General features: G+C 36.9%; 1 protein-coding gene and 2 long non-coding RNA genes across 4 annotated transcripts; 2 read left to right on the top strand and 1 right to left on the bottom strand.

Annotated features, from left to right (window-relative positions):
• Positions 1-10,648: 10,648 nt before the first annotated feature.
• LOC133817634 (uncharacterized) lies at positions 10,649-11,275 on the bottom strand. The gene has a single exon (XM_062250211.1). The coding sequence runs from the start codon at positions 11,273-11,275 to the stop codon at positions 10,649-10,651; it is 627 nt and encodes a 208-aa protein (XP_062106195.1).
• Positions 11,276-37,968: 26,693 nt separating this feature from the next.
• On the top strand, positions 37,969-39,346 carry LOC133813556 (uncharacterized). The gene is made up of 3 exons (XR_009884571.1): positions 37,969-38,069; positions 38,392-38,467; positions 39,268-39,346. It is a non-coding gene; the product is annotated as an uncharacterized LOC133813556 (long non-coding RNA).
• Positions 39,347-39,393: 47 nt separating this feature from the next.
• Positions 39,394-42,552, top strand: LOC133813540 (uncharacterized). 2 transcript variants are annotated; one of them, XR_009884554.1, is made up of 3 exons: positions 39,394-40,159; positions 40,599-40,701; positions 42,282-42,552. It is a non-coding gene; the product is annotated as an uncharacterized LOC133813540 (long non-coding RNA). The 2 variants fall into 2 exon arrangements; XR_009884560.1 differs by having other exon boundaries at positions 40,599-41,605.
• Positions 42,553-72,089: the final 29,537 nt, after the last annotated feature.

The following is a 72,089-nucleotide window of genomic DNA, read 5'->3' as shown; positions in this document are numbered from 1 at the left end:
CTGCCTGCGTCAGGGTGAACACTCGAGCTTGAGTCAAGCTGTCCACCTTCCCTGCATCTCCCTTCTTCACTGTCGCGTAGTCTTTCTTGAGGTGTCCTTCCACCCCGCACAAATAACAGGCCTTAGCCCGACACTCGCCCGGATGGCGTCTTCTGCACCTCGTGCACTCAGGATAGGTCCTCCATGAATCACCGCCTCGCTGACGGCCACCCTGAGTACCCCGACCTCTCTTATCAGGACCAGGAGCGGTCGAAGCATCAAGGGTCTTTCTCTTCAGATCACTGGGGCCTCTGCCCCTACCAGACCCAAAATATGGAGGCACCGCCCTGCGGCCCTCCCGCCTCGCTGCACTCTCTCTCCATATCTTATTCTCTGCTTACTCAGCGGTAAGAGCCTTCTCTACAGCCTGGGCATAAGTTGTCCCCCCAGGAACTGTTGTAATCCTCACATCTTAGGCTATCATAGCATTAAGCCCTCTAATAAATCTGTCCTGCCTAGCTGCATCAGTAGGCACAAGATCTGGTGCGAACTTCACAAGTCTGTCAAACTTCAGGGCATATTCTGTAACTGTCATTTTGCCCTAAACCAACCCCATGAACTCATTTACTTTCGCTGGCCTGATGGCAACATTATAATACTTCTGACTGAATAAGTCCTTAAATCCTTCCCAAGTCAAAGCAGTAACATCTCTAGTCTGTGATGTCACTTCCCACCAGATACGGGCATCCTCTCTCAACATATAGGTGGCACAGGCCACTCTGTCATGTCCCTCTACCCTCATGAAATCTAGGATAGTAGTAATCATGGTCATCCACTGTTCGGCCTTCAGTGGATCAGGTCCTCCCTCAAAGATTGGGGGCTGCTGCTTCCTGAACAGCTCATACAACAACTCCCTTCTATTACCAGCTTCTACTGGCTATACAACTGGTACCACTGCAGGTGGCATAATAGGGGCAGCACTCCCTGATGGACCTGCTATCGCAGATTATAGATCTCTCTTCCTGGCTCTGTAACCGTGCTTTCATGTCTGCCATGAGCTGCTGCAATTTCTCAGGGACTGGCGGAGGGGTCTGGCCCTGGTCATCATCTCTTGTCTCAGACCTGATGCCAGCTAGTCGCGTATATTTTCTTGGACGCATAATTATCCAAGTTAATCTGCGATCAACGACTCAACGGTCAGACTATGATGACAGGGTAATAATCCTTTCATGATCCACCATTAGAACCCAAACATTCACAAACAATCAAGATATAGCGGTTTATCCAAGTATTCAAATATTTTCATTCACATGCATAGCAATGCTAATAAGCACGCCTCAATATCATCACACAATAGTCAAGGGCCAGGCCCTATCAATATCTCATGCACCCTATTAATCAAACAAGTATCAGCATTCATATTCCATTCTAATCATTTAAACATATAACCATGTATATAAAATTACCAAACCCTGAGTCGAGCTTGTCTTTAACGGCGAATGTACATGTCCAGCTAGTCTTTAGGAACCCTTAAACCTAGGATGCTCTGATACCAAGTTGTAACACTCTGGATAGCCAAGACCGTTACACTGTGTGTTTACAAATGTGCAAGACTTGCTAATCAAGTTATTTAGTAAGAAACGTGTTACAGAAACTACAGTTGAACTAGGGTTAAAAGATTTTGGTCTCAAAAGCTTCATTTCTTATAATAATTTTTTTTAATATGGGATCCCAAAAGTAGTAGCGTTAAAAGACACTTTACAAAATTTCAGGATAAAAGTACAGTTACTAGCCACTCTAAGGCAAAACAGACAATTAGGCTTTTCTCGTCTTGTACCACTCCTCAGCCGTGGCGGCCAATCAGCTGACTATGTACATTTAGCCCCAAAGCTCTCCATCTCAGGACTGGTCCACTTTGCCCTTGCCTTTACCTGCACCACGTAGCACCCGTGAGCCAAGGCTCAGCAAGAAACCAGATAACAGAGCATAATCATTAAGCAATCAATTTGCAAATCAGTAATCAAGCAACTCATAATGCATAGCCATATACTCAACAATCCATATTGTTCATATAAATAGATATTCAGCGTACCAAACTCATCGTTAAACATTTATAACCAATTCAAATAATAAACAGGGTCGACGCCCTTAGGCCGCACCCCCTATTTACCCCACTGACTTTGGCCCGCTTACACCGAACTTAGTGAATATTAAGCTGTCCTCGGCTACCAGTGGCCGAGCCGCGCCCTGTGCGCAAAATTTGATTCCGACACTCTTAGGCCATTTATCACATGTCCCATGGAATAATACCATCTATGACAAAATTCATGTATAGGGAGCTCTTAGTCCCATCATTAACACATAACCGAGTGCAGTTTCTTACCTTTAGATTCCGATAGCTATGTTCGATTCAACCCTCAAGCATGATCCCGTCTGAGCCCTAGCGTACACCTAGTCAGGGTCACAAGTTAGAACCACACCAAACTTCAATTCCAAAACCTAACCTCGCGACCAATCCCGAGCCCTCGGGAAGCCCTAATTCCACCAAACAGGGCGATGGAATCAAACCCCGAGCCCCCGGGCAAAAACCCTAGGAAATAACTCAAAAATCACCTCTGGGAACAGGGTAGCGCTACATGTTATATTATTTTATAATATAATGTACTATTATATTATATTATAATATAATGTTTTAGATTAAATAAATGTGACAAAGAGTGTCACATATTGTAACATATAAAAGAGAGTTACAATATACAGATATATCTAAATAATGTAACATATTTGGTGTTACAAATTTGTAACTTCCAAATATTACCCTTTATTGCGTAAATTTGTTGTTACACAATATTGAGATGAATTTCATAAAGTGTAATGACCCACTACTCTAGACTTTTGGACCATTAATGAAACTATACATACAATCCTTAATAAGACTTACATTTGCGAAAATACCATAAATATATTAGAAACTTGTAAAGACAAAAGTTACTTTCATAAAATAAGTAGGATATGGGTACCCATTGTCTTTAAAACAAAACATAACTTAAAGTAAAAAGGAGTTACATAGAAAGTGCGGAAAATACATGTAAAACCATAAAAAAGTAAAACAAGACTACATCCTCGAGAAATCGAACTCTCGACTCCTTGCCTCCATTCACCATCGATACACATTCTCTAAGCGTCCACGAATCTTACCGCCTCTAAAGCTATTTTCTTGCACATAAAACAAAAAAGGAATGAGCCTAACGCCCAGCAAGGAAAATCTAACACATAGTCATAAACATAAAATTTCATAATAAACATAAAGACTTAACATAATACTTATAACATACACATACTATAATGGCCATTGTTACTTGGGGTCCCATAGACTAATCAAGTCATATGCCCATTAGATTAGTGGGGTCCTACTAGCTAAGTAGGTCATATGCCCATAATCTTTTTGGGGTCTTGTTAGTCATATGTGCCATATGCCCAAGCCTACATACATACATACATATCATAATACATTTAATAACATAAAACATAAGATAACATAAGCATATAACATATTGATTCTACCCTATTTTCCTTACCAAAGTTACCGGGATAAGAGGACAGCGTTGGGACTTTTTGGAACACTCCTAAAACCATATATAACAGGGTGAGTCTAATGAAGAAAAAGAGATGAAATGAAAGGAATGGAAAGACTAAACCATTGAAAGTCACACTTACCAAAACTTATGTGCTCAAGATCTTAGATTCCCTAACCAAAATAAGAATGAGGTTAGAAGACTGAGTAGAAGACTAAGAGAAGGGAAACATAACATAAAACCAATGAACTAAAGTGTGTTGAATACCTTGAGGACTTGTAGATCAATCTAACCCTCGAACCGAAATACTATGAAATCTTACTTCCCAAAGTGTTTGATAAGCTTATGATGTTTAAGCTTATGATTTCCCCAAACCAGGTGTTTACACTCTCACACTCACTTAGTACTAGCAGCCTCTGAACTTAGAGCAAAAGATGAATAATGGCTGGGTACTAGGTCCTATTTATAGAGTTTAGGAATGAAAGGATCTTGATTTTACTTGAATAAAAATAATAGCTTTTTAGGTGAAAATAATTTGAATAATCGTTCAGCAGAGGCTGAAGACTCGTTCAAAAAGATGCTGGACTTATCAAGAGGTTGAATGGCTGGATGGTAAATGATTTCAAAACATTTCAAAATACACTGATAGAGGCGATATATCGCCCCCTGTAGGCGATATATCGCCTGGGCCAGTATGCCTGAGGCTGTCGTGCATCGTCTCATGTTTTCCGTATCTACGTGCTGCGATATATCGCCCCCTATAGCTGCGATATATCGTCACACGCTGATTAATTAAACACGAAATTACACATTTTTAGCTAAGTTTGAATGGAGTAAACAGCCTTGACTAAGCCCTCAACGTATTCAAAGCTGCTGACTGACCTTATAGCATTCAAACTTTACTCCTTATTAAATTTAATCCTCAAAATACTTAATTCTTAGTCATCCATTCATAACATGTGCTTAAAATCCTATTGGTCCTCATTTAAACCTTATAGTATAACAAATATTATCCTTAATATCAGTCATATAATCAAACCTTAGGTTAAACTTAATATTCTTAAACTATAGGTTAAACTTAGAAAATCTATAAGTACTACTATGAGTGTCCAAATAATTCCCGGTCTGAACCAAAAATCCACAGTTACAAAGATAATGCTATAAATACTATAATACTACTATCTATCTTAGCTAAGTAAAGTTCTTGGACTCTACATAAAGCCATATGTGAAATGGCTGTTAGAGATATGATTTTAACCCCAATAATGTGTTTTGGGAGTTACAAAATCATTTGGGAGGGTTTGGAACCGTTTGGAAAAACAACACATTTTTTGTGCTAAAATTGGTCGGTGGCCACGGCCTGTGGGACAGAGACTAGTGGCCACGGCCACAGGCCAAAAACTGACCAATTTTTCACTTTTTTCAATCTTTGTTGAACGACTCAAAAAACCCAAATAACTCCCAAATCTCTTTTTTAATTCCATATTGATCCAATTAAACATTGGTAACAGCCATGGGGGTTGGTGGAATTTGAAATTCAAAGGGTGTCTCTAAACTATATAAATAGGAGCCTATAGCTCACCTGTAAGACACAACATTTCTATCCATTAGAGCACTTGGCTAGAAACACCTTGAGGCTTGATAATTCCAGAAATCATTACCTATAATATGTGAGAGATCCCTTAGTGCTTGAGTTAGGGGGAAATAAGCTTTTGGACAAAGGTTTCAAACCTTGTTCAAGTTGGTGATCCCCAACACTCTTCACTTTAGTAGTATGAGTGAGAGTTGTTTATCTTTTGTTTCTTGTTCCTTTCTTTCATTCTATTGCTTTTCATCTTTATATTGTTCTTCTCTAATTACTTTTATTTCTTATTCAAGAGTTGTAATCTTTTCTTTTGTTTCAAACACTTTACTTTATTTGTAACCTTTTGCTTAGAGTTGTATTTTACTATTCTCTTCTTCTTCATTTTTTTTATTTGTAATTTTCAGTTGTAGAGTTGTAACTCTTTTTAATCAATCATTATTTATTTGTAATATATTGCATAAAGTTGTCATTTATTATTATTTCCATTGAGGCAAAATACATATTTTCCTAACACTACAGCGCCCTAAAGTGGGCGCTACAGCGCTACAAACAGAGCCAAAAACACTCTCTGACCACAAGGCCTAGCGTTGTAGCACCCAAAGGCTAGCGCTACAACGCTAGTCACAGCACAGCCAACCCTGTCTTCCCCTTCCTTCGATTTTCCCCGAGCCAAACCTCTCCAAAACTCAACCAAACCTCCACCATACCCCAAAGCAAGCCTACCAACGTCTCCAACTCACCCCAAACAACCTAACCATATGAAATTCAATCACATGCACCCCAAACACAAGGAAATCACCATGGTTGAGCTTAAAGCTCAAAACTCAACAAAACATAGCAGAAATCTCGTAACATAAAGCTAGAACTTCTTACCTTTGATGGATGAATTCGACCTAAGTTATCTTCCACACTTCCTTAGCCTTCACCTCCTCAAATCCTTAGGCTTAATTCCCTAGAATTCCCACAGAAACTCAGCTTAGAAACCAGTTCAACACCAAAAACCAAGAACTGAATAACAACCTCAAAACCTTACCTCAAATGGATGAATAACCTCTGTCAATTCCTCAAGACAAATCAAGAACCCTAGTGCTAAGCCTTAGCCTAAGCCTTCTCTAAATCTTAGCTCCAAAAGACCCCAAGAATTGAAGAAGGAATTCCAAACCGTGAGAGAGAAAATACTTCTATTTCTTTTTTCCATCTTTCCTTTCTTTTCTTTCTTTTCGTTTCTTCATACTTCCAAAACTTTCTACATATTCCACTAAGGCAATAAAGCCAAAAACAACACTTAGCTGATTTTAACACCAAAAGACCAAACTGCCCTCCCAATTAAAACTAAGCTTTTAAACCTCCTAATGGAATTTTAGTCATTACTATCGAGTGTCTCTAATATTTATCGCTTACTTCCTGACACCTAACTAATCACCAATTATACTCCTCAATATCAAAATAGACTCCAATATATTTCTTAAATTCCTAGAAATACCCCCAGGCTCACCCCGAGCCAGGTATAAATCCCTGCCGTGACTTTTTCGCTAAACCGCTCACTAGGATCACCACGAGTCACAAGCTACAAATATATCCACATAATAATGTGGTCTCAACAATTTATCACAGTTATTTACATTTATGCCCTCAACGGGCCAAAATTATGAATATGCCCTTCTAACCTAATCAGGGCCTACATGTATACTAATATACATAAACATGCATCACAAATATTCAAATAATCATATAAACATGCTTTTAATCATTTAAGTCACATATAATCCAGTTATGCCCTCCCGGTACACTAATCAAGGCCCTTAAGCCCTAGTAGTAAATTTGGGTCGTTACACTTTTACAACATTTACCCTAACAAATACACCCTCTCCTTCTTCTAGCTTCTTCTTGAAACTCATTCTAACACAAAACCCCTAAGAGAAGTCCTAAGTGTTGGATTTGGAGAATTTTTAAGGAAATTGAAGTGTTCTAGGAGATTAGAGCTGCCAAGACCATTATCAATCACCTGAGAATTTAGAATTTTATTTGAGAGGTAAGCCATATTTGATGTTCTTCACTTTGTTCTTTGCTGTTCTTGAGGGATTTGGGGCTTTTGTTTAAATTTGTCGAAATTGAAGATCTTAGGCTGTGTAGATGGTTATGATGGGGTTGGGGACATTCTTGTGCATTGTTTTACAGCTTGAATTCAAATTTGAAACCATGAATTTCTCAAATTTAGGACTTGGGGAAAATTGGGGATTTTAGCCTTAATTCTTGAATGTTTAAGTTGGGGCATTGAATCTTGAGGTTTAATTGCTATTATTAGATGTATAGTGTTCGCTAAAATTTATATGCAAGTATGCGTAATCGACACAAGCAATACAATGATAAATAAAGATCGTTCCCACGGAGATTGATTTACTAATTACCAACAAATTAATTTTCTATTTCTATTTGGTCAATAATAAATTGGTTTCAAAAATATTAAAATAACAAAAGCAATAAACATAAAATAACACTATGAAAGAAAGCAAATAATTGTAAAAACTTAAAAAATAAAGAACTAGAGATTTTAATTTCACCAACCATTCACTTTATTATTTCGCTAATCCGACTTCACAATTCTTCTTCCTAAACTAATAGCGGATTAACAAAAACGATTCTTACTGTTTTTCAAGAAACAAATAACTCAATTTACATGTGAATTTTCTACATTCCCGCGATAAATTCCAACACATAAAAGGTATTCAACACAATAATCCTAAAACTACACAATTCATATAGGTATTTTCATCCAATATGAAAATTGTGATTATTCAATCATAGAATAATCAATTCTCACTTTTCAGATTTCGAATCAAAATCATAAATCATGCAAGTGGTGATCAAGCATTCACAAGCATTAAGAACAGATCAAATAATTTAGAATAGAAGTGAAGAAAGAATCATGAAATCCTCATAGTAAATAACAAAGATCCAAGTGATTACATTAAAAACCCTAGAAAATAAAATTAGTTCATACCCATGGCAAGAACAACCATAGAATCAAAAAATAAACATAAAGAAAAATAGAGTAAAAGAAAAAGAACTATTGAGAACGAATGGAGATGCTCCACGGTGTGTTCTTCACTTCAAAATTCGAACTCCCCAAAAGTCTACTTCTCTCCTCTTGAAATTAGGTTTAAAACCTAATTTTTCTTCATAAGCAATGCGGGCCGCAACCCAACATTTCAAGCATCGCGGCCCGTGTCAATTTAGGCTTCGTGTGGATGTTAAGCACACCGCGGCCCAACCTCTTCAGCACCGCGGCCCGTGTAAATTTTCTAGGCATACAAAGTTAGGCGTGTTGCGGCCCTCTGTTCTTGCGCCGCGACTCGTGTCAATTTTCTGAAAAAACATGCTTTCTGCCTTGGATCGGACCGCGACTCAGTATCATAGCGCCGCGACCCTTAACAATTTCTTCAATTTTTGTGCTTTTTGTCCCGAAAATTCACCGAAGCCATAAAATTGCTTGAGGATTCATCTTTTCACGGAATCAACACCAAAAAGCCAATTTTTCATCATTTTTCTGCAAATTTGCTCCAATTGTTCTTTTCCTTTATTTATAAGCTAAAACTTGAAAACATGCAAAAACGAAGCATAATATTGCACTAAACAACTAAAAAGATTAATAAAAGCTACCTAAAACACAAGCTAAACACAACACAAAACTAGACCCAACGAACTCCCCCAAACTTAACCTTTACTCACCCTCGAGTAAAGACTCACACTAAACTCACAAAACTAGAAAACTCATAAACACAGCCGACACAAACTTATGAATCAAGTCAACAACACTGAATTAGCCTCAATTTCAGAAAATCTCACACAAAAGTCCAAAATTCCAATTTCTTAAATGATCCAGAATTTCAGTTAAACCACATCAACAATCTGTTTCGATCCCAAGAGTGCCTATTCAACCATAATCACAAAAATTACTCAACATTTTAATCTATGTATGCATGCCAAAACTCTCCATCAAACCAATAATCCATATGCTTGCGCTATTCACCACCCTTCACTAATGTAAACAAAATATGCTCAAGAATCGTTAGGACTTTAGGCTCATAACAAAAGGCTTAGGCAATGGGTAGATATATGTCATTTAGGCTCCAAATTACCATAAGCATATGAACTTACAAACCAACAATTCACCCAAAGAAAACCCTATTTGAGCCCAAGTAAAGGTTGAGAAACACTTATTTCACTTGATCATTTTTTTTTTCAAACTAAACTCTCCCAAACTTTTTTTTTGTGAAAGCATAACAAGAGTGTAGCTTGGACTTTCAAATTTCTTTTATTTTGTTTTTGTTTTTTATTTTTTTATTTTTTTTTTCAATTCTCAACCTTTTTACTCTTCATTACAATACAACAAATTACAAAACTAATCACATCCTATTACAATTCATTCCCCAATATTTATCCATATGCTCATAGTAATTTGGTAAAGGAATGAAAACTAACAAAATGTCTATTTGGCACACAATTGGTGTCAAATAAAAAAGAGGATAATTTTAAGCTCAACAAGGGTAACAATGGGAAATTATTCTTGGGTTGGCTTGAAAGGCTCAAATGTTCCAAGAAATTGCCTAAATCACTTTCCTAAGCATATCTCATATAGGATTTCATCTCAAATGATAAACAAGCAAGTTCTAGATTCATTCATTCATCAAACCAAAAGCCAACGTTTTTTTTTAACAATGCATACATTCAAATTCAAATTGCAAAGAATTTTTCAATCATGGCTAAACATTCAATTTTTTTTTTCATGGATCGAAATAATCTACCAATGAAGTCTAACCAAGCACATGGATTCAATCGATCAGAAATTTTGAAAATTTGCACAACATTTTCTTACAAATCATAGGCTAGTATTGACAACTTGATTCACACAAACACAACACAACATTTAACTAAGATAAAACTCAAACAAAAACAAATACAAACTAACAACACGACTCAAACACACAAAATAATAAGAATCCTCCCCCAAACTTGATTGGCACATTGTCCCCAATGTGACATAAAAATAAAAGGAAAGAAAACTTACCAACAGTCCAGCTAAACATCATCAAAATGGAGGTGGCAGAGACAGTGCTTGGAAAGTTGAGTTTGCCCTAGGCGATGTAGCTCAAAATAATCATTTTTTTCATGTATTTCACGATTCAAAAATTACAAACTAAACTAAAAATTACTAAAAATAAAATCTAAACCTATGAACAAAAATTAAAAAGAGTTAAATAGAAAATAAAAATTACAAACACATAAAAACTCGAATTAAAAATAACATTGGGTTGCCTCCCAAAAATTCTTTATTTAACATCTCCAGCTGGACGCTCATTTCTTTCATTAAACTTCAACCCGGGTCAAGTCCACCCCGCTCATCCTTTAAAGCCATAGTGTCATAAGCAAAAACTCATATTTTGATGTTGCTAATAATCAAAGCCTTCCACTGCTCGTGTAGCCTTCAAGCCTTCCCACTATAGAACCGTTACAAACAATGACGAACTGCTCGACTACCAATTTCTGCATTGGTTTTTCTCTTGGTGGTTTCCAAATTAGTACCACCACTACAAACCACATCCACTCTACAACAAGTTGGAATATCAGTTGTTGCAAAAACATTAAATGTTACATCTTCGTTTTGCACTCGCAGCTTCAACTCCCCCTTTTGTACATCAATTAGTGCTCTCCCTGTGGCTAAGAATGGTCTTCCCAAAATGATGGGAATGTTTGCATCTTCCTCCATATCTAGAATAATAAAATCAGCAGGGAAGATAACTTTACCAACCTTAACTAAGACATCCTCAATTACTCCACGAGGTTGCTTAACAGAGCGGTCTGCCATTTGTAAGGACACGATAGTGGGGCTAGCTTCTCCCAATTTCAGCTTCCGAAAAATAGATAAGGGCATTAAATTTACACTAGCCCCTAAGTCACATAAGGCCTTGGTCATAACAGAATCTCCTATTGAGCAAGGAATCGCGAAACTACCTGGATCTTTAAGCTTGGGAGGTAGTTTCTTATGCAAAATAGCATTGCACTCCTCAGTAAGCACCATTGTCTCATAATCCTCCAACTTCTTTTTCTTTGACAAGATTTCCTTCATAAACTTCATATAACTTGGCATTTGTTCAAGTGCCTTGGAAAAAGGTATGTTAATGTGAAGTTTTCAAAAAATGTCTAGAAACTTCGAAAACTGCCTCTCAAGTGTCTTCTTTTGAAGTCGTTGAGGATATGGAATCTTGATGTGGTGCTCATAACCCATTGGTGACTGCTTCTTCTCAAGGTCTTCAATAGCCTCTTCTTCTACCTTACACTCATTCTCAACATCAACTTTTGGTGCAGGTATAGACTTCTCGACTGACTCTTCCAACTTCTTCCCGCTCCTCAAAGAGATTGCATTACACTGCTCTTTAGGATTCACCTCTGTATTACTTGGAAAATTTCCTTGAGGCCTACTTTGTAACATACTTGCCAATTGACCAAATTGCATCTCAAGATTCCTGATGGATGAGTGAGTTTCTATCATAAATTGAGATTGAGAGTTGGTCAGAGTTAACAGTGCAGCTTGTAACTCATTTGTCTTCTCTTGAGCAACAAGTAGTATTAGTGGTTGTAATGGTGCCTGAGGTGGAACTTGAAGCATAGGTTGCTAAATTTGTTGAGGACCCTGATTATTTCTCCATACAAAATTAGAATAATTTATCCACCCTTGATTGAACGGGTTGGAGAATGGATTATTATCTTGCCTATTGAAATTTCCCATCATATTTACCTATTCCATGGGAATGGAGTTCATCTCAACTACCATGCACTAGTCAAATGGGTGAGGACCACCACAATTATGACATACCGCTTGGATTTGCATGACTTGAGTGGCCATAGAATTTTATTTCAATTGCTTGGTCAATGATGCAACCTGAGCAGTGAGAGTAGTAATAGCATCCAGCTCATGCATACCAGCTACCTTCTTATTTCTATCCCGTTCACTAGGCCACTGATAGTTATTCATGGCCATTTCTTCAAGCAATTCATAAGCCTCATTAGCACTCTTGCTCGTGAAAGCACCTCCTGCTACATCGTCAATAATGGTGCGAGTCGTCCCACACAAACTGTTGTAAAAATTATGGACTAGCATCCCTTTTTCAATCCCATGATGAGGAAACTTCCTCAAAAGCTCCTTAAACCTGTTCAATGCATAATAAAGAGACTCACTATAAAATTGAGAGAAGTTATTAATTTCCCCTCTTAACTTTGCAGCCTTGGATGGAGGGAAAAATTTAGCAAGAAATTTCAGAGCTAATGCCTCCCATGTAGTGATTGAGTTGGCTTGAAGAGAGTTCAACCAACTTTTAGCTCTATCCTGCAGTGAGAACGGGAACAATCTCAGTCTAATAGCATCTTCGGTGACCCCATTATATTTAAAAGTTCAACACAGCTCCAGGAAATTGGCTATGTGTGTATTGGGATCCTCAGTAGGGAGTCCACCAAACTGGACAGTAGAATGGACCATTTGCAGAATCGCCGACTTAATTTCAAAATTATTGGCTGCAACTGCCAGCGGTTGGATGCATGATTGTACTCCGGTAACAACGGGGAGCACATAGTCCCTGAGTGTGTGAACTACTGGCTCAGCAGCGTCCCCATTCAACCCATTGCCCTGATTTTGGGCCATCTCTGCTAACCGTTTATGCTTTCTATTCTGTCAACAAGTCCTCTCAATTTCAGTATTATTGGGCAAAAGATTGTTAGTCCCTTGATGTCGCATATACCAATTGGCACCTGAAATTAAGATTCTCAAACACAATAGTTAGAGACAATTAACACAGAAAAACAAATTAGAATAAAAATTAATTGTATTGATATTAATAAAAATCAATTCTCCGGCAATGGCGCCAAAAACTTGTTCGCTAAAATTTATACGCAAGTATACGTAATCGACACAAGTAATACAATGATAAATAAAGATCATTCCCACGGAGATTGATTTACTAATTACCAACAAATTAATTTTCTATTTCTATTTGGTCAGTAATAAATTGGTTTAAAAAAATATTAAAATAACAAAAGTAATAAACATAAAATAACACTATGAAAGAAAGCAAATAATTGTAAAAACTTCAAATATAAAGAATTAGGGATTTTAATTTCATCAACTATTCACTTTATTATTTCGCTAATCAGACTTCACAATTCTTCTTCCTAAACTAATAGCGGATTAACAAAAATGATTCTTACTGTTTTTCAAGAAACAAATAACTCAATTTACTTTTGAATTTTCTACATTCCTGCGATAAATTCCAACACATAAAAGGCATTGAACACAATAATCCTAAAACTACACAATTCATATAGGTATTTTCATCCAATATGAAAATTGCGATTATTCAATCATAGCATAATCAATTCTCACTTTTCAGATTTCGAATCAAAATCATAAATCATGCAAATGGTGATCAAGCATTCACAAGCATTAAGAACAAATCACATAATTTAGAATAGAAGTGAAGAAAGAATCATGAAATCCTCATAGAAAATAACAAAGATCCAAGTGATTACATTAAAAACCCTAGAAAATAAAATTAGTTCATACCCATGGCAAGAACAACCATAGAATCAAAAAATAAACATAAAGAAAAACAGAGAAAAAGAAAAAAGAAACTATTGAGAACGAATGAAGATGCTCCATGGTGTGTTCTTCACTTCAAAATTCGTACTCCCGAAAAGTCTACTTCTCTACTCTCAAAATTAGGTTTAAAACCTAATTTTTTCTTCAGAAGCAATGCGGGCCGCGGCCTAACATTTCAAGTGTCGCGACCCGTGTCAATTTAGGCTTTGTGTGGATGTTAAGCGCGCTGCGGCCCACCCTCTTCAGCGCCGCAGCCCGTGTAAATTTTTTGGGCAGACAAAGTTAGGCGCACCGCGGCCCTTTGTTCTTACGTCGCGGCTTGTGTCAATTTTCTGAAAAACATGCTTTCTGCCTTGGACCAGATCGCGGCTCAGCATCATAGCATCGCGACCCTTAATGATTTCTTCAATTTTTGTGCTTTTGGTCCCGAAAATTCACTGAAGCCATAAAATTTCTTGAGGATTCATCTTTTCACGGAATCAACACCAAAAAGCCAAATTTTCATCATTTTTATGCCAATTTGCTCCAATTGTTATTTTCCTTTATTTATAAGCTAAAACCTGAAAACATGCAAAAACAAAGCATAATACTGCACTAAACAACTAAAAAGATTAATAAAAGCTACCTAAAACACAACCTAAACACAACACAAAACTATACTCAACATATAGCAGGTTGAGTATCTGTTTTGGTGCATGAATTTTGAGTTGGGTGCAGAGTGTTCCAAAATTTTGGTTGGATTCAAAATTCTAAAAATGCAAAAAAAGCTCTCTGACTTGAGCTAGTCAACCGGCCTAGGGTACCCGATTGACCACCCTGCATTTTGGGCAGGGTCGTGATTTCAACGACCTGGTCAACCGACCTGTGCTGACAGCCTTGTTTTGGGGTTGTTTTTGATAGGTTTTGATGGGTAACTTTGGGGGATCACTAGCTAAGGTCCCTAGGACATTATTGGACGTGTTTAAAGAGTATTTAGAGCCTAGTGAGGTTTATAGAAAAGTTATGTTAGGTTGTGGTTATGGGAAACTAAACCTACATTATATTATTGTGACTAGGGTTCTCGAGAGGCTCGTGAGAGGATCGCATTCAATGTCATCCTGATTCTCGCACCAGGCCCGAGGTAAGTGTTGGGAATTGTGCCCTTAAAGAAATTGTAGTTTACAATGGTTTTAATGAAATGAATAAATGAATTGAATTATTGTGTATATGTAGCTTATGTACTATATTATTGATAATAATATTAAGTAAATATCATAAAAGTCCCAAGTTCATCTATGTGGTCTCATTCTCATATTGGTATGAGAGGATCGAGATTGAGATAATTGACTTAATTAGTTTGCAGTAAAATAAAGTTGTGGAATCTTTAGATTAACTACTACTAGTACGGTCCACTAGTATTATGAATACATGTGACCTAGATCCAGGTTACTAGTGTGTTCAGACACTTTAGCATAGGTACTTTGCATATTGAGAGTATGTAGAACTGGACCAGATGTGATTTGATAATACTTGTTTAAACACCATTTCATAGTATTATAAAACACATCAATTGATGATCATATACAAACTAATCTTAATCCTAAAGTTACTATGAACTATTATATATGTCATTTGATCATTTGATTCATGTGTTACGGTTTGCCAGAATAATCAGGCTAAGAACTATTGTTTTGGGGACGTAATGATGTATATGGCTAAGCACATAGCTTAACAGATATGGAATCTATACCTTCTTATAGATTAAATGATGGTTCCCTATTGGGTTGGCTTTTGGAACTGAAAAGGTTATTGATGTCAAATTCATAATCATATTATGAATTAATATTCACTAGTAAAGTCAATGGTGCACTAAGAAACAAGATATAATTAAAAGGGTAAAACAATAATTTTATTCCCACTTAATTATGAATCATCAATAGATGATTAATTTGTATGTAATGATTATATCAACGAACACTTTATGGTTACAATAAAGTACTCAATAAATATGTCTTTAATTCTCAAGAGTGTAATCTCGTATTTATAGTAGAATAATCATGAGATTAATAAATATGATTATTGAATCAAAGAGTTTTGGTTAATAATCTATTATTTATTGAAGATTGGAATTATTGGTCCATAGGTCCCAAAGGCGGCTCTATCAACACTATTCAAGGTAAGAGTTGATACAATGATCAAACTGTGAATGACCTATTTGAGAGAATATTTATTTTTTGGGATAAATATACAATTATATGATCATTGAAGTTACACAATTTATTATTGCATCAATGCAGTTTTCGAAATTGTGTAGAAATAAAAGAAATTGATTTTAATCAATTATTTTATTTAAGTGAGAAATGATAAATATGGATAGTCAAAATTAGTTTTGATTGTTATATTTATTCAATTAATAATAAGATGATAATGAAAATTCAAATTTTGAATTTTGAATTTTGAAATGTAAGTTGTTATCTTTCCCTTAAAAAGATGATACCATATTTGAATTTCTATTTATTAATTAATTACAATAAATATGCATGAAAAATCAGAACCCTTTATTTTAGGGAGGTGTTACACGCATAGGGTTTCCTAGACTACCCTATGCGTGTGCCACCACTGATAATGATCGGTTATTGGTTTTTTCATATATTTAATTACTTAATAAAACATTTTGAAAATGGTTTTAAAATGGAATGTAAGACTTTGTCTTTGATTATCATTTATTTTATTATTATTAAGATGATAAATTTTATTTGATTATTATTATTATGAAAATAATACCTATATATTCTATATGATAGAAAATAAGAAGATAGAAGTTTTGATAAGAAGCATCAGTAAAAGAAATCATCTTTTTCTCACAAAAGAAAAATCTTTCTCTCTAGCCTATAATCAAGAGTCTCATGTGTTGAGAATACTTTTGATTCACAAATTTGATTCTTGTTCTCTATGTGCCCACCCACATCTTGAGGTGTAGAGAACATCTTGGAAGATCTTGGTATGAGTACTCTAGCAAGGATAGGAAGATCGAATTATATACGAAAAGACTCAAGAATTTTTTATAGGCTACAAGAGGTAAATCATTTCGTTATGTATATGCATTTTGTTGATTAACATATTTCATATTAAAGGATCCTCATATAAAGTTGTTTATATGAATTTTTGCTGTTGTATACAATACTGTCATTTCTGTTGCGCACTAGGAACATTTCCTAACAATAAGAAAACGGGCACATGCACCGAGAGTTGGGCATTGACCCTGGTATTTGGACATAGTTATAATCGTGCATTTAATTTGCTTAGGGTTGTGTACCCTTGTTTGTAATTGTATCAGTTGCATCTGATTGCTTTATATTTATCTGGTTGATCGGCAATAGCCATATTCGGCAATAAGCATGCGAAATGCAGGACGTGATGGCGGGGCCACCAAAAGGGTGTTATACCCACTCGCTTAGCTCAGGCCGTGTAAATAATTTAATGCTATAATGAGTTGTTTATTAACTGCAAAGCATGTCATTTATTATTTATGTTTAATTGAATATTTACAATGCCTTGTTGGGTTTTCTTGTTGGGTCTTGGCTCACGGGTGCTCTATGGTGCAGGTAAGGGTAAGGAGAAAGTCGACCAGCCATGAGTTGGAAGGCTCTAGAGCGGCATGTACATGTTCGGCCTGCTCGGCTGCCACGGTCAGGATATTTTTTAGGGACTTAGAGTATAAGTCCATTTTTTCGGTTAGGCTGACTATTTTTGTAACTTTGGTTGTAATAATCTTTTGATTGAAACTCTTTTTGGGATCCCTTGTAAACATTTATAGCTTTAAATGAAAAGTTTATACCCTTTGACCAAAAATTTTAGTACTTAACCCTTTGTTCAATTTCAATTACATTTTTAACTCTAAATGACTTGCTTAGCAAGTTAAACACTATTTTAAATATACGGTGTAACGGTCCTGTATTAGTTGGGTGTTACACTTTATGTTGGAAAATGTTTTATCGCTTTTTGTTGAGCCATGAATCATTTTTTGTTGTACATTTTGTAAATCATTTTCCAAGTGAAAGGACTTATGTGTTACACATTTAGTAAGTTTGGGGACCTAAGTGATACAAAATAAAGTTTGGTGACCTAAGTGATACTTTTAAGAAAAATTGGAGACCTCTATTGATATAAACCCTAACCAAAATCTAAAAAAAATAGAAAACAAGAATCACAACAAAAAAAATAAACAAATAAAAAAAACCATTGATGAAGAAGAAAAATATTATTTTAAAAAATTGAAGAAGAAGAATACCAAGATTGTAGAAGAAGACATAAAGAAATGGTTAAATATGACCACAAATAATCTTGTTGTTGTCATTTCTTGTGTAATGAATTTGTTTAGAATCTTTATGAGAATATGAAAAATTAGTTTGTAAATAAACTATATATTTTGATATAATAGTTTGTAAGATTAGACAAAAAAAAAAGCGCATGAAATCTCTAAATTACGAATAGTATTTTCACATGGTATATTATTATATCGTTTGCTCTGGGGTAGTTACAACAGTTTTTTCCAATTTAAACTTTGTTTCTTCAACCTTCAACATGTCTTCTTTTCGGTTCCTGATAGATGAATAAACAAGATATGTCTATCTTTTCCCACTTTTATCCTTATAATTTTTTTGGATTTCTTTCTCGATCTACACTTTTATTTAGTTGATTCAATCTTTGGAATTACATTTGTATACACATGTTCAGTTTCTTTTATATTTAGTGTTTATCCACATATTTCATATATTCCTTTTATATATATATATATGGGATATTGGCAGCATAAATACCTAACTTTATATATGTGTTGCACTTAAATACTTAACTCTTTTTTTGGCGGCATAAATACCTTCTGTTAACATTTTGTTGCAACTTTTTGTTTCAGCTGTTATCCATGGCCCACAATCCATTTGTAAGTCTTCAATTGGGTTTAATTACATGACTTGGCATGAGAGTTGGTATTGAGATGGAATTTTAAAAAATAAAATAATTAATAATAAACTAATTTTTTAAAATAGATTCTACCACTTCTAATCTATTTTTACCCAGAAATAAACACGTAGCTTTATTTTCCCATACTTTAGAGAGAGAAAGAGAGAGAAGGGGAAGAAGAAACTTAAGAAATCTAGGACTGAATCACAGAGAGCACGAGAGATAGAGATGGCATGAAGGTAGCTGGGTTTGGGAGGAGATGAGAAATCAAACATGCTACCAACCACCAAAAGCTGTGGTGGTTAGGACATCTTGGACAACAAAGAACCCTGGAAGAAGATTTGCCTCTTCCATCAATTATAAGGTTTGTTCTTGATTTTTTTTAATATTTAAGTGTTTATAAAGTTCAAAACTTCATCTTAAATGGCTGTCTTTACTGATTTTTTTTTTATTTTAGAATGGGGGTTGTTCCTATTTTGATTGGGTAGACCCACCCATATGTGCACAATCAAATATGGTGATCCCAAGACTTATAAGAAGAATAAGTAGACTTGAAGATGAAATTTCAACAATAAACACACCTGAAATCTTGAGTGGACAACATCAAATGAGCCACAATTCATATGGAGATAAAGGATGTGGTGAGAGTGTTGCTGAGAGTGTCTCTGTTGTTGAAGAAGATGAAGAGCCTCAATATTTGAAGAGAAAATGTAATGGATGGATCTTTATCATAGCTATGTTATTTGTGTTTGTTGTAGTGAAATGTTGGATATAATTTGTTTGTGGAGTTAGGATGTGAAATTGAACCAACTTGGGTGATGTTTAATTTTGTTGAGTAGTTGGATAGAATGTTAGATCTATAACCTCTGCTGTATAATTTTAAATGGAAGGGAGTTGTTGTTTATCAGGTGACACCATTTGCATATGGAATATAACTTGTAAAAATATTTGAAATTGGAAGCATTCAATAACCAAATGGAATATAACTTGAAAGGGTGAGTTTTTACATAATTTGGTGCCTTGTTTTACACAAAATACAATTAAAAAACAAGTTTGCAAATTAAAGCAGCACCCAAAGTGCCTAAATTCCAATCATCATTGAAGCATGACCATATATGTCTCCCTATACATCAAAAGGCAACCAACATCATACCCCACCTACCATTTGCTATAAGTGCAAACATGGTTACATTTGAGTACAAAAGGCATACCAAAATACATCAGTAAGTGTTTGAAATTCCACACTTCCAAAAACAATAGCCATATCAACAAAAAAAATGCTGGCGCTTCAATCAAAACTAATATCTTTTAGAAGTTGAAGGTCCACCCTTGGCAGCTTGTTCCCTGACATTTTGTTTCCTTCTCCTTTCTGCTCTCTTTTTGGTTGCTTCAGTAGGTTTCTTGCTTGGAGGCCTCCCTCTCCTTTTTTTAACATGGTCCTGAAATAAGAATTATTTAGTGTATTTCATCTCAATGTGTTTTTCTCAATCACAAACACACATAGCTTATTTAGATTACCTGAGGAACAAAAGTGTTGGTGCAACTCATCACATTGTGCCCTTGTTGCTTGCAGTTGCAACAATGGTGGACTTGTCCAACTCTACGAGTCTTGGTGCTTCCCACAGATGGTTCATTACCATCCCTCATTCTTGATTTTCTTGGTCTACCTAGTAAATTAGTAGCAGCTAGTGGGTATATTGGGTTTTTCCCTATGTCTGGCCACTGATCCGGACTTGGCATGGGTTGAATAACCCCTTCATATGTCATTTGATACTTATCTTTATTTTAGTAGTCATCCACATAGTCTAAGACATTGTGACCCGCAGTTCATATGCAAGCTAGAGCATGGCCACATGGGATACCAGTGAGTTGAAACTTTTGACAAGTGCATTCTTTCTTAAGTAAGTCAACTTTGTACCCCTAGCCTGATGTTGTGTCCACTTGAAAAGTATGTGATGTAACTCTCGTTGACAAGCAATATTTTGCAACCTGCAATTATTAAAGTTTAAAAATAAACTAATCAAAACAATTATCTTACAAAAAAAATAAAGCTTGGTACCTCATTGTTTTTCTCAATAGTTTTCAATATACGCTGCCCAACTGGATGCACCCACTTGGTAACACTCTCCCTGATCTTGCAAAAACAACACATTAACCAATATCAAATCTTTTTAAGTAGTGTTATGATTGGCTTTTCCCTCGCTTCAAGGATAGCAGCATTAAAACTCTCACATAAATTATTTAGCAACATATCACACTTTGCCTTTACTTGAAAGTGAGACCTACTCCATTCTGTCGGACTCTTCTTAGCCAACCAATTATAAGCACCCTCAGAAACATCCTTCAAATCTTGCATCCTTTTTTGAAATTCTTCCACGGTGGTGGCCCTTGCTGTTGCCCAAAGTAGTTGCTTCAATAATAGACCAGAGTGGTCTTTCTTGAAATTGGAGTGCATATGTCTAACACAAAATCTAGTTTCACAACCAACCCAAAGTTCACTCTCAGCATTCTCCAAGCCCTTTTGTCTATCACTAATGAGGGTGCATAAGTCAGGCTCATCAACATTCAAATCATTGTTCAATAGCCCTAAAAACCATTTTCATGTATCAAAAGTTTCCTTCTCAACTATGGCATATGCGATAGGGAACATTGAGTTATTTCCATCAATACACACTGCTGTGAGGAAAATCCCCTTGCAATAACCCTTTAAGAAACACCCATCCACTCCAAACAAAGGTCTACAACCTCTGAGTAATCCTTCTTTACATGCACTCAAACATATATACACCCTTTCAAAAATCTTTTTGCCATTTTCTGTTTTAGTTTTGATCTTAGTTGTGCTCCCTAGGTTTATGGCTAGAAGCATCCTGCAGTATCGTCCAATATAGCATACTGATCCATCACACTACCCTCTAGCAAATTTTTAGCTTTTGCAAAAGCTCTGTAATATGACCAATTGGACACTTGACTATATTTAGTTTTGCTAACCCTTTCTCTAAAAGTGTTGTAGTTCATGTTCGCATTCATTCTGAATTCCTCCAAAAAGTGTTTAGCCAACCATGTTGAATTTGCCAGCCTACTATTAAGCACTAATGGATAGTTGTGATTATCAATCAAGGTTTGAACTTTGAAAGTTTTCCCTTCATTTTTGAGGTGGCTTGCATATAACAGCCACAGACATCCTATTGCCCTGGACTTTGCCCTCACCCTATTTGAGTCATTGCTAACATAAACAAACTCCCTATCTATTGCAATAAAATACTCCTTCAGTGCATTTCAGAGGAGTTCAACTGTGGCAAACTCCATTCCTAACATGAACTTAAAGTCATCAAACTTAGACTTTGGATTAAAATCTTTCTTTGTTTTCTTGGGACCACACCCTTCATCTCCACTTGAAAGGTTCTTTAAATCTTCATCAGACACTATCCCATCATCATCATTTGCATCTTCATTTGGTTGGCATAACTGTGTGACACTTGCCCACCAATAACTAGGATTGGTTGGCCTACCAACATCTTGCTCAATTTGAATGTTTTGCTCGTATTCTTCTTCTTGTAACTCAAAGTCCTCCTCATAGTCAACCGACCCAAATTCTAATGAAAAATCATTAAAAGAATCCACAAGTAATAAAAAGAATATGATAATAATTCATAGCATTAAAATAATAATTTTACGCCTAATAGTTTTTTTTTTTTTGATCAAGAAGAAAGTAACTTCATTAATCAACCAGCCAAGCCAAACAGAGAATAGTACAAACAATTCTTACAAACCACAACACAGGGGAAATACCCTCCAACCCGTGCAAAACAAAGGCACCCAATAAGATCCCAAACCAGATTACATTGTTATCCTATCTACAAACCTCTGCTCTTGTATAAATAATTTCCTATTTTTTACATTGAATATTCTGTACTGAATCTTAGTCTTAATCTCAGAAGCAATGTTATTAGCTGACCAAGAATATCTATAAAAAAACACATCTATTTCGATTCTGCCAAATACCATAAACAACCGCTGCTAGAACTGAGTTGATGATGTCAAAAATTGTTCCAGGCCTCCTGCTAGAGAGCCAAACTAGCCAACTAGAAAATTTAGAAGGCCAAGCTTGAAAACCCAACCAGCCAACTATGATGATCAATATCTGCCTAGATAGACAGCAATCAAAATATAAATGGGCATGAGTCTCAGTAGAGATTCCACAGACAGGACAGAGCAGAGAATCAAGCGCCACACATAACCTAAGCAGATTATCACAGGTTAAAAGTTGAGAGTTTAAAGTTTGCCAAAGAAGAAATTTGTGTTTAGGTATGGATAGCCTGCACCAAACAGCTCTATGGTAGTCAATTTTTTGTTGACAGAGAGAGCTGTTATACAATTTTGAAGGGCGGAATTTTCCTGAGAAACCAGCAGCTTTAAGCTCTTCACAGCTGAAGTGATCCCTGAGATTACACAATTTCCTCCAATACCAGCTAGTGTCTGGAGGAAGTCTATAAGACCAGAACTCTAAACCCTTTCAGTATATAGAATTGATCCACTTAACCCAAAGCAAATCATGCTTCTCAGTTATAGCCCAGATATACTTTGCTAATATAGCTCTGTTCCAAGCTGAGCCATTCCTGAATCCAAGGCCACCATATACTTTCGGGAGACAGACCTTAGACCAAGAATCCATATGAATTTTACTCCTACTACCATTAACTCCCCAAAGAAAGCCACGACATGACTTTTCAATCTCCTTAATAATACTTTGAGGAAGTATAAAAATACCCATCCAGTAGTTCCTTAGACCAAAATGAACATAATGAATGAGCTGGATTCTACCAGCAAATGATAGGTGCCTACTAGCCTAAGTATGTAATCTCATTCTAAATTTTTGGATTATGATGTCACAATTTTCATGCTTCCACATAATTGGTCTCATAGGGACACCAAGATATTTAAGGGGAAAGGACCCTTCAGTAAGCTGTAACTCAGCAGCTAAACTTTTCCTGTCTGCAGTAGAGACCCCCCCAAAATAAACATGTGATTTACTAGCATTAATTTCCAGCCCAGTAACAGCACTAAAATCCTCAAGAGCACCCTTGAGCACTTGAACAGCAGACATAGTTCCTTTACAAAATAAGAGCAAATCATCTGCAAAACATAGGCTCAGTAAGTTCAGACTTTTACACATAGGATGGTACCTGAAAGAAGTATCAAGAGCTACCAATTGAAGCCTCCGAGTGAGATATTCCATGATTAGGACAAATGAAAGAGGCGACAAAGGATCCTCTTGCCGAAGCCCCTTCTCACCCTTAAATTTTCCTTGAACTCTTCCATTCATGAGCAAAAAATAAGATGTGTTTTCTAAGCATGTCATTATCCATCTAATAAATCTCACTGGGGAACACAAAGCTTTTAAGAGATCTTCAATAAACCACCAATCAACTGTGTCATAAGCTTTACTGATATCAAGTTTGATTGCACACCTAGGTGAAGTAGCTGATCTCCCATAATTCTTGATAAGATCTTGAAAAATCAAGATGTTATGAGCTATTGATCTACCTTGAACAAAAGCTCCCTGATTAGATTGAACTAAGACAGGAAGGACCTTAGCTAGACGAGAGCAAAGCAGCTTAGAGAAACATTTGTATAAGGTAGAACAACACGCAATAGGCCTATAATCCACAGCCCGAGAAGAGTTATCACATTTAGGGTCAATGACAATGTGGTATCAAGAAGCTCCTCAGGGATACTGCCTGATTCAAAAAACTACCCTATAGCTCTACGTATTTCATCTCCTACATCCAGCCACAACACCTTGAAAAAACCCGAACCAAATCCATCTGGACCCGGGGATTTGGTTATAGGGATACTGAATAAAGCTTATCTAATTTCCTTGTGAGAAAAAGGCTTCAACAGAGATAGTTGCTGGTCCACAGAGAGTTTGGGACCCATCTCTACACAATGGACATTTAATTTCTTAGTAGCTGAACTAGGCCTTCCCATAATACTCCTGAAGTGGTTCAAAAAAGGAGAGGCTACTTCTGAAAATTCATCCACCAATCTACCTTGCTCAGTAACAAAAGAGGCTATCCTATTTTCTTCTTTACGTTTCTTCAAACAAGCATGGAAATAGGCAGTTTTTGAGTCTCCCTTCCCTAACCAATTAATCTTACTTCTTGGAGCCAAGAAGCTATGATACATTTGTTCCTAAATAATATATGCTTCAGCAACAGCCTTGACTTTATCTTGGAGAGTAAAATCTCTAGGATATTGCTGAGCATGGAAAAGGGCATCCTGAAAATCATCTTTAGCCTTCTGAAATTGAACTCCTATGTCTCCTATATGATCCCTATTAAATTTTTTCAGCTTGTGTTTCAGCCGCATAGTCTTAAGATAAATGGCCTTTAATCCAATCCCCTGAATAGGATTCCTCCAGCTATCAAGAGCCACCCCTTTAAAGTCTTTATGATCTACCCAAAAATTATAATACCGAAACAATTTAACTCCCAAGTGCTCCGTGGTCTGAATAGAGAGAGTACAAGAGCAGTGATCAGAAATCGTTTCCCATTTGAAGACTGTTGTTGCATTAGGAAACATATCCAGCCAGACCTCATTAGCAAACACATGATCAATCTTAGAGTAGATTCAAGCATGGCCATCTTGGTTATTTGTCCAAGTAACGAAAGAACCAGTTTGTTTAAGCACATCCAGATGAGAACTAGCAAACCATTGAGAAGAGTATAGTAATTCAGCTTTAGACACAGGCTTCCCTCCGTTCCTATCTTTGGTTGTAAAGACTGCATTGAAATCTCCCAACATTACCCAAGCATCAGCTGAACTCTTAGGTAAACTTTTCCATAAAATCTTCCTTTCCTCCAAAGTGTTATGCCCATAGACAAATGTAGCACTAAAAGGAAATTTCTGACCAACCATTCTAATTTTACAGTGAACATATTGACTTGTCTCTTCAATCACTATAACCTTGACAAAGACCCTCCTCCATATTATCAAAATTCTTCCCTCAGTAATCAAACTAGAATAATAGTCCCGGTTTAAAAATTTATTAACCATCATCTCAGTAACTTTCGAGCCCCTCATTTTTGTTTCCAAAAGAGCACCAACTCCCACTTTATTCTTACTACATATATTCAAAACTGCAGTCTGGTTTTTCGAACCATTCAATCCCCTTAAGTTCCAGCTCAAAATGTTACAGTTGTCCATGAGAAGAGCTAGCTTCACCTAATCCTCCTTTCTCCCTCTCTATCTGTTCTTGGAGAACCACAAAATAGTTGGACTGATTCTGGCCCGGCTCAATTGACACTTTGTTAGTCCTCTGCTTTCTACTCTCTGCTGTCCCCTATCTATATACCACTTTCTTAGGTGATAGCCAATCCTTTTCACACACATTCTGGCCATTAGCAGCTGGTGGATCCTCAAAAACATTCCTAGGCATACCAACATCTACTTTCTCATCTATTCTTCTCTTTTCCAAAGAGGGATTCCTAGAGGAAATATCAGCAACTTCCTCACCCTTGTCCCTCCCTACCACAGGAGGATTCTTTGAAGGAATATCCTTCTTAATCCCCTGAATTTTCATCTCCTTACGGCAGTCATCCATAGAGTGGCCAAAACTCGCACAGGTTTTGCATTTCACTGGGAACCATTCATATTCTACCCCTTGTTCTATTAACTGACCATGCTCATTCAAAAATTGTATTGTCCAAGGTGGGTTATCTGTGATATCCATCTCCACCATGATCCTAGCAAACTAAACTCTTGTACGTTCATGAGTAAATTTGTCCACCATTATCGACTTGCCTATCGTACTAACAAGTGCACTGAGGCATTTGCTTCCCCAATATTGAAGGCCTAGATCTTGTAACCGAATCCAAAGAGGCACTGAACGGATCATTCGAATAGCACTTAGATATGTGGACCATGGCCGAACTATCATTGGCTTTCTATCAAAATGAAGAATGCCAGTTTCCAAAACATGATCTCTTGTAGCATCATCATTAAACTTGAACATACTCAAACCCATTGTCATCCTGGCTATTTGAGCAATCCCTAAATGACCCCAAACCCTTTTGATAAACCCTTCAAAAACAGCCATTGGAGGATTAGCTCCAAGAACCATACAAATGACAGCAGAACTCCAATTAGCCGATTGGAACTTTACTTCATCAATATTAACTTGAGCAATCTTCTTACCATCCTTAATCAAAGGCTCAACATATTCAAGATTCTGATCGGAAAATGAGAGATTACCCGATTTGAATTGCTGCCAATGGGTTTGGGCTGAAGTATGAAAGTCTCCGACCTCCACTGAGTCCGCCCAGCTTGACGGAACAGCCATTCCAGCAGTCACGTGCTCATCTTCCTTGTTTGTTTCACCTTCCGTCAAACCCATCTCTTCAGTATTTTTGGGCAAACCAGGCTTCTTTTCGTTACCATCCACAAACATTTCATCATCAACAAATCTTTCCTCAGTAGACGCTTCTTGGATTGAAGGCAAGCTCTGAGATACCGAGCGAGTTACAGGCTTCCGAGCCGATTTCTTCCTCTTCGCCATGGAAGAGCGGGAAAACGAGCCTAATAGTTTTGTTGTGTGCTTATTAGTCTTATTATTTATTTGACTTTTGGATAAAACTAACCTTCATTTGCTGCACATGCTGGTAGTGGAATAATACTTTCATTGTTGGGGTTCTTCTGCCTCTAGATCAGGAACTTGTGGTCCAACACTTGGATCCACACTCCAATCAATAGAAAAAGTATGTTTTGGAAACACAAGGAAAACAATAAATAATCTCAGCTATTTAGTCAACAAAGTACAGTAAAAGCATCACATACAATCTAAAATAAAAAAACATCAAATACAGAGATTCTCACAACAATCCAAATCAGTGGACCCCCCCCCCCCCCCCCCTTTTTTTTTCCACATGGCTTCACTGTTATAAATATGGAAATTTAATCCACTTGCCTATACTTTTTAACAAATGCATTGAAAATTTTATCAAGAAATAATATTCTAATGCTACCGTCTTCGAAATCAAGACCAAACTCATACAGATCCCCAAAAAAGCACTGTAATATTTAGGGCAAATATATTTACCATTATCTGGGTCCGAGTCCATAGGGAGTCGCAGCAAAGAGCCTTGAAAATTGTCTTCTCCAACAGTAGAAAGTTCTTGTGCTCCCTCTATCTCTCTCTTTCTCTCTGCAATTTAGCCTAGATTTCTTAAGTTTTTTCTTCTCGTATGGGAAAATAAAGCTACGTGTTTGTTTCTCGGTAAAAAAAGATTAGAAGTGGCATAATTTTTTATAAAAAATTAATTTCTTATTAATTATTTTATTTTTTAAAATTATTTATTTAAAATTCCATGTCAATACCATCTCATGGCAAGTCATGTAATTAAACCCAATTAAAAACTTACAAGTGGATTGTGGACCATGGATAACGACTGAAACAAAAAGTTGCAACAAAATGTTAATGGAAGGTATTTATGCCGCCAAAAAAAGAAGTTAGGTATTTAAGTGCAACACATATATAAAGTTAGGTATTTATGCCGTCAATATCCCTATATATATATTCAGTGTCGTTGCACTTATGTTTTATTCTCATTCATTTTATTTTGTTTTCTTCTTTGCATTAGGTTTGGCATTAATTGTTTACTACAGAGAAAAATATTTTTCAGAATTTTTACTGAATTTCTATTAGTGTTCTTTTTTCATAAGCGTATTTATGTATATTTAATGGTCTATTTCGGCAACAGTTTTGGTTTTAACAATCTTATAATACTTGATCTCATCAATCTCCATCATCGAGCTTCTTATTATCTTTCAGTCCAACAAGTTTCGTTTCACTTCAACAAGGACAGCAGCAGATCAATGGTGATTGATGAGGAAAGATTAGACTAAATTGGAAAGCAAGATATGTGGTTGAAAAATTAAAAGGTGTTGTCGCACTGTCAAACAAGGTCTATCTAAAGCCAAGGTCTCTCACCGCTTTCTCTAACAAGGAAAGGAAGGCACATTTTATATTACAGAGTTCAAGTTTTGGTTGATGATCATCCTAGAAAATATTTTTTCTGGCAAGACCAATTTTTTATCTACCATGATTTGAAACTGTACGGGATTCATTGATCAATCTGTAACTATCTTTCTTAAATCACCCAATTCAATGTTAATTAAAATGATGCTCAGGCTCTTGCCCTTGTCTCTTTTGATCAAGAAAATATTCATTGTTCTAGTATCCATTGTTTTAATATCTATTAATTTCTTAACAAGTGTTTTGACGATTTATATCAGTTCTTGGAAGGTTCACAAACTCACAGATTCATCTTATTTATTTGTTTTCTATACTAATTTTGGGAAGAATCGGTTTGCTATTGTTTCATTAATTTTTTAACAGTTAGTCATTAATTATTTAAATGAAGTTTATTATTGATCATATCGCCAAAAAAGAAGTTAGTTATAGATTTGTTATATTAGTTCGTATCTTTTTTCTTATTAATAAGTATTTTAGAAATTTTCAATTACTTATATTTGAATTTCCAATGATGATTAATATTATTGTGACATATTCAAAGAGGTTGCTTAATAAGAAATATATTGCCAATGATTTTGTCATTTTTTTTTACTTTTGTATTGTCAATGTTATGTTTTTTTTTTGTTCAAGTTTTGTTTTTTGTTGAAAACACACAACACAACTCAAAGTGAAGAACAAATAAAACTGAAATAAAAAAAAAAACAGAACTATTAAAGAAATGAAAGCAAGCAATCAAAACCAACTGAAATGAAAAGAAAACAAACAGAATTATATTGGTTCGGACAACAATATGTTGGCCTACATCCAGTTTCCTCCAAATGAGGTTCCACTATGATTTTAATCTCTGTTACAGCCTACTGTTCCAACAAGCCAAAAGTTTGACTCAACACCTATACAAGTGAATAACTTCCAGCAAGAACCGAGACACCTTTTACAATACAAGTTCTTGGACTTTCTCTCACAAGACTCTCAACTCTCTCTTGCTCCCTTACAATTCACTCAATGTCTTTCCCAATCTCTCTCTACAATCTCTTGAAAATGAACCGTGCCTTGAGTTGAGCTGAAAAACCTCTTTAAATAGAGGTGAGGGTAAAAATAGATTGTAACATAATTAACTACCAATATGACAGTTGGTAGTTCATATGGTTAAGTGGTATGATTAATTAATAAGGATTACAATTCCACAAATTCCACCTTAATCCTTATGAACTAAAAATTTACCTCATTAGAAGATAATAAGTAGTGTTACTTGGACCCTATATTCATAAGTTTCAAGCAATACTGAAACTTATGAACAGGTAACACCTTAGTGCAAACATTTGCAGTATTTTCTTCGCTTGGCACTTTCTCAAGCTCTATTTCACCTCCTTCAATCATGCCATGGATCCAAAAGAGCTTCACATCGATATGTTTATTCCCTTCATGATATACGGGATTCTTACTCAAATGAATAGAAGATTGAGAATCTGAATAGACTACCACCTTTTCCTTCATCGTCTTGATTTCTTCTAGTGTTCCCTTCAACCATGTTGCCTCCTTAAAAGCTTCAGCGGTGGCAACAAAATCTGCCTTGGTAGTGGATAAGACACAATTGGTTGGAGCTGAGACTTCTAAGAAATGCAGCAGCTATTTAGAAGAAAGCAGTAGGATGTCAAAGACTTTCTTGTATCTTTGTTTGATGCATAATCGACATCCACATACCCTTCAAGTTGAATTGTAGTTCCTGTCTTTTTAAATACTATTAAATATTAAACCAGTAGCTATTGTAGCACTTAGATATCTGATAACCCATTTAACTCCTTTCCAATGTTCATTTCCTGGATTTGACATGAACCAACTTAAGACACTCACTAAATGAGCAATATCTGGTCTAGCACTAATCATTGCATACATGACACTACCAATGGCTTCTGCATATGGTATTTTTTTACATCTCTTTCTTTCAGCATCTGTCGTGGGTGAGCACTTAGCAAATAAGTCAAAGTGTCCTCCGAAAGGAATACTTACATCTTTAGCTTCAATCATTTTAAACTTGTTTATAACAGATTTCAGATATTGCTTCTGAGACAAAACAAGTTTCTGTTCTGTTCGATCCCTTAATATGTCAATCCCAAGGATTTTTCTAGTAGCTCCCATGTCTTTCATTTCAAACTTACTCTTTAGAACATCCTTAAGCTTTCAAATATTATTGAAACCCTTCCCCATTATTAACATATCATCTACGTAGATCAGTAAAAAAGTTGGTGCAGCTAAATTCAAGTCAGTAAAATATAGGCATGTGTCATAGGCTGATCTATTGTATCCAACTTTGGTAACCACTGAGTCAATTTTTTTATACCATTGTCTAGGTGATTGTTTCAGTTGTTGGGGTTTTATGCCATAATTAAAACTCAATTTCTTTGTAATCTCATTTTATTATCAATTAAAGAGTAGAAATCAATTTTTGACTTGGTCTATCACTTTGCTCACATGTTTTATTTTCATGATTATTTGTTTAATATAAACTTCTATTAAATCCTGAGCATATAGCTAATCATATTTATAGTGGCGTAATCACAATGGAATATAAGTATGATTATATGTTCAAAGTAAGTTAGTCCTAAGATTAGTCAGTGCACAGGATTTACACTGACTTGCCAATCTACGATATGATCTATTTACACATTATAGTATTATGTTCTTTCCATAACATTAGCAAAGTAGAGAAGATCAGATGTATTTGTTGCATCGGACTGGATCGATATTGACAGTTGATAGGATAAGTAAACATACCATTATTATCTATTCTAGTCATATCATATAATTGGCCATAGGTCAATTCAATCTCAATTCTGAGTGGTTGGTATTGTAACTGATTGTATTATTTGAGTTCTTTGACTTGTTCGTTACCGGCTTACCCTACGGACTATCCCATACTTACATCTTGGGAACTCAGTAATATAATTGAGTGGGAGTGTTAATCGTAGATATGAACATCTATAGCTTCTGATGAAGAAGTAAAACGATGGTTTCCTTTTAGTTTGGTTCAAGGTGCTGAATGATAGAGATCTCATTTCAATAATTAATATTAGTTTACTGAAATATCATTTACAAGGAACTAAGTGTTTTAAGGATAAAATACAATGAGGGGTAAAATGGTATTTTAGTCTCATCTCATTGTAGACCGTCTATAGAGGATTGAGTGACAATTATGGTTGTAACAATGGATAATTAATAACATATTTATATTGCATATAAAATGTTCTATTAATTCAATAGTGCAATTTTGAGTCTTTAGTGGAGTCATGAGGAATTAATAAGTTAGTCAATTTATTTGTTAAATTTATGATAACTTATTGGAGCTTGATTTCATTGGCCCATGGTCCCCACTGTACTTTGGATAAAATCATCTAGATAGTCTCAATTAATTGATTTAATTATCAATTGGAATGATCAAAGTTGATCAGGTCAATTTTTGGATAGTTTCACAAAGTTATACAATTTAGAGAAGAAAAGAGATTTTAGGGCAGATTTATTAATTAAGACAAATTTGTGTCTAAATTAATAAATAAGTTTAAATCAGGGTTCAAATTATAAATTATTAATTTGATAAATGATTTAAATAATTATTTAATTAAATTAAAGTAATTGAAAATAATACAGACCTTGATTTTAAGTCCAATGGGCTTATAATTGAACGGGAAATTTCACAGGCCTAAAACCCATGAGAATTTTGACCTAATGGCTGATATTATCTATTATTTTATTTTAATTAAAATAAATGACATAATTAAGCCTATAAAATGAATGTTAAGTGAGTTGAAAAGAGATATTTTTATGAAAGATCAGATGATCTATTCTTGATACTCTAGGTTTTAAATTCTCTCTACAGCAAAAGTCATTTTCTAAGCCTCAATATTCTCTTCTATTTTTCTTCTCTTTGTATCTATCTCATGTGTTGAGAATTTCCCACTGTAGTATAGGTGATTCTAAGGATACTTTGGAAGACTGTGAAGAAAATTGAAGATCAGTTCAGTTTCTTAGTGATACCTTGCGACAGAAAGGATTCAAGGGTTAGATAAATTGAAGGAAGGACTAATATATTCTGATGCGTACAATGTAAATAGTCTTATCATTATCTCTGTTTAAATTCAATTATAGAAACATGTTCTAGGATGTCTTATATTAATGTGTTTAATATATGATTTACATGAAAATAATTAAGATCATATATAAGTTCTACCCAACATCAATCCATATAGGGATCTATTAAGTAAGCACACAAGGTTTTGAGTGTGATAATTTACATCATAGCCTTCGGGTTGTTCCATGTATATCATTTCTTCTAGCCTTCCATTTAATAATGATGTCTTAACATCCATTTGCTCCACTTCGCACTCAAATTGTACAGCCAAAGCTAGCATCATTCTTACTGTCTTCATCTTGATAACCGGTGAGAAATTTTTTGAGTAATCAATACCCTTAACTTGTGTGAATCCCTTAGCAACTAGCCTAGCTTTAAACTTCTTAGGATCTGATGCACTAATCCCATCTTTGAGCTTGTAAATCCATCTACAACCAACTGCTTTCTGCCTTATAGGTCTTTCAACAAGAGTCCAAGTGTGGTTGTTTCTCAAAGATCGCATTTCCTCCTCCGTGGCTAGCTTCCATTTAGATGCATCTTTGCTTTTGATAGCTTCTTGGTAGCTTCTCGATTCTGAAGTAGATAGATTAGACATTGCAGAAAGTGCATCAACCATAATATCAGCTTCTCCAAATCTGGCTGGTGGCCTTATATCTCTTCTAGTTATGTCACGAGCTAGTTGATAGTCATCTAAATCTTCATCTTGAATGTTTCCAGGTACTTCTGTTTCTTCAGCACTTGTGTCTTCACTGTTATATTATTTTATAATATAATGTAATATTATATTATATTATAATATAATGTTTTAGATTAAATAAATGTGACAAAGAGTGTCACATATTGTAACATATAATAGAGAGTTACAATATTTAGATATATGAGATATATCCAAATAATATAACATATTTGGTGTTACAAATTTGTAACTTCCAAATATTACCATTTATTGTGTAAATTTGTTGTTACACAATATTGAGATGAATTTCATAAAGCTATATGTGATATGGTTGTTAGAGATATGATTTTAACCCCAATAATGTGTTCTGGGAGTTACAAAATCATTTGGGAGGGTTTGGAACCGTTTGGAAAAACAGCACATTTTTTAGTGCTGAAAATGGTCGGTGGTCACGGCCACTGAATGTTAGTGGCCGCGGCCACTAATGTCTCTGGCCGCAACCACAGGCCAAAAACTGACCATTTTTTCAGTTTTTTCAATCTTTGTTGAATGGCTCAAAAAACCTAAATAACTCACAAATCTCATTTTTAATTCCATATTAATCCAATTAAACATTGGTAACAGCCATGGGGGTTGGTGGAATTTGAAATTCAAAGGGTGTCTCTAAACTCTATAAATAGGAGCCTATAGCTCACTTGTAAGACACAACTTTTCTATCCATTAGAGCACTTGGCTAGAAACACCTTGAGGCTTGATAATTCCAGAAAGCTTTTCCAATATCTGAGAGAGATCCTTTAGTGCTTGAGTTACGGGGAAATAAGCTTTTGGACAAAGGTTTTAAACCTTGTTCAAGTTGGTAATCCCCAACCCTCTTCACTTAGGTTGTGTAAGTGAGAGTTTCTTGTATTTCTGTTCTCCTTCTATTGTATTGTTTTCTTCTTATTCTCTTGTTCTTTTTACTTGTATTTCTTGTTCAAGAGTTGTAATCTTTTCTTTCCTTTTATTTCAAACACTCTGCTTTATTTGTAACCTTTTGCTTAGAGTTGTATTTTACTATTCTCTTCTTCTTCATCATCTTCTTCATTTTCTTTGTTTCTTTATAATTTTCTGTTATAGAGTTGTAACTCTTTTTAATCAATCATTATCTATTTGTAATATATTGCATAGAGTTGTAATTTATTATAATTTCCATTGAGGTAAATTTATATTTTCCTAACATTCAAAAGCTTATCCCTTTTTTGTTTCAATGGAAGGGGAGACAATCAAGATCATGAATCAAGACCTAGTGAGGTTGGATAGGTTTGATGGATCCAATTTTACTACACCAAATAACCCTTTCCACGACATTTAAGTATAACTCTTTTAAAAAAGTGTTATACTAAACCCATAAAATTTGGCAGGACATAAAAAAAATGGCGCACAATTTTGGAGCAAATACATTAATTGGTGGCAAATGAAATAATTGTGCCAAATATTGTATTATTTCACTTGTTATTCTCATTTTCTAAATCTACATATCTCATTCTCTCTCTTAACTCTCTGTCTCCCTCACATCTATCTAAACCTAGCAGAAATCTCCCTACCCAAACCCCAAATTTTCCCGAACCTCCGAGACCTCTCTAAAAATATTTCCAAACTTTCCGAGAGGAAATTCTCCAAATTTCCCAGAAATTTCCCCACAGGCTCAAACTTCTAGCTCTCCCTACCTCTCACCGAAATCCCAAAATTCTAGTCTCTTTATTTATCTCGCCAAATCCCCAAACCCTCTCCTCCTCTCACTCAACGTTACTTATTTCTCACCGCTTCTCTCTTTCTCTCACTGCCTCTTTCTCTTTCACACGGAATCCCCAGGTATGTGTAATCTTTTTCTTGTTTTTTTTCTTGGTTACCTTTCTCTTTCTCTCACTCAGGGTATCTCTGGTTTTTGTCCCTCTCTCAGTTACTATAAGCTTTTTTTTTAATATCCATTTTTGTATTTATGGGGTATTTTTATGCTCCAGTCTCTCTGCTGTGCTCTTAATTTATTGTGTATTTTTTTTCAGTCTCACTTCATTACAATTATGGTTGGAAAAAGTTGATTTAGGGCTTGATTTAAATTTTCCAAAAAGGAGAAAGATCTCTAGAAACTGAATAAGAATGTATATTCTTGTATACGCTTATGTTTAATTGTTTTTAATATGATTTATTATAATGTGTGTATACATGTGAAATAAAGAATAAAAATAGGAGCATCTCTCTTGTTCAATTTGGGTCTTCCTTGCACGATTGGGTGTTGGTCAATTAGGGTTGATATTTAAGGTGTTGAATGCAGCCGTGAGGTGTGAGTTTTTAGACTGGAGTGACTATATTTGTACTTTAGGTCCTGGTTATATAGATTATCACCATTTTTATAGATCCGCACATATAACCATTTCTTTGCTCTTTTCTTCTTTCAATTGAGGTACACGCCTTCTCTTCTCCACTCTGTTTAAGTGTGTAGTGGTATATTTGTAGAAGCTCTCTTTCCATTTGTGAGTTAAACGACATCTTGGAATGTTAACTTTGCTTGATTTTTTAACTATGTCAATATATACATAAAGGGTCTCCAATTCAGCAACTACTTTAGCACACTTTTGAATGATTATGTTGGCCTATACTTATTTAGCACACTTATCATCATATATGTGAACTTATCACAATTATTTATATAGATATATATATTTAGTTTGTTATTCATGCATGCCAAAATTTCTTGTCGTGGATTAGAGTATAGACCATGCCATTATATGCTTCTTTATATAACAAAAGCAACATTTGTTTTCTCTAGATAATAAATAATTAAGTATTTCTCTTCTTAATTTTTGTTGGTGTTTAGATATCCTGTCCTGTTTAGATATCAATTTGGATTGGAAAAGGTAATGAATTTTTTTTATCTCAAGTTGCTGATTTTGCATTGTATTGTTATTATGTTTCTATGTATTTTAATCATGCATATACGAATATTGTTTAGCAAGGCACACTTCCAACTATTCATTTTCATATCTTTGACATCATTGTCTTTGAAATCCTTATAACTAATATAAAATTAAGAGGAATATAGATGATACTTGGCAGTATACAATCTAAAAACAACTTAACTGACACTTCTTTGTAATACATTTGTTTGAGCTTGGTTGTCATCACTTTTATAATTCTGCATCCATTTGCATTGTTTATGAGTTGCACTATATTTTATTTGAGTTCCGTATTAATTTGCTTTTTTTTATTGGTTGCAGGTTTGACCCAAGGAATTCTGTGTTGGAGTGGTCCATTCTACTTATTGACAACTCGAACCAAAGGTCTGAAATTGTTACTGCTGTTTTCCTTTTGAAACTGAATAATTTATTTGATTTCAATTTAAGTGATAGTTATCTTGTATGATTAATTGTTTGCAGTGGATCAATGGAGTTTGTTGTTTCCCCAATAGACTCGTTTGTATTTTTCCCAATTTCTGTGAAATTCTCTGCTACTAATACATTCAGTGACTTGAAAGTCTGTCCTTGTTTGACTTCAGTTGATTAGTGAATAATATTGTAAAGTTTGGAAAAAATGCAGATTGATACCACTAGTAATTTTGCTGACTTTGAACTTCTCTTTTGCAGGTTGTGAATGTCTTGCCCCAGAAAGGTGGAGCTCCATCGAAGTTCGGTCAAAGAACGCAGTGATGTAGGCTAAACTCATATGTATAGAGTGTATTTGTGTTAATTTATGTTTGAGTCAATTTATCTGTAAGTTTTGTTTTGTTTGACTGCTTAAACCGGTTTTATTATATAAAACTAAGCTTTGCTTAACCTATGCATAATAACTGTTTGATGGAATGCTTTAGTGAGACATATGAGTAAATTGAGTTATTATTATAGCTTTTTTTTTAATCAGCTTTGTTTATGGGGTGTGTATAGATTATCAAGATGATGTATGATCCCTTCTGCCCACTCTAATCATGTACCTCTGCCTCTATGCATTACCGTTAGTAGCCATTTATGTAGCAATAGAGGCGTAAGATATATAAATTATATACGTGTATGCCCTGCCCTGCCTACCTGTATAATACATAATCAAGATGAAGAATATGCATTCTTGTTATTTCTTTCATCTTCACAAGTTAGGAAAAATGCAGATCCTAATGATCATTAAATAATTATGTATCTATTCTCTATTGCTCTTTGTTACTTGTATACCTAATTATATCTTCTTACTAATTAATTAAAATTAAACTATCTTTTCTAATTAGTTTCTTAAAAAATTATTAATGCCTTCTTTTGTTGTATATAAGATCTCCAGTTTTAGTTTCTTAAAAAGCGGTGCTTATTTTCCTTGGGTGTATTGTACTTTTCATCTCCCTATTCCTTGATGTTGTGAGTAACTGCTATTAATTCAAGTCTTCTAGACAGGTTGCTGCTTCACTAACAAGGAAGTCGATGCTCATATACCCAATTACCCCAACTTGCCACCACAGTTAATTTGTCAGCTTCACAATGTGACTATGCATGTGAGTGTAATTGCTTTACCTCAGTTCCGTAAGTTGTTTATGCACTTCTTGTTCCTTGCATAATGTTTTGGTTCTATGGTGAATAGGCAGATGTGGTGTAGTGGTTGCCTTATCATCATTGAGTGGTTATTACCTTTATCTTTATTTTTTCCTTAGTATAATTCATGTCTTACATGTGTATATATATAGATAAGTATTAAAACAGATTGTCATGAAATGATCAGTAAGTCTTGTAAAGCTGTAAAATTTTATTTGTGTTTTTCAATATCAAAAGTTCTTAGTTTATTTATCATTGTTTTATGATCAATTGATGTGGTTTCAGGACTGGATTAAATTACTAAAAGAAACGGTGTTGCAATTTTAAAGTGTGGCCAACCTTAAAGGTTCTACCATTATAGGTGAGATTCTATTTCACATTCTTATAAGGATATTGATTAGTGTTATTATTTACTTTTAAGTTTTTTATTCTTTAGTTTCAGATACTCTTTAATTATCAACATTTGTTTATTATCAATGCTCTCCAACTAGATGAGATTAGATCACTACAGGTTGCTCAAAGCATTCATAAGAATTAATCTGTTATTATTGTTATTTTAATTGTTGATGAATAATACTGATTAATGTCGTGTATAGTATGTTTCAATATAATTGAAGGTTTGGGTTGATCATTATGAGCAGTTATGTCTTGGTTCATGTTTTCAATATAAGTGGCCTAGATTAATGTTTTATGAAGTAAATTATGAGCCAAAAGCTTATTGGTTAAAACATAATATAAATTATATCTTATGTTTAAGCCTGTATCTTCAATATATTTGTCAACCTTCTGCATTTTCATCCTTCAGCATTTTTCATTCTCAGTAATAGTCGATCATTTCAGATCAAGTAATAAAACTATCATATAAATATATATTAACATAAATGTGTGTGCATATATATATGTATATACATAAACCGCCAAAAATGAAAAATCCCAATAGCCAGCCATTATTAAAAAGAATTATATAATTTATTTCTCTAACTTTGTACACTTGTTACATATTCAGTGATAATAGAATTCTAAATGAGTGGAATGTATTTAGTATTATAATTTTTAAGATAAAAAGACTAATTATTGTAATTCTATTCATGAAACTAATAAAAAATATTTATATTATCTTGTTTTTCTTCAAGTTTAATTTGGTTTCCTTATGTTTGTAAGGAAAAAGTGTTTCTTCATAGCCTTGTGGACTAATTTGAGGAGAAGAAGGAACCACCAAGAACCAGCCACAGTAAGAGGTACAAATTCATAGATTTCCTTAAAAGTTTACAGTTTTGATTTTTCGTTTTCATTTCTTAGGATGGCTATGAATTTGTGGGGCATTTTATATAGTTTTAATCTGTGTTTAGGGACTATAAACTTTCATTAAGGGGTTGTGAATGGTTTAATATGATAAGGCTTGAATTTTGGGCTTGAATCTGTCTTTTTCTTTCATTAGCCTTTGTATCTCCACTTTCTTATTGTATCTTTTGTCCTCTGTTCTCTGTGTAGCTAGTTGCATATATAACTGTGTTGTTGAATTAATTATTTTTAATAAATCAGATATATTTTTATTTGAAGCTATGATATATGAATGAACTTTATTAGGTTACCATAATAATTATGATCATGCAATAATTTTTGTTTTAGTGTGTTTTTGTCCTCTGTTTTTGCTAATCTACTTAGTTTTGTTACCTTGCACTCTTTTATGTGTGCATTACAAGTTGAGCACTATGTGTTTATGTTTTTGTGTTTGCATGTGTGCATTAATATTTTACTGTGGTACCAACTAAGTGAAAATTTTGCATGTTTCACAATAACTCAACATGTTTCACATTGCATGTCTCTCTAGTATATTATCTTTTCTTTTTTTTATTATAATTTTTTTTTGTATATCAAGCTTGTCTTTGATATTAGTTCCATGGCGCTTCATGTATTTGAAGGAATAGACATTGCTGCAGTGACTCCCACCTATGTCCATGCACGTTGTTAGTCTGCTCCTTGAAGTTGTTCTTCTCAAAGCAAAATCATTGCAAGGCCTTGGACGATATGAAGGTATTTCCTTTACCTAACTGTAATTTTATTCTTAGTTCATAGCTTTGGAATTCTGTTTCACATTATTGCTGCTACTGTCTAGTACTAGTCAAAGTAGTTTTTCTTTTCCTGATATTTTTATTGTATTTAGTAAAATGATAGAAAAGATGATTGGATTATTACTTGTTGATGCTCAAAATATGAGAATGGAAAGAAAAGTCAACAAGCACAAATACTATTAACAAATAGAAAAAAAATGTTTCTTAAATACCAAAATGTTATTGAGATAATGATCTCGTAGCTTGAAATATTATGTACTACATAATAATCTAAACTATAAGTTATTAAGTCACGTCTTTGTTTCTGCATTTTTTTTATTGTTTGTAACAATGTCCCAATTAAAGATATACATTCATGCATAAACTATGGTTTCTATATCTGAATTACTTTTAATTTCTTATATTGAAAAATGATTGCAGATTGAATCAAAAGATTGTACTGAGTATTATGTGTCTTGGAAATGAGCTATATATAGATACTGCAAGTCATGTTTTTGTTGTCTTTGCTTCAACTGCTAATCAGGTATGTACTTTGGCACTCTTTGTAACATACCACTTTGTTTTATTTATTCTTTTACTTGGTTTTTTATTTTTGTTCTATTATTTCATTTAGTTACTTATTAGTTTTATCCAAAAAAAATTAGTTGGCTTTAAAATTATACTGTTAGTATTGATATATTATTTTGATTGCTAGTTCTTGGAAGAATGACTTTAGATTCTATTTTTAATTGATTAAATATTATTTCATTAGTTTTACCCTGCTGTGGTCTCGTTGCTTTGCTCTTTTTAATATATAGATTTTCATGAGTAGTTTAGTTCATTGTTAAACTGGTTAGCCCATAAATGTTGTGTCTTTTGCCTTAATCTTGAGAGGTAATGTACAATATAATATTTTGAGTTAGGTGGCTCTTCTATTTTGACAAAATCTTGAGATTGGTTAAGAAAACGTAGAACTCATGATGTTAATGCCTCTAAAAAAAAGCTAGGAATGTCCTGAGATCATGAAACTTAAAATTTTGTTGGCTCTTATCTGGGTCCTAGATTTCTTGTCTCTATTGCATATAGTCTAGTAAAGCATGCCACCCTGTATGCACCAGTTTTTTCTGGCTACATACTTGATATTTCTTTTTGTATGTAATGAATTAGATGCTAATTTTTTTAGCAACAATTATCTGGTGGGTTATAGTAGCAATATCAATTTTTAACTTCAGAATGTTTGATTAAAAAAGGTATTTTAAACATTGTTGGAACTGCAAAAAGAAATTCTGAAATTGATCCGGAATAATTCATTAAGATATTTCTGTTGGCAGCCTACACAAGCCTGGTAATGTCCTCATAGCTCATGGGAGAGCTTACATTAGTACATTTTCTTGATATGGTACCTGTCATGTAGATACAGAAAGTGAATGCACTATATAAGATCCCTGGTCAGTAACTCAAATTCCTTTTTCTGAAAGCTTTCCAACTTTACTCCTTTGGCCTATTGTAGTCTCGGGTTATACAGATTTACAAACTTTGTGTTGTAAATTTTCTGTTTTATAGTTTATAGTTCTACTCTTAATCTGGGTCCTGGATTTTTCAATGATACTTCTTTTAGCCTTTATTTTTAATCTTAATACTTTTCTATAACAATGATGTTAACTGAACCATTGATGTTGTCCCATGTTATACTTTCTTCTACTCTTTTCTTTTGGCTATAGAGAAATTGTTCTGTTAAAAACACACGTGGAACATGTTTTAACTGCATTATGCTCTCCTCCAGCAGACTGACAAAATAAAATTTGGAACTTCTAGTGCATTGAAAAATGATTTTTCATTAGAAAACTTATTCTTCTCTTTGTCACACTACATTCTATGTTATTTTATTTATTTATTTATTTTCTGGAATTTGCTAGGGACGCATGTTTCATACCAAAATCTTGCACCACATAATGTTGCATATATATATATAGATCATTTTCGAAATAGAACTTGTCATTTGAAGTCATATGGATGGCTGTGCAATTTTATTATTATTATGTAAAATGTCACCTGCATTACTCTTATTTTACACCCTTACCATTGTTATCTTCAATTGATTGTATTATTTTCAACTTGTGGCAGAACAAGTTTTTTTGGTGATCAACCTACCATTGATGTACTGACGAAGAAGCAAAATGCATTGCTTGGAGTGGCTACAAATGATGATGGAAAGCAAGTGGAGGAAGATGCTAGATATCCACCATAGGTGCAATGTTGCCTGAAATCTCATTATCTGGATAAATATGATATTTGGGGAAGTCGACAGTATCGAATATTTGGCACTAGATTGGTGGTTATTAGGATAGATACTCATTGTCTTGTATGTTGGTTGGAAATTGCATAGCAAGTTAGTTTTACCATGTGATTTAAGATTTATTGGTTTAAGTTTTCGGGTCTTTGTCTTCTGGGAGCTATAATATAATTTGATAACAGTGTTGAATGTTTTAAACTAATTTGTGGATTGTTAATACAATGTTGAAAGCTTTTTACTTTTTGTTATTTGAAAATCAAGTTCATTTGATGATGCTAGTATATATTAGAAAACTAATTTTAATTATATAAATAAAAAATAAAAAAATAATAAAATAAATTAGTGTTATATAAATGAATATATAATGAAAATTTAAACTTATCTAAATATTAAAATAATACAAAAAATGTGTTGTAATATCTAACACAAAAACTGTGTTGTACTAAAGTGTAGTATAACACAAAAAGTGTGTTATACTAAAGTGTAGTATAACACAAATTTATAAGTATTGAAATGTGTTATATAATCGACTATAAATAATATAATTAAACACTTATCTATTTATTAAAATAACACAGAAAGTGTGTTATCGTTGACAGTATAATAACACATCTGTATAACAATGATAAAGTGTTATGTAAAGTACCCTGACCTACGATAACATAGTCGGTCTTAACACATCAAAAAGTGTTATGGTATGTTTTGATAACACATTTTTGGTGTTATTAAAAGCATTTTTTTCTTGTAGTGGGTGAGGTTTCTTTTAACCACTCTAAAAATCTCCTACATCCTTGAGTCATCCTTGGCACCTCTAGTCGAGCCATCCGACAAAGACACTCCCGAGGAGGTGGAGAAAAGAAGGAAGAGAGAAGAGGGCAACCTTCTTTATAGGGGTCATATCCTCAACGCCCTATCCGATAGGCTCTATGACCTCTACACCGAGAACAAATCGGCCAAGGAGATATGGGATGCACTTGAGAAAAATTTTAAGGCGGAAGAGGAAGGTACCAAAAAGTTTTTGATATCTCAATACTTCGATTTCAAATTTTTTGGTGATAAACCTATTCTTCCTCAAATTCATGAATTGCAAATTATTGTTAATAAATTGAAAGGGTTAAAGATTGAGCTTCCCAAGGCCTTTCAAGTTGGTGCTATAGTGGCTAAATTACCACCAACTTGGAAGAGCTATAGGAAAAGAATCCTTCATAAAAATGAGGATTATTCTTTGGAGAAGATCCAAAAGCATATTCGAACCGAAGAGGAATCGATATGTAGAGATAAACTTATGGAGGGGTCTAATGGAGAGACTTCCAAAGAAAATGCAGTGTCATAACCAAAATATCCCAAAAACAAAGGGAAAAAGGGTAATGAGAAACCTTTTGGTCCAAAAACCAACCCAAACAAGTTTAAGGGCAAGAAAGGTCCTTGCTTTGTGTGTGGGAAAAGGGGTGACTATGCTAGAGAGTGTATGCATAGAAAAGACCAACAAGGACCTAAGGTGAACGCAACTCAAGAGGAAAACATAGTTGCTACCCTTAGTGAGGTGAATGCGGTCTAAGGCAAGGTGAAAGGGTGGTCGTATGATACATGTGCCACCCATGTCACCTATGACAAATCATTGTTCAAGACCTTTGAAGAGTCAAAGGGCAACCATGAGATACAAATGGGCAATGAGGGCAAATCCAAGGTACTTGGCAAAGGTAGTATTGAAGTCTACTTCACCTCCGGCAAGAAAGTTACATTAGTGAATGTACTTTATGTTCCCGAAATGAGTAGAAACTTGGTAAGTGGTGATTTGCTTGGCAAGCCCGGCATTAAAGCCGTTTTTTAGTCTGGTAAGCTTATACTTACCGAATCAAATGTATTCTTGGGAAAAGGGCACTCTTGTGAGAGAATGGTTAAATTGTGCACCAATGATGTAACTTTCAATGTTATCAATAAAAATGCTAATTCTGCCTATATTATTGAGTATGATTCTTTATTTTTGTGGCATCTTAGACTATCGCATATAGGTTTTTCAACCATGAAAAGAGTAGTAAAATGTGGTATGATTGCATGCAATATTAAAAACTATGGTAAATGTGAAACATGTGTTAAGGCAAAAATTATTAAGAAACCATTTCCTAGTGTAGAAAGATTATCTAATTTACTAGATTTAATCCATAGTGATCTTTGTGAATTAAATGGTGTTTTAACTAGAGGTGGTGAAATTTATTTTCTTACTTTTATAGATGATTTTAGTAGATATACCTATGTGTTCCTTTTAAAGCATAAAGATTAAACTTTTGATGCTTTTAAATTGTATAAATTAGAAGTTGAAAATCAACTAAATAAAAAGATTAAGGTGCTAAGAAGTGATAGAGGAGGAGAGTACTTCTCTAATAAATTCAATACATTTTGTGAAGAAAATGGTATAATTCATGAGTGCACTGCACCTTATACACCACAACACAATGGTGTTGCTGAAAGGAAAAATAGGATTTATCTAGAGATGATAAATTCTATGTTGGTGTTTTCTAAGTTGAACTTCAACTTATGGGGTGAAGCGCTTTTAACCGCTTGTCACATTCTTAATCGAATACCGATGAAGAAAAATGAGATATCTCCATATGAGTTATGGAAAGGAAGAAAACCCAACATAGGGTACTTCAAAGTGTGGGGGTGTCTTGCATATTGCAAGAAAAACGAACCTAATAGAACAAGGTTAGGTTCAAGAGCCATAAAGTGTGCTTTTGTTGGTTATGCCAAAAATAGTAAAGCTTATAGGCTATTAGACTTAGAGTCTAATATTGTGATTGAATCTAGAGAAGTTGAATTTTTTGAGAATATGTTATGTGACAACAATTCTCAAGCTTCAACATCTCTAAAGGAGAATTTGCTATATGAGAACAATTCTCAAGCTTCTACATCCAAAGTTGATTCTCAAGAGGAGAATTCTCAAAAGGAGGTAAAGCAACCCTTTGAACCTAGAAGAAGTCAAAGGCTTAAAGATCATAAAAGTCTAGTAGTGGATGAGATAGATTCTCAACGAATTTCATTCTACATGGTAGAAGGAAATAGAGAGGAAGTCATTAGGAAAATTCCTATTGTACTTCTCGTTGAGGATGATCCTAAGACTTATAGAGAAGCTATGCAATCGAGAGATAGTGCCTTTGGAAAGAAGCCATCAATGATGAGATGGATTCCATTCTTTCCAATAACACGTGGGAATTGGTAGACCTCCCACCGGGGTCTAAGCCAATTGGGTGTAAGTGGGTATTTAGGAGAAAATATCACACTGATGGCACTATCCAAACCTTTAAAGCTAGATTAATAGCTAAAGGGTTTAGGCAAAAATAAGGTATCAATTATTCCGATACCTATGCGCCTGTTGCAAGAACAACTTCTATAAGAATTTTGTTCACTTTAGCTTCTATACACAACTTGTATCTTCATCAAATGGATGTCAAAACGACATTCCTTAATGGTGACCTCAATGAGGAGGTCTATATGGAAAAACCCGAAGGGTATGTCCTACCAAAATATCAACATAAAGTTTGTAGACTTGTAAAATCCTTATATGGATTGAAACAAGCTCCTAAGAAATGGCATGAGAAATTTGATCAAGCCATCATGTCTAATGGGTTTAGACATAACAATGGAGACAAGTGTTTGTATTCCAAAACTTGTAAGGGATATGTGATCATTGTTTGCTTATATGTGGATGACATGCTTATTATAAGTAATAGCATGAAAGGGATAGAAGAAACGAAGAGGTTTCTATCATCAACCTTCAAGATGAAAGATCTTGGAGAAGTTGATACCATACTCGGTATCAAAGTAAAGAAACATAGTGGGGGTTTTGTGTTAGGGAAAGCCCACTATGTTGAGAAAGTATTGAACAAATTTAACCATCTCAAGGTTAAAGATGCCAATACTCCATTCGATCATAGTGTAAAACTATAGAAGAATGAAGGAAGAGCGGTGGCTCAATTGGAGTACGCTAGTGCTATAGGGAGTCTAATGAACGCTGCCTAGTGTACTAGACCTGATATAGCATTTGCGGTAAGTAAACTTAGTAGGTTTACAAGTAATCCAAGTGTGGATCACTGGAAGGCAATTGGAAGAGTCCTAGGTTATCTCAAGAAAACCAAAGGACTAAGCCTTCACTACTCCAAATTTTCTTCGATATTAGAAGGATATACAGATGCAAGTTGGATATCCAATCTTGGGGACAACTTGTCCACAACTGATTGGGTATTTACACTTGGTGGAGGTGCAATTTCTTGGGGTTCCAAGAAACAAACCTGTATATCTCATTCCACTATGGAAGCAGAGTTCATAGCTCTAGTTGCTACCGGCAAAGAGGCCGAATGGTTAAGGGATCTGTTGATAGAGATTCCCCTAATCAAAGAGAATGTATCTACTATATCGATACATTGTGATAGCCAAGCGACATTGGCTAGAGCATACAGCGGAGTGTATAATGGGAAGTCTAGACACATTAGTCTAAGACATGGATATGTAAGAGAATTGATTCAAAGAGGAGTCAATATCCTATGTGAGAACAAGTGAAAATCCGGCGGATCCTTTCACTATGCCACTAACAAGGGATTTAGTGGCCGCATCATCTCGAGGGATGGGACTTAAACTCCCTAAAGAGATTCACGATTGATGGTAACCTATCTTAACACTAGTTATTGAACTAGTGTTAGGTTCAATAGGTAATAACAGGTAAATCAAGTGAATATTAGTTGTACTCAAAACAAGTCCCATATGAGATATTGAGTACTTGTGTGTTACCAAGTGGAGGGTTAAAACTGAAAGGTTTTTTAATAGAATTCGGTCTTGTAAAGACAAGTATTTTTAGTAACAAAATACTGTAAGAATTCTACCTATATGGACCTAGGGGTGGTGCCGCCTCTCATGAGAATTGGGAGTATTCTCAAGAACATCCATGAATGGAAAGTGCAGTTGGCCATTAACGGTGCAAAGCGAGACATAGAGGTCTCAAGTGAACATCGCAAAGGTGTGTGTGTTATCACTGATTTGTTATTATGAAAAGATGGTTCAATGCCTAGTGCAACCAAATTTTTGACAAATTTTGTGATAATTACACTATAGTAAAGTTTAAGTTGAAAAACACTTTGCTTTATGCACTAATACAATGACTCCTATAAGAGAGAGTTCTTATTTAATCAAGTGGGGGATATGTTATATTTTAAAATATAATGATTTATTAAATAAGTGTTACAATAGATAACTATTTAATCTAGTGAGGGAATGTTATATTATTTTATAATATAATGTAATATTATATTATATTATAATATAATGTTTTAGATTAAATAAATGTGACAAAGAGTGTCACATATTGTAACATATAATAGAGAGTTACAATATTTAGATATATGAGATATATCCAAATAATGTAACATATTTGGTGTTACAAATTTGTAACTTCCAAACATTACCCTTTATTGTGTAAATTTGTTGTTACACAATATTAAGATGAATTTTATAAAGCCATATGTGATATGGCTGTTAGAGATATGATTTTAACCCCAATAATGTGTTTTGGGAGTTACAAAATCATTTGGGAGGGTTTGGAACCGTTTGGAAAAATAGCACATTTTTTAGTGCTGAAAATGGTCGGTGGCCACGGCCACTGAATGTTAGTGGCAGCGGCCTGTGGGACAGAGGCTAGTGGCCGCGGCCACTAATGTCTCTGGCCGCGGCCACAGGCCAAAAACTGACCATTTTTTCAGTTTTTTCAATCTTTGTTGAACGGCTCAAAAAACCCAAATAACTCACAAATCTCATTTTCAATTCCATATTAATCCAATTAAACATTGGTAACAGCCATGGGGGTTGGTGGAATTTGAAATTCAAAGGGTGTCTCTAAACTCTATAAATAAGAGCCTATAGCTCACTTGTAAGACACAACTTTTCTATCCATTAGAGCACTTGGCTAGAAACACCTTGAGGCTTGATAATTCCATAAAGCTTTTCCAATATCTGAGAGAGATCCCTTAGTACTTGAGTTAGGGGGAAATAAGCTTTTGGACAAAGGTTTTAAACCTTGTTCAAGTTGGTGATCCCCAACCCTCTTCACTTAGGTTGTGTAAGTGAGAGTTTCTTGTATTTCTGTTCTCCTTCTATTGTATTGTTTTCTTCTTATTCTCTTGTTCTTTTTACTTGTATTTCTTGTTCAAGAGTTGTAATCTTTTCTTTCCTTTTGTTTCAAACACTTTACTTTATTTGTAACCTTTTGCTTAGAGTTGTATTTTACTATTCTCTTCTTCTTCATCATCTTCTTCATTTTCTTTGTTTCTTTGTAAATTTCTGTTATAGAGTTGTAACTCTTTTTAATCAATCATTATCTATTTGTAATATATTGCATAGAGTTGTAATTTATTATAATTTCCATTAAGACAAGTTTATATTTTCCTAACATTCACTTGTTGTTTTGGCTTAAGTTATTTCCACCTCAAAGTGAGTTGTATCTCCTTTTAAAACCAGCTGACCTGCGCCATCACAAGAAATACCTTCCTCATTTCTTTTAAAAGAAAATTTTAATTCATTAAAGAATACATCTCTACTAGTAATAGTCTTATATGTTTCAATTAATAACAACCTTTATCCTTTAACACCAGTTGGGTAGCCAAGAAAAATACACTTAATGGATCTTTTACCAAGTTTTTCATCAACATGGTGAGCATATATAGCACACCCGAGGACTCTTAAATGAGATAGAGAGGGTGGCTTGCCAGTCCATTTTTCTTTAGGAGTTTTGTTGTCAATAACTCTGTCTGGACTTCGATTTATTAAATAAAAAGCTGTATACAAAGCTTCACCCCAATAAACTTTCTTTGAACCATATTCAATTATCAAGCATCTCACTTTGTTTAGTAATGTTCTATTCATTCTTTCAGCAATGTCATTTTGTTGAGGAGTGTTAATGACAGTTATATGCCTTTGTATACCAGATTTCATGCATAAGTCATCAAATTCCTTGTTTATAAAATAAAGCCCATTATCTGTCCTAAGTGTTTTGATTTTGCAGCCTGTTTGTTTTTCTACAAGAGTTTTCCAAGTTTTAAATTTTTCTAGACATTCACTTTTGTGTTTAAGTAAATAAACCCATACTTTTCTACTATAGTCATCTACTATTGAAAGAAAGTATTGGTTACCTCCTTGAGTGGTTGTTCTCCTTGCACCCCACAAATCCGAATGAACATATTCCAAAATCCTTTTAGCTTTGTAATTGCTATGACTGAATTTGAGCCTATGTTATTTCCCCTAAACACAAACTTCACAAAAAGGTAATTTAACATGTTTATAATTTGACAATATACCTTGTTTTGAGAGTTCCATAAGGCCAGCTTCACTCATATGTCACATTCAAAGATGCCACAACTTAGAATCTGCACCATTGTGTCGTATAAAAGCTGCTTGTGGTGGTGGTACAGTGTTGCCTTCTAGAACATATAATTCATGCTTCTTGATACCTTTAAAGACCACTAATGAGCCATTGGTAATCCTCATCATACCATTGCTAATCTTGTAGTCATAGCCCTCATCATCAAGAGTTCCTAATGATATTAAATTTCTTTTCAAATCTGGAATATACCTCACATTGTTGAGTATTTTGACAGTACCATCCAAACCTTTAATAGCTATATAACACAACCAATAACCTTGCATTGTTGATCATTTCCCATAAGAACATTACCACCATGAACATCTTGAAAAACCATAAACCATTCTTTAACAGGACACATGTGATATGTGCAACCACTGTCCAAGATCCATTCCTCAATATTTTGGTTTGGTGTCACTGCTAATAGATCTCCATCTGAGCTATAATAGTTGTCTCTAGTAGTTTCAACTTCTTGAGATGTCTTAACTTCTTCTTCCTTTTTCTTTTTCTTTACTTCCAGCAGTGTCTTATTAAGTGCACAACTTTTCCACAATGATGACATTTTCTGGTTTCTTTTGATCTTGAATTAAATCGGTGATTAAACTTGGAATGACCTCTTTCCTTCAAATGACCCCTAGAGAAGTGTCTTCTTGGTTGTCTCCCTCGAACAATGAGGCTTTCATCATTTCTTTGTTGTTTGGCTACTTTATCCCAAGTCATTTCTGCATCTCTAGACCGTAGAGAACTCAATACATCTTCAAGAGTTAATGTGTCACGACTGTACATAATCACAGTCCTCATTTCCTTGAACTGATCAGGCTAACCATTGAGTAATATCACAACTTGACCCTCTTCTCTGATATCCTCTCCCATGTTGGCAAGAGCAAGAACAATCTTATTCATGTCATCAAAATTTTGTTCTAAAGAGGTAGTTGCATTCATCTTGAACCCATACAGTTTACCTTTCAAGAAAAAAAAATTAATGCAGTAGATTTTGCCATGAAGAGTTGTTCAAGTTTAGCCCATAATCCTGAAGCTGACTTTTCCCCTAGGACCTGTCGAAGTACATTATCTGAAAGGTTCATAACAATGGCAGATGTTGCTTGTTTTGCTGCCAAATCCTTCTCTTCCTTCTTACTCGAGTCTTCTTCCTTGGCATCCTTTGTATCACTGATTAAAGCACCATCAAGTTTTTGATAAATCAAGATAGCCATCATTTCCTCAGACTAAAATCCTCAGTGCCATCAAATTTCTCCAAGTAGAATCTTGCAGATGTTGAACCCGTGATGTTTTCTTCCCAAGATTCTTCAATTTTTCTTCAAAACTTTGAGTTTCTCCTTCAATCCAAACCTGGCGCTCTGATCCCACTATTGAAAACACACAACACAACTCAAAGTATACAAGAACAAATAAAACTGAAATAACAGCAAAATTAAAACTATTAAAGAAATGAAAGCAAGCAATCAAAACCAACTACAATGAAAAGAAAACAACCAGAATTATACAGGTTCGAACAACAATATGTTGGCCTACATCCAGTTTCCTCCAAATGAGGTTCCACTATGATTTTAATCTCTGTTACAGCCTACTGTTCCAACAAGCCAAAATCTTGACTCAACACCTATACAAGTGAATAACTTCCAGCAAGAACTGAGACACCTTTTACAATACAAGTTCTTGGACTTTCTCTCACAAGACTCTCAACTCTCTCTTGCTCCCTTACAATTCACTCAATGTGTTTCCCAATCTCTCTCTATATTCTCTTGAAAATGAACCGTGTCTTGAGTTGAGCTGAAAAACCTCTTTAAATAGAGGCAAGGGTAAAAATAGATTGTAACAGAATTAACTACCAATATGATAGCTGGTAGTTCATATGGTTAAGTGGTATGATTAGTTAATAAGGATTACAATTCCACACTTTTGTTAAGTTTTGTTGTATGGAGTGGATGAAAATTAGCAAACATTAAAGGATTCAGACTACAATTGACAAAATGAGCATTTTTTTCATCTCATTGAATTATAGAGATATAATTTTCCAATTTAGTTTATTTAGTGTATGATTTTTGGTTTTATGATAATAGTTATTGTTGTGTTTTTTTAATAAGATATTTATCATTTTGATTGATGTTTAATGGTGATATTTTTTCTGAGAAAAGTTTTCTAGTTTTGCTCTCAAGTTTTTTATTTTATTTATTCATAAATTTTTTATTTCAATCTATAGTTGTTTCAGTTTTTTGTTTTATTTTGTTTGATTATTTATTTTTTGGAAGAATATCTGTTTTAGATTTTCAAGATAATCGATAATTGGTTTTTTTTTAAAAACTATTAGTTATTTTTCACTTAACATATAATATTTTAACTAATTATTACATTATATTTTTACTAATTATTTTTTTAATAACGTATTATCTTGTCAAAATATTTTTAGTGTGTCCTTCAATGTGTCTTATTTATCATAATATTTCATTTTATGGATACTTGCATCTTTAGATATTTGATTGTTTCATGTGTTAGGACACTTGACTGTTTCATTTTGTTGACGTCGTTTTTCATCAACTTAAATATGAAGAGCACTAAATACAGATACATAAAAAATAGAAGGATTCACAAACTTTTTATGTGGTTCAGCAGTTAAAATCTGCCTAGACCACGAGTCCCTATTATTACTCTCACTACTCTCTAATAGCTTTTTTAGAAAGCAATTTGACAGAGTCTTCTTCAATACAATTTGTGTGTGAATACAAATGAATCAGACCAGGTTATTTATAGACCTGGTCATGAGAATATCTTCCTCTGATTCAGGGAAGTTACAATCAATCATATTAAATTGAAATAAATATAATAAATACATTAATTACATAATACCCCATGATAATAGGGATTTAATATCTGATAATAACAAATCCCTACAGAATAGGGATTTCCTAACAGCATTCCTACATGTAAAACATGTTACTAAGCTCGATCGTATTGTTGACGTGCTTTTGAGACCGGTCCAGGCTTCGAGCTCATCGTACCCCCTCCTCATCTAGTAATTTCATCGTGAATGTTCTTCGGAGAAGGTCAGTACTTTCGAGCCTGCAACTCAGGCTCGAACGATGGGACTAGAGTGTTGATAGCAGATCTGGAACCAATTAATAATTCACACAAGTGTTTTTTCCAGTATCCGAATACACGAGCTTACCTATTTCGAGCCGACATTTTGAGGTTATTCATTTCATTCTCGAAATTTGGGTGTAACATTTTGCCCCCTCAAAAGTGTTGGTTTGAATCCTTTGAAAAAGAAACTTTTGAAGTTCACCTTCGAAAAACGTGTCTGTCTACCATACTCAAGTGCGGACACGCGTCACTAGGGGATTGCTCACTGAGAGTAATCGAGTACCCTCCTATCTGCACACGTCCTTTCCTATTACCTTTCTTCACCAGTTTTTGGAATTAAACGTGGTCCCTTGGATCACCTTTTAACTCAAATCAAGGGTTCAAAACTACCCATCCTTTGACATTCTTTTTGCCTATATATACATTCCCTTCCTTCCCATTATTTTTCATTTTGGCATTTTCACCTTCAGAGAAAGAAAATACAAACCAAAAGCAAACACGAACCAGACTTTTATTTTGCATGTTCTCCGAACCAAAAAAATAACGCAACCTCAACACCTTCAGCTCCGTGGAACATTCCTGCTACCCCTTCTACAATCAACGATTTCTTCATACCCACAATCCACATTGTGTAAGTTCACTGATCTTTGTGTATATTTTTTTTTATATGCGTTTGCTCTGTGCCTAAGAAAGTTTTTCTAGTTTCTTCCAAATTCTTAAATCTCTTATGCACTGGATAGTCTTTTGTTTTGGGTAAATTGGCAGTGATTGGAGATGTGTTTAGGCAAAAATATTCGGTGAAAACAGATAAAAATGGTGTCTTTCTTTAGGTTATGGGGTAATAGGCTATAGGTTTCATGTAGCTTAAGAAATAGGGTTCTGAATTAGGGTTTTAACGCACATATCCCGATAATATCGCCTCTTTGGGTAACTGCCCACTTTTTCCCTACAAGTTCGAGATACTCTTAAACTGACAATAACCACACCACACTCACGTGGATTTACCCTCGATGCCCCAAACTTCATAGTAGTTCGGTGTTGGCATTTGAGTTAATCTCGTCATTTCAAGCCTTTAGGCTTGATTAAGGCGATCTCGTTATCTCGGGCTTACGAGCTCAAGTTATTAAGATCTTAATTTTTTCCTCTTATTTTTTTATAATGGGCCCTCACCTTTTTCTTTCTAGTTAGATGCCGTAGTCTTCAGAGAATCGGTGGGGGCCCGAGCTTGCCATCCCTTACCACCTGTCATCACCTCGACCTGAATTTCCATTCATGCAAAATCAATGGTTAATTTGTGAGAATAAGGAACAACGTGAACAAGAAGATATACGAGCCCATTTTTGACATTAGATCGACGAGGTCGAAGAGAGGAAAAGAAAGAAACTTCGAGTTGTGGTATATCTCGATCCGAACCCTGAGATCTGGCCAGTTCCACTAGACCCTAAGCTTAGAGTCACCACAACCTACCCTCCCGGCACTCTTTCATTCAACCTAATTGTAATGCCCTGGATAGCCAAGACCGTTACACTATGTGTTTATAAAGGTGAAAGACTTTCTAATCAAGTCATTTAACTCAAAATGTGTTACTGAAACTATATCTTCAATTCTTTCAGCTCCGCCAGTGCCATCCTATATGGTTCCCTCGACATTGGCACAGTCCCCGGCGCCAACTCTATGACAAACTGAATCTTTGTATGCGGCGGTAACCCCGGCAAGTCCTCAGGGAACACATCCAAGAACTCGCAAACCAATTTGGTCTTTTCCGGTCCTGCTGGTGAAACCCTGGTGGTATCCACCACACTAGCCAGAAAACCTATACACCCTCCTTGTAACAGATCTCTGGTTCTCAGCACTAATATCCTAGGTACGCGGGGTCCATGCACCGCTCCCACAAAAACAAAAGGATCCTCGCCCTCTGGCTCAAAGGTCACCATCTTCATCCTGCAGTCAATAGTAGCTTCATATCTAACCAGCCAATCCATACCCAAAATCATATCAAAATCCTCCATACTCAACTCAATCAAATCTACTGACAACTCTCTACCATTAACTATCACTAGCAGTGCCCTAACCCACCTCCTAGATACTACCAGTTCCCCTGTAGGAAAAATAGTCCCAAACCCTGAAGTACAGTACTCACTAGTTCTACATAGTCTATCAATCACCCTACTAGAAACAAACGAATGTGTAGCACCAGAGTCAATCAATACAGTAAAAGGAGTGTCATCGCTAGAAAGCTGATCTGTTATTACCGAGGGGCTAGCCTCGGCCTCTGCCTGCGTCAGGGTAAACACTCGAGCTGGAGTCAAGCTATCCACCTTCCCCGCATCTCCCTTCTTCACTGTCGGACAATCTTTCTTGAGGTGTCCTACCACCCCACACACATAACAGGCCTTAGCTCGACATTCGCCCGGATGGCGTCTTCTGCACCTCGTGCACTCAGAATAAGTCCTCCATGTATCACCGCCTCCCTGACGGCCACCCTGAGTAGCCCGACCCCTCCTATCAGGGCCAGGAACAGTCGAAGCATCAGGGGTCTTCCTCTTCAATTCACTAGGGCCTCCGCCCCTACCAGAACTAGAATATGGAGGCACCACCCTGCGGCCCTCCTGCCTCACTGCACTCTCTCTCCAAATCTTATTTTCCGCTTCCTCAGTGATAAGAGCCTTCTCCACAGCCTGGGCATAAGTTTTCCCTCCAGGTACTGTTGTAATTCTCACATCTCGGGCTATCATAGCATTAAGCCCTCTAATGAATCTATCGTGCCTAGCTGCATCAGTAGGCACAAGATCTGGTGCGAATTTCGCAAGTCTGTCAAACTTTAGGGCATATTCTATAACTGTCATGCTGCCCTGAACCAGCCCCATGAACTCATTTACTTTCGCTGCCCTGATGGTGGCGTTATAGTACTTATGACTGAATAAGTCCTTGAATCCTTCCCAAGTCAAAGCAGTAACATCTCTGGTCTGTGATGCCACCTCCCACCAAATTCAAGCAGCCTCCCTTAGCATATACGTGGCACATGCCACTCTGTCATGTCCCTCTACCCTTATAAAATCTAGAATGGTAGTAATCATGGTCATCCACTGTTCAGCCTTCAGTGGATCAGGTCCTCCCTCAAAGATCGGGAGCTGCTGCTTCCTGAACTGCTCATACAACAGCTCCCATCTATTCCTAACCTTAACTGGCTGTACAACAGGTACCACTACCGGTGGCACAATGGGGGCAACACTCCCTGATGGTGCCTGCTGCCACAAAATTCGGATCTGTTCATCTTGGCTCTGTTGCCGAGCCTGCATGTCTGCCATAAGCTGCTGCCAGTTCTTAGGGATTGGCAGAGGGGTCTGGCCCTGGTCATCATCTCTAGTCTCAGACCTGCCGGCTAGTCGTGTAGATTTTCTTGGATGCATAATTATCCAAGTCAATCTGCAATCAACGACTCGGCAATCAGAATATGATGACAGGGTAATAATCCTTTCATGATCCATCGCTGGAACTCCAATCATTCACAAGCAATCAAATTATAACAGTTTATCCAAATATTCATCCATATATTCATTCACATGCATAGCAGTGCTAATAAGAACGCCTCAACATCATCATACAATAGTCAAGGGCCAGGCCCTATCAGTATCTCATGCTCCCTATTAATCAAGCAGATATCAACAATCATATCTCATTCAAATCATTTAAGCACATAGTCATGTATACACAATTTACCAAACCCTGAGTCGAGCTTGGCTTTCGTGGCGAATGTACATGTCCAGCCAGTCTTCAGGAACCCTTAAACCTAGGACGCTTTGATACCAAGTTGTAACGCCCTGGATAGCCAAGACTGTTACACTGTGTGTTTATAAAGGTGCAAGACTTGCTAATGAAGTCATTTAACTCATAACGTGTTGTTGAAACTATAGTTGTACTAGGGTTAAAAGATTTTGGTCTCAAAAGCTGCATTTCTTATAAATAATAATTTTCTTTTTACATGGGATCCCAAAAGTATTAAGTTTAAGACTGTCTACAAAAGATTCAAGATTTAAATACAGTGATTAGCCATACTAAGGCTAAACAGACAGTTAAGCATATCCCGTCCTGTTCCACTCCTCGGTCGTGGCGGCCGAACAGCTGACTATGTACATTCAGCCCTGCAGCTCTCCATCTCAGGATTGGTCCAACTTGCCTTTGCCTTTATCTGCACCACGAAGCACCCGTGAGCCAAGGCCCAGCAAGAAAACACAATAACAGAGCACAAGCATTCAATAGACAATCAGATAACTGATATCGCATAAGCATGTACTCAACAGTTTAAGCATTCATGTTAATCAAGTATTCAGCATACCAAATATATCAATTCATATCAATAATCAATCCACATATGATAACTAGGGTTAATTCCCTTAGGCCGCACACTCTATTTATCCCACTGACTTCGGCCCGCTTAAACCGAGCTCAGTGAATGTTAAGCTATCCTCGGCTACCAGTGGCCGAGCTGCGCCATGTACGCAAGTATTATTTAGGACATCCTTAGGTCATTTATCACATGTCCCATGGCATAATACCATCTATGAAATTATACAGATATCGGGAGCACTTAGTCCCATCACAAACACATAACCGGGTGTAGTTTTCTTACCTTTAGATTTGCTAGCTTTGTTCGATTGATCCTTAAGTACGTTCCCTCTTGAGCCCTAGCGCACCCCTAGTCACAACCATAGATCAGAATCATCACCAAACCTCAAGTTCAAAACATAGCCTCGGAACCAATCCTGAGCCCTCAGGAAGCTCTAATTCCACCAAACGGGGTGGTGGAATCAAACCCCGAACCCCTGGGCAAAAACCCTTGAAAATAACCCAAAAACCCATTTCTGGAAACAGGGTAGTGCTACAGCGCTACAAACAGAGCCTAAGGCACCCCAGATCATTCAGCCTAGCGCTACAATGCCCAATAGCTAGCGTTGTAGCGCTAGTCACAGCACAGCAATTCCTGCCTTTTCCTCCTTCGATTTTCCCCGAGCTAAACCTTACCAAAACTCTTCCAAACTTCAACCAAAAATAAAAACAAGCCTACCAACATCCTCCACTCATCCCAACCACGCATAACTCACTCACATGCATCCCTAAACAAAGAATTCACCATAGCTGAACCTAAAGCTCAGAAACTTAACAAAACAACAGCTGAAACCACATAACTTGAACTAGAATTCCTTACCTTTGCTGGATGAGCTTAGCCTAGGTTGTGTCCCACTCTTGCTTAGACTTCTCCTCCTCAAATCTTTAGCCTCAACTCTCTAGAATTCCCACCGAATTTTGCTTAGGAATACCAGCTCAACATCAATACTAGGAACTGAAAACTACCTTGAACCTTACCTCAAATGAATGGATTGCCCTTGCTAAATCCCTGCTAATTCTTCAGACCAGGCCAAGGACCTTAGCCTCAAGCTTCTACTCTGACTCTCCCTGAGTTTCTGCCCCAAAATACCTCAAGAACTGATGGAGAAAAGCTTAAACCGAGAGAGAGAAAGATAGACTTCCTATTTCTTTTTCTTTTTTTTCCTCCTTTTCCTTCTTTTCTTTCTTTTTCTTTCCTTCAGTTTCTAGACTTCCCACTAAGGCATAAATCCAAAACAGCACCTAAGTCTTATCCCTTATAAGCCAAATGACCACAATACCCTCCCCTAATTCCTAAGCCTTTTAATCCACCTTGGGGTATTTTGGTCATTTCACCCAATTCCCGCTAATTCCTCGAGTGTCTCTAATATTTACCGCTTACCTCTCGACACCTAACTAATCACCAATTATATTCCTTAATGTCAAAACTGACCCCAGTATATTCTCTAAACTCCCATATATACCCCCAGGCTCGCCCCGAGCCGGGTATAAATCCCCGCCGTGACTTTTTCGCTAAACCGCTCACTAGGATCGTCTCGAATCCCAAATTACAAATATATCCACATAATAATGTGGTCTCATCAATTTATCACAAATATATACAGTTATGCCCTCAATGAGCCAAAATTACAATTATGCTCTTCTAACCTAATCAGGGCCTACATGCATACTAATACACATAGTCATGCATCACAAATATTCAAATAGTCATATAACATGCTTTTAAATCATTAAATCACATATAGTCCAATTATGCCCTCCGGCACACTAATCATGGCCCTTAAGCCTTATTAGTAAATTTGGGTCGTTACACTAATGGAGGGTTCATCAAATCAACCGTCCACTGCTCCCAAATCTTTCTCCATCCCGATCTCGGAGAGCTCTTTCTCCTAGGCCAAACACTACCGTAGTACCGTCACTTCAACCCGACATATTTCTGAGCAATTATCCTGCCATAGGCTAAAACTCTCCAACAAGTTAATATGTCGTCCCGCCAACTCTGAAGAAAGGAGCTACTTTGCCCCTGGCAAGGGCTATCCCAAGAGGAAGGTTAAGCTCGCGGCCTGGAGTTTCAAGCACCTGCGAGCTGGGGCATTACTACCTCTAAAGAACTATTTCTAGGACTTCCTGGATTATGTCGGTATCACCCCATTCCAACTCCAAACCAACTCGTACAGGGTCTTGACTGCCCTGAGGTTGTTGTACCAGGAGATGAAGTGGGAGGAACCCTCGGGGCATGAAATCCTTTATCTCTCTTGCCTCAAAAGTAACCCTTCCCGAGCTCACGGCAGAGATGGATTCTACTACCTCTCAATCTATCCCAAGGAGAAGCGGTTGTTCGAGGATATCCTCAACCATCCTCATAATTTCAAGACCATATTTTTCTAGATAGACATTCTTGCTCCCTCTCACTTTTACTCCTTCCAGCGGAGTCGTAAGTATTTCGCCACACTCCTTATTGATTCTTTTTTTCTTTCATTTTCAAGCTCACATTGCTCACTCAAATATTGCATGCAGCCAACTACCACTGTCCACAGCCTACAGATGCCATGAGAGAACATAGGGAAGCAATCCTCAAGCTCCCTTATGGCCAACGATCCCTCAACTATCTCCTTCATGAAGACAAGCTCCAGCTTTGTAGCCTTCTTGAGGAGGGCGAGTCCAGTGATGACTCAGGCATCCGTAAATATGCGAGGTGGGAATACGTCCCAGTGCCCACAACCAGGCTCCTCGTGAGAGGCAAACACGTGGGCTCTAGCTTGCATGGACCTATACCTCGCCCAATTGAACCCTCGTGCTCGAGTAATGAGGCACAGGACGAGGCCTCAGCGAGCTCGTCTGAAGGAGGTAAATGCTCGACTTATCCCACTGGTCTCCCACTTTACTTAGACACAAACCGAACACCATAGTTTTATTTAATGAACCCCAGAAAAATTTATTGGTTTGGTTAGGGGTAGATTTTAAGGTTCATAGGTTCGATAGCTGGTTGGGGAAATAGCAAACAATGTACAGTTTAAATGAGGTTTGGGATGGGATAGCCATACAATACGGAACAAATAACTATAGGGACCTTTCGAGGATGTCCCCTACATTTAGGGAGGGGACTCCATTAGCCTCGCCAGAATATGGGGGAATGTCCTAGTTCCTTAGCTCGAGCTTAGAGGAATCCTCCAGTTAGGTTCCTAATACTTTGGCATTTTCATTATTAGACTTGTGTAGTTTTTCTTCTCTCAATATAATTGATCTTCTGTTTTTCTTTTCAGGCAAGATGGATTCTGATTTCGACAATATCTTGGGGATGCCTTCTAAGGCTCGAGGTAGTAAGCGAGGATGTGTTGCCTCGAAGAAGGGTTCCCTTCCTTCAAAGACTGTGAAAGTTGCTAAGGTCATCACTCCTATGAAGGCCGCCTCCAACGAACCCAAGCCCCAAACTCCTAACACTTCGAAGGTAGCCAATGGCACTACTCCCGTGACCTCAGAAGCAATCACTATCGAGCCTCCAATTACCGTTCCATCTCCTTAAGGAAAGAAGAATCCTCCTCCTCCTTGCCTAGTCCCTGTTGGGGATAAAGGAAAAAAAGGTTGTAGACCATTCGGTCCCTAAGCTTGTAGGCACTTCGATTCCAACTATGGTTCGATAGTTCATGGCAGTACAACATATGCCGAAATACCCCTTGGAAAATATGGCTGAGAACCTAGGAGCCAACCTATGCTCAGACTTACTATCCTAGGCAGGTCAATCATGCAGCAACCTCAATGCCAATGTATGACAATTTCTAAGGGGAGACAACACCACACTCCTTTTTGACCAAATTATGGAGCTCGTGGTTTCAGTAAGTCTGCTTCGTTTGACTTTTATTTTCTCGGTTACTTGTTATATGTTTTTTCTAACTATTATAACCTTTTTGTTTCAGACCCTTCTTGGTGTCATACGCCAGAGCTCCCTTTTCTCCTCGAAAATAATTGTTGTCGAGACCTTGGTTCACAACGCCCATCAGGCTCGAATTCATGCCGACGATGACTTGAAGGGGGCTAAGGGAGCCTAGGCCAAAGCCGAGGGTCTGCTCAAGGAAGCCATGGAGGCCAAAGCCCACACTGAAGCATCACTCCAAGAAGTTCGAGAAGCCCAAGTCAAGGTTGAGCATGCCCTTAAAGCTTCCCAAGCCAAACTCACTTCTTCCGAGGCCAACGTCAACAACTTGAAGGCTGAGCTCGATACCAAAATGGATGATTTTGATGCTGCTAGGGCCGAGATTGATCATCTGAAGATAGAAACGAGCGCTGCCAAGGCCAAGATCGAATGGCTAAAGAAGGAAAAGAGTGCTGCCTTCGAGATCCTCAAGGATGAGAAGAAACACATGCTCGAGGAATTCAAGGCCAGGAAGGATTGGGCTACTGACCGGGCCATGTACAGAATGTGGTCTCTAAACACCGAGATGGACACCTCATTCCTCCTGGATAAGGAAGAGGAGTTCGTCTCCAAATGGAAGGCTCGGTTGGCCGATGAGGAGTTTACTGTCACCACCTTGGATGGCGGAGGTGAAGAGGAGAGAGACGAAGAGGCTGAGTTTGCTCCTGTGGCCAAGAATGAATCTCGTTTAATAAAAAGGGTTGCGTCCCTTATTATATTATTTGTTTTGTAATTAAAGGTTTCTTTTTCATGCCCTTTGCGAAAAGACAATTAAAACTCAAGGTTTGAGTTTTTATATTTTGATGGTAGTTTACATTTTTATGCTTAAATTTCTTACTCAAAATATTTATGCATATTGTCTACCTTGAATGCTTTTTCCTTTATTACACGCTTCAAACTTCTAGCCTCAAAACATTATGATTACGTGCACAAAGTACTATATTTGTTTATCCACACAAATATTTGTCGTGCTTTGAGCTCGAATTCCCATGTATTCATACATAGTTCATTCAGTTGCACCTTTTTTCGACTTCGTTATTTTCAAAATCAAATATTACTTTTACCTCGTATCTTTGTTATGAAATAATTATTTGGAAAATAACCTCGTTAGTCTAGTAATTTCTCGCTTATTGATAGTAACCTTTCCTCATCCTCGAGTATGGTCTTGGGGTTGCAAGGTGGAAACTTATTTGGAAAAAGTTTATAAAAAATTTCCAGCTCTGTCCCGACTTATAAACTTTTGGTTGTTTATCTAGAATTCCAACTTGTAATCGTGTCGATTAAAGTTTGCTAGATTTCTCTAGACTTGTTTAGTTCGTGTTAGGTTAATGATACATACATTGTTATTGTTTACTTCGTGTTTGGTTAATAATCCATACACTTTGATTAATTTTATTTCATTTTTCTTGATGCTATATTTTTGAGCTTATGGTATTATTGTATACCACTTATGTCGCCTTAATATCCTATGATTGCAATCTTAGGTTATTGAATTTTGAGAGCTCACAAAAGTATAACTATAAAAATACACAAAATTTGAATAAAAATTAGTGCTTTATTGATGAAAGGCAAAAATTAAATACAAGTTGGGTTACAAATGAATAAACATCATTCCTACATTATTGATGATAAGGTCCTAGATGTTCACCATTCCAAGCTCGTGGAACCAATTCTCCATTTAATCTCGCTAGTTTATAAACACCAAGTTGAATGATGGATTCGATTTGGTATGGTCCTTCCCAATTAGGCCCAAGCACACCTGCAAAGGGGTTTCGTGTGGCTGAAAATACATGTCTGAGCACCAAATCTCCCAATCTAAATTTTCTGTCTCGAACCCTCTTGTTGAAGAATCTTATAGTCCTTTGCTGGTATGTAGTGTTCCTTAGTTGGGCCTCATCTCGTCTTTCTTCAATTAGGTCTAGAGTTTCTTTGAGCTGGGATTTGTTTAAGGTATGGTCGTACGCCTCGCGTCTTATTGTTGGGATTTCGACCTCAATAGGTAACATAACCTCACAACCATAAGCCAGGGAGAAGAGGGTATGTCCTGGTGAGGTACATGCTATCGTTCTGTATGCCCATAGGACTTGTGGTAGTTCCTCTGGCCATCTTCCTTTAGCTTCGCAAGCCTTTTCTTAATAGAACTCTTAAGAATTTTATTTACTACTTTGACCTACCCATTTGCATGTGGGTGGGCCACAGAGGAAAAACTTTTGATTATCCCATTATTTTCACAGAACTGGGGGAACAAGTCGTTGTCGAACTGGGTCCCGTTGTCTAATACTATTTTCCTTGGTACCCCATATCTACAAATTATATTTTTCACCACGAAATCCAAGACTTTCTTCAAGGTGATGGTAGCTAGAGGTTCAGCCTCGGTCCACTTTGTGAAGTAATCAACAATGACTACGACATATTTTACTCCCCCTTTTCCAATTGGTAAGGATCTTAGGGGAGCTCATCATGGTGAGCTCGGTAGGTGGATCTTGCGATATTGAAGCGAACCGTTGACACTTGTCACAGCGCTTGACGTATTCGAACGATTTTGCTTTTAATTGTAGGTGTAACACCCTACTTCCTTAGAGTCATTACTAAGTGAGTTAAAAATGTGCCATCAGCTCACTAATCGATGTTTTAAGTTAAAAGTGTGACTAAACTGAAATAAAACTTGTTTAGTGACATTAATTATAAAAATTTGGACTTTCATTGAAATCATAAAATGTTAAATAGTTGGGATCCCAAAATATTGTTTAGAAAATATGTTGACCCTGATTTTAGTCAACTGACACGGAGTCAAAAATGCTTGATGTGGACAGATATGTTGGAATGAATATAATGGCAAAAACAGTAAAGCACACAAGAATTTATAGTGGTTCGGCCCCAGAAACTGGTAATAACCTCGTCCACTTGAGCTATTATTGATATGGGATTCAAAGGAGTGATCAAAGAACTAGGGTTCTATGAGTTTCACCAACCTCTGAAGAATAAACAATATATCGTAATGTATTAGCTCTAATTCTCTCGTAAATCTATACTCTCAAGTAATCAAAAAGCCAAAAGTCCCCTCCTTGAACTATCTTTCTCTATTTATAGGCTCAAGGAGGATTACACTAATTTGTTACAGATATTCTCTCCTAATTAATCGGATCATCAGGAATTATTGGAGACAATCTCGGGATTGACTATGATCTTTACAAAATTATCTTGAAATATTCGGAGTGTACGACCAGGCTGGTTGTAAGAAAAACTCAACATTTATGCTTGCAATATCTTACTGGTCGATACTCTAACAGAATTCTGCTAGGTGTCAGCCACGTGTTCAGAAATCACCTGCCACGTCATCCGTGTCTGTTTTTTGGATAACATTTGCCCCCCAAGTTTATTTATTACGACCAACAATAAATAAACTTTAAGGAAACGACCCTTCGACTACCCCACCAGACCTGTCAGAGTAATTCGTGCCACCTTGGGAAAAGTAACCTACCCTTGTCTAATCACGGCTTTTCGGTTCCCAAGTAACCTTTCGACGGCTATCACCCTTCCCCATGCTTCGAAAAAGAGGAACTGATGATTACTTCCTCTTTCATGTCACGGAAAAAATATATATATAGGCTTCCCAGAGTTTTCTTTTCCTTTTTACGCAAGCCATTCCTTCTTCAAGAAACCCTAATATCAGAACTTCCATTCTCTTCTGGAGACCACCTTCCAGTGTTTTCAAGATCCAGTCCGTCAGTTCGTCGACGCTCGAAACTCTCTTAAATCTCCACAATCTTCTCTCTGGTAAGTCTCAGAACTTCTATTCTCTTCATTTTTGACGTGCATGTCTATGTGGATTAACTGTTAAGCTTTTACGTTTCTGGGTTGAGATGCATGACAGTAGGGGGTTTAATGGGTGATGTTGTATAGGATGATATTTCTTTGCCATTAAGGAGTTATGAGTTAGTTTGATAGTTGAGATCACGACTTTAGGACGTAAAACTGAAGTAAAAATTTGATTTTTATGCCAGTTGAAAAACCAAGTTTTTCCCGCCCTAAAAGGAGTTGAAAAAGCTTTTTCAAAAAACTTTTTGCTTTCACTTTTTGATCTGTTTTTCAAACTGTTTGTGTGAAAAAATTAGTTTTTTGTTAGAATGCTGTTGTATAAATGCTTAACTTTTATACTCGACCAGCGTTATTCTAAAACTTTCTAGATTCTCCATCCTCACCTCCCCATTCTTCTGTTCGCAGATTTTAATGCTAGATTTGTGGGGAGGTGAGCGGCCAATCGACGACGATCTTCTTGCACAACTGCTCGAAGGCGAAGAACAGTCGGCCCAGCGTGTTAGCGAGATTCCATTTTTAAGAACTTCTTCTAGACCTCAACCATCACCACCTCAAATGGCCCGTTCTAAATCTCCAGGCAAGAAAAAACCAAACCCCGAAAACAACTCAAATTCACCTGCCCAGCCTGATTCGCAGGCTAGGGTTCCCTCGACTAGTGGTCGAGAAAACGCTGCCCCAGATCCTCGCATTCAAGTCAGGGCTCATCCTCGGCATCAAAACCTTCCTGATGTCAAGTGGTAACTTTCTCCTACCAGCCAGGTGACTCCCCGGATGCTTGCCAATTACCTTAGGAGGTATCCCCTTACCGGAGTTAATCTCAAAATCCTGGCTGCTGACCAAAGAGCTAACCTGCCTGGGGGCGTCTACAGCGCTTGGTCAAGGTCTCACATAGAGGCAGGGGCTATCCTCCCTCTACATCCATTCTACCAGGGGGTGGCCAACTAATTCGGTGTTGCCCCCTTTCAAATTACCCCAAATGGATATAGAATGCTGGCCGCACTCTATATCCTTTATAAACTTAAAAAATTGCCAGAGCCCACTCCTCACGAGGTCAACTTCCTTTTTGACCTTAAGTCCAACCCTCAACAATACGGGACGGGCTTTTTTCATCTTTGTCACCAGGAAACAAACCGAACGTTCTTGAGTGACAGTACTCATATCTCCAACGTGGGGAAGTACAACCAAGAGTATTTTCTCACACCAGACATGACTACGAACAACCTGGCCTTTGCTTGAGGAGGTAAATGTCACTTTTCACTGGTCGCTACTTTTCCTTCACAAGTTCTTCTACACTTCTCTAAAGTATATTGTGCCTTTCAGGACCATGGTTAAGCTATAACCCAACACCAGACATGGTGTTGAGGTCCAACGCACTGGCCGGGATGGCAGATGCTGAAAAAAACGTAAAGTCCCTAGTCACTGATGAAAACTTGAGGATATCTGGCCTCCTGGCTCCTCTCCATGAAACGAGAAGACTCGTGGTGGCAGATGCCACTGCCGAGAGGGATCCCGAGCAGCAACCCCCAGCGTCTCCTCCCCGAAGGAGGCCAACGGGGGTTACGATCAGGGAACCCACTGGCAGCCCTTCAGCAGAGAGGCCTTCTGCGCCCCAAGGGAAGGGGAAACCAAAGGCAACAGAGCCTTTCATAGACTTGGATGAGTCTTCAGACGAAAACGGTACTGTTATTCTGTTTTTAAATAACTTGCCAATTCCCTGTCACTTGTTTAACGGGGACAAAAATTTTATGTATACTTCAAATCTAGGGCCAGACTTCTTCGTGCCAGATAGTGAGTGTATGACTAATAGAGTTAGTAGTGTAGCGACAAGTAGTTGTAGCTCGAGTATTAAACTTTGTGACCTTTTTTCTGATTTGCCATGATTTTTTATCTACCTTTGTTTTACTGTCTACATGTTTTTCTTTATCTGCAGAGATGGCTTCCCTTAATGTTTTCGATCTGTACCAGACCCAGGAGGAAGAGGAGGTCCCCCTGGTCCGCCAGAGGAAATCGGCCAGGAGACATGATGGCGAATCAAGCCAAGCACTCTCGGCCAAGAAAGGTTGAACAGCTGATCCTTCCAAGGATGGGCCTATTAGCCAACCTTCTGCCCAACCTCCTGCTTCTGCCGAGAAGGAGACTATCCCTGCTGCCAACCCTTCGCCTGCGGCCCAAAAAGAACAGGCCCCGCAAGCAGAACTTCCCAGGGCCAAACTCTCAAGCCGTTCCCTGCGATCAGCTAAAGATCGCCTTGCTCATATTCTGAAGCATGATCGTTGTAGGGAAGCAATGGCTGAAGCTGAGAGCATGGGGGTCGACCAAATCCTTAACAGGGCCCATAATGAAATGGCTAGTGTAATTACTCTTTCTCTTGGCTTTTATCTTTCCTTCTTGTAATATAGCCTAACTTTTATTCTTTGACTGTAGGCCATGCTAACAATTACTGTTGCTCGCACCCGCGCCACTGTTAGCATCGAGCAGTCCCGGGCAAAGGTTGCTGAGGAGCTTAAGGTCGTGGAGGCTAGGCATGTCAGGGAGTTGGAGGTGGTCACCCAGCAGAGGGATGCAGCAGTAGCAAAACTGGCTAAGAAGCACGCTTCTCAGGAAACTTTGAGGAAGCAAAGGGATGACTACCTGGAGTCCAGCCGAATCCAATGGCGTGAAGTTAAGAAACTTAGGGAGGAGCATCTTGCTAAGGATGCGACCATTGCTGTTCTCAAAAGCCAGGTGGATCAGCTCAAGCTCACTAATGCCAAGGACCTAGAGAGGTACAAGAACGCGACACTTCGGTGTTTTTATGACTTTTGGAAACACAACCAAGGTGCCGACTTCAGCTACCTCCCAGAAGATGACAAGAATGCTGAGCTAGCCCACTGCATTGCTCGGCTGGCTGCAAAAGAAGAAAGAGCTAGAGTTCCCGCTTCCACAAGCATTCAGCCAGCAGCCGGAGCGGAGGGAGGAGAAGCCACCGGGGACGTAGTTGACCAGAGTGCTAACCAGGATCGTCCTGCTCCTAATGCTCCTTGAAATTTATATTCTTTTTCTTTTCTTTGATTACACGACCCACGGGTCGTGATGTAAAGACTAAATTTTTAGTTTTAATTTTGCTGCATGGGCAGCAAACTTTCCTTTTACTTTAAACAATTACATCCAAGCAGTATTGCTTGTGGTGTAAGAGAATTCTTTTTTGATATTATAATATTTCTGCTTATTATAACATCTGCTCGCATGACCGAACTTAGCATAGTACTTTGACTAGATTTAACAAAATATAAATTTTGAAAAATACTCTAAGTACCGTAGCATGCTTTCACTCATTTTGTTCATGTGTTTACATACCTCTTGGTATGCTTTGCTATCAATGTGCCTTACATACCCCCCAAGTGACTAAGGAGCTTTAGGTCCTTGGTCACTTGCCTTGACCACGACCTGTACGAACATTACTGCTCGATGGAAATGCAACACTTATAATACAGCAAAACAACACACGTAATGAACAAATACTTGTAAAAAAATTTTACAAAGGTTGGCAAGAATGACTGGCTGCGCACAGTCCCTTATAATTCTCGTATTAAAAATGGACTAAACATGTCTTTACGAGTGATCTTAAAAAGATCTTACACTTATAAGCGATTAGCCATATAACATGGCTAACCCTTTTTCAAAACTTGTAAAAAGTAAAAATTAATACAAGCTAGTCCTTTAAAAAGGACTGTTTATTCATAATACTTGTGCAGGTGTTCTCCGTTCCAATAGCGTGGAACGAGATCTCCATTTAAGCGTGCAAGCTTGTAGGTGCCTGGATGAAGGACTTCTTCAATCTGGTAAGGTCCTTCCCAGTTTGGTCCGAGTACTCCAGCAGTTGGGTCGCGCGTGTTTAAGAATACTCGTCGAAGTACTAGATCTCTGACGTTGAACTTTCTCTCTTTCACCTTTGAGTTAAAATACCGGGCGACCTTTTACTGGTACGCAGCTACTCGGAGTTGGGCTTTTTCCCGTTTCTCTTCAAGCGAGTCTAGGGACTCCATCATCAGTTGGCTATTCTGGTCTTGGTTGTATGTAATTCGTCGATGTGAGGCCGGATCTAACTCGACGGGCAACATAGCTTCATACTCGTATGCTAAGGAAAATGGGGTATGACCTGTCGATGTTCGATGAGAAGTTCTATATGACCAGAGTACTTCAGGTAGCTGTTCTGGTCATGCTTCTTTAGCATCTTCAAGTCTTTTCTTCAGGGTATCTTTAAGTGTTTTGTTCACTACCTCGACTTTCCCATTTTCTTGTGGATGTGCGACCGAAGAAAAGATCTTGACGATTCCATGCCTTTCGCAGAAGTCTGTGAATAAGTCGCTGTCAAACTGGGTGCCGTTGTCTAAGACAATGTTTTGAGGCAAACCATATCGGCAAACAATGTTCTTGATGACAAAGTCAAGAACTTTCTTGGTCGTTATGGTAGCGAGTGGCTCAGCTTCGGCCCACTTGGTGAAGTAGTCGACTGCTACAACTGCGTATTTTACTCCACCCTTTCCCTTTGGCAAAGACCCAATCAAGTCTATCCCCCATACTGCGAAAGGCCAAGTTCTCTGCATCTGCTTTAACTCGTTGGGAGCTGCGCATGGGATCTTGGAAAATCTTTGACATTTATCGCATTTTTGCACAAACTCCATTGAGTCTTTGTTCATAGTCGGCCAAAAATAACCCTGCCTCAGAATCTTTTTTGATAAGTTCTGCCCCCCAGCGTGGTCCCCACAGAAGCCTTCATGTACTTCCCTCATTAGTTCTTTAGCCTTTTCTGGTGTAATGCATCTGAGCAGTGGCATGGAGTATCCTCTTCATTAAAGAACAACATCGACCAATATATACCTAGCAGCTTGTCTTTGAAGAGTTCTGGCTTTGTTTCTATCTGCTGGTAGTACACCATTTGTGAGATACTCCAAGTACGGTGCCATCCATGTATCCTCCATCCGGATTTCCATATTGGTTTCGTCTGCTCGTATGCTCGGCTAGCATAATCTCTCTACTGGCACTATATTTAAAGTGTCAGCGTCTTTTGCACTTGCGAGTTTGGCTAAAGCATCAGCGTTTGAATTCTGATCTCGAGGAATTTGCTGGAGGGTATACTTCTCGAATTGCGCCAACAAATCTCTAGTTTTGTTTAAGTAGGCCACCATTTTGAGGCCTCGTGCTTGATACTCCCCTAAGACCTAATTCACTACCAGTTGTGAATCATTGTAGATATCAAGCACTTTTATACTCATGTCTTTGGCTAACCTAGTCTTGCGAGGAGTGCTTCATATTCGGCCTCATTGTTTGATGCGGTGAAATCGAACCTATTAGCACAGTGAAATCGGTGCCCTTCTAGAGTTATCAATATCACTCCTGCTTCAGCGTGAGATTCGTTGGATGACCCGTCCGTGAATAACTTCCACGAAGGAGCTTTGACTTGGGGCTCAGGCACACTAGGTTGTTCGCACTGCTCATCGTCTGGGAGCTCAGTGAATTCAGCGATAAGGTCAGCCAAGACTTGTCCTTTTACTGCTGCTCGCGGTGAATATGTGATATCGAACTGCCCGAGTTCGACTGCCCATTTTAACAAGCGTCTAGCCACCTCTGGTTTTTGCAGAACTTGCCGAAGGGGCTGGTCAGTTAAGACTGTGATGGGATGGGCTTGGAAGTAAGGACGTAACTTCCTTGAGGCCAAGATTAAGCAATAGGCTAATCTTTCGATTGGAGGATACCTCAATTCGGCCCCGATTAACCTCTTGCTTACATAGTAAACCACCTTTTGTACGCCCTCCTCCTCTCGTACTAGCACCGCACTGGCAGCAAATTCGGTGATCGCAAGGTAAATGATCAAAGTTTCTACGTCTATGGGTTTTGATAAAACAGGAGGCTGTGCCATGTGGGCCTTTAAGGCCGTGAAAGCCTGTTCGCAATCTCCTGTCCATTCGAACTTCTTGTTGCCTCTAAGTAGATTAAAGAAAGGGACGCATTTATCCGTCGACTTGGAAATGAATTTACTTAGTGCGGCAATTCTTCCAGTTAAACTTTGCACATCCTTGATTTTCATCGACGATTTCATGTCGATCAGGGCTTTGATCTTGTCAGGGTTGGCCTCGATTCCTCTTGAATTAACAATGAACCCCAAGAATTTCCCTGATCCTACTCCGAAGGAACATTTGAGAGGATTTAACTTCATCTGATATTTGTTCAGAACGTTGAAACACTCTTGTAAATCCTTCACATGTCCTTCTGCCTTTTTCAACTTTACCAGCATGTCATCCACGTACACCTCCATGTTTACTCTGATCAACTCCTTAAACATGTGGTTAACCAATCGTTGGTAAGTCGCACCAGCATTTTTCAGTCCGAAGGGCATTACTTTATAACAGTATAACCCTGTATCGGTCTGAAAGCTAGTGTGATCCTCATCAGGGGGATGCATACTGATCTGATTGTATCTTGAGTATGCATCCATGAAAGAGAGGATCTCATGTCCTGCAGTTGCATCGACCAGCTGGTCGATCCTTGGGAGTGGGAATCAATCTTTTGGGCAGGCTTTATTAAGGTCTGTGAAATCCATACAGGTTCTCCATTTGCCGTTAGGCTTGGGAACCAGTACTGGATTAGAGACCCACGATGGATAAAATGCCACCATGATGAACCCATTCTCCTTCAGTCTTTCGACTTCCTCTTTTAAGGCTTTCAATCTATCCTTATCGAGCAGCCTTTTTTTCTGTTGCACGGGTGGAAAACTCTTGTCAACGTTCAGGACATGGCTGATAACTGCAGGATCTATCCCAGCCATGTCTTTGTGTGACCAGGCAAAAACTTCCTGGTTCTTTCACAAAAATTCCACCAGTGCATGCTTCGTTGTTGATTCTAAATTTTTCCCAACCTTTACGACTCTGGTCGGGTCTTTTTCGTCAAGTTGGACCTCTTCCAGGTCCTCGACGGGTCCAACATCTTCCTCAAAATCCCTAAAGCAAGGATCAAAATCCATATCCTCACTTTGTGCAACACCCT

The sequence above is a fragment of the Humulus lupulus genome, chromosome 1 (genome assembly GCF_963169125.1).
Source record: "Humulus lupulus chromosome 1, drHumLupu1.1, whole genome shotgun sequence".
NCBI lineage: Eukaryota > Viridiplantae > Streptophyta > Magnoliopsida > Rosales > Cannabaceae > Humulus > Humulus lupulus.
The sequence above is the reverse complement of the archived record's forward strand: the minus strand, read 5'-3'. Positions and strand labels throughout refer to the sequence as shown.

What these genes read in the sequence shown, in the direction of transcription:
- LOC133817634 (XM_062250211.1), bottom strand. Translation starts at nt 11,275, where the DNA reads ATGAAGTTTATGAAGGAAATCTTGTCAAAGAAAAAGAAGTTGGAGGAT.